We start from the raw sequence: 72,089 nt of genomic DNA on the forward strand, positions 1-72,089 counted from the left end.
GTCATCTTGCCTTGCCTTGCCTTGCCTTGCCTTGCCTTGCCTTGCCTTGCCTTGCCTTGCCTTGTATATTTGGATATTCTGGTTTTGACCCTGCCTGGACTGTTTACCCCTTTGGATTACCCTTTAAATAAATATCATACCCGCACTTGGTTCTATCTCCGTGCCTCATTGGATCCCTGCCGTGACAGAAGGACTCCGTCACACTAGGAACCAGCGGTATGTCATTTTTGGGGGGCTCTGGTCCTGACCACATGGCTGTGGTGGTCTTCTGCTCCGCCCTGGGGGCCTTCCGCCCTGACCACACGGTTATGGGGGTCTTCCGCTCCGCCCTGGAGGACTCTGGCTTCGTCCACAAGGACATGGTGGTCTTCTGCTCCGCCCTGGGGGGCTTCCGTCCTGACCACACGGTTGTGGTGGTCTTCTGCTCCGCCCTGGGAGGCTTCCGCCCTGACCACACTGTTGTGGTGGTCCTCTGCTCCGCCCTGGGGGACTCCAGTCTCCACCACACGGACGGTGTGGTCTTCTGCCCCTCCCTGGAGGGGCTTCATGTTGTTTTTTGTTTTTGTGTTCACTCCTGTCCCTGTTCCTCTCTGTGAGCCTGGCCCTCCGTCCCTCCCCCTGAACCTCCTCCGGTCCTCCTCCCTCCTGGTCTCTCTGTTTTGTTTCTACACTTCTGGTATCTGTTCCCCATGATTTTTTTTTTCTGGCCCTCCGTCCCTCCCCCTGAGCCTCCACCTGTCCGCCTCCCTCCTGGTCTCTGTTTTGTGTCTGTCGTGGAGCGTCTGGGAGCCGCTCCGTAGAGGGGGGGTACTGTCACAGTGTCTGGGTTGTGTCCCTGGGTTTCCACTAGATGTCCCCCTTTCTCACGGTGTCTGTCACCTTATCACTTCCTGTTCCCTTATTTGGTCACCTTCCTCCTTGTTAGTAATTGATTGTTCCCCACCTGTCTCCTGTTCCCTCATTATCCTTCTGTGTATTTATACCTGGTCTGTCTGAGTCTGTGTTACGGAGTCCTTGTTTAATGTTGAGGTTATTTCATGTCCGTCATCTTGCCTTGCCTTGCCTTGTCTTCGTGTCTTGTATATTTGGATATTCTGGTTTTGACCCTGCCTGGACTGTTTACCCCTTTGGATTACCCTTTTAATAAATATCATACCCGCACTTGGTTCTATCTCCGTGCCTCATTGGATCCCTGCCGTGACACAAACATAAACATAATAACACTATAAACATAAATTGTATTAGCTAAATTATCTATCTTGTTGACATGTATTTGCAGAAGCATCTCCATGCCTTGTCATGTGAAGACATCTGGAGCTGTAAATAAGTTGACTTCTCTCACTGTGATCTGTCATTCTCCCCACAGGTGACAAGGAGAATTGTACATTATTTATTAGTGACTTCTGGCTGTAGTCACAGCAGCTCTGGACTTCATGGCATTTTTTACTGAGTTAATAGTTTAAAATCAAGCTTCTGATAGCATGGATTTGAGGTTCTCCCCATGTATACATTGTGTGATGGATTTATTAGTCATCTATCTTTGAAATAATGAGCTATTGTATGATAACGTTTTATTTTATCATATCACTTTGTTGTTTAGAAATGCCAATATTTAGTCATCTTCAGGACTATAGTGACATCCAAAAGACTGAGACTACATTAAAAAACTGGGATTTGGCAATAGTGATTTAAACCTAGAAAAAACACGGAAAGATTGTGAGAAAAAAAGGCAAAGAAATATTATGAAATATTTATGATTCTGCATTATTTCTTGGTCAATAATCATATTAGGAAATTTTGTGACAGTAATCATGTGAACTCCTCAGGTCAGATGTTATTGTAAACAATGACGCTCAAGATGCTCTTGGATCATTTTCAAATCATGCTGGAGAACATAAATATGATCTTTTCTGTAGCTCAAAGTGTAGTGCATAGCACTAGCAACACCAAGGTCATGGGTTCAGTTCTCAGATAAATCAAGAAATGTAAACATCGAATGCTATGTCACTACAAGTGTCTGCCAAATTCATAAATGTAAATTAACTTCATGTTCTGACCAAACTTGTGGAGTTCATGCCTGAGAGCAAAGACTTTCAGAACCCCACTGTGTGAGTTTTGCAGCTGAAATGTTGTTGACTGGTCTGATCCTTTGCCCACCTGTACTGAAGATGTCCTGTATCACAACAAGAGCTGACCTCTACCTTCGCCCACCCAGACTCCCTGTGGTTTATTTAGCCTGACCGGCTGATAGCTGGATCTTACAGGCTTCTCCACCTATCCAGGTGGTATTAATTCAAGGTGAAGTCTAAAATGTGATGCTCTAATATTGTTGAAACTAGAAAGACTTATTCGCTTAACAACTGGCAACACATTATAGATGAATCACTGCACAGAACCAGACTGCATGTTAATTTTCACTTAGCAACGGAAGCATAATTCATGGTTTGTTAAGTGACTCACTGGGGCCCTGAAGGGACCAAAAACTCTATACCACAATTGATAATATATATATATATATATATATATATATATATATATATATATTATTATTATTATTATTATTATCTGTAACTGTATTTCTAAATGGATTTACTTAGAAAGACAATATAGATCCTTGCGAATATTACATAAGTTATCATTAGACGTGGGCAGGTCAATCTTTTTCATGGTAGATTGAATCTTATTATGTTGGCCTACCAGTCAATCCATATGAACATAATGATCAAAGATGGGTCACATAATTGGGATCTTCCTGTTATGAATGACCTCCTCCTTCCTTTCATGTGACTGTGCAACAGGACGTGAGCGGTCATCGTCTGAATAGGAGGAAATGCAGAATGAGTACATTTCAGAGTGTGAGAGAATAGAAGGAAGACATTTAGAAAACAATTTAAATGCTTCTTTTGGGATTTGAGAGGCACTATTTAGCCCATATCTCTTGTGTTATCATTTTAAGCAATATAACATCAGTTGGTTTCCTATTGCATGTCATTATGCAACCACCAAAGTCAGAATGCAGAATGCTTTTATTTCCTAAATTAACATATAGCTTTACTTTCAGATGTTTATGATTATTTTTTTTAAAGAATTTGCTTTTGTAATGAATAGCATGATGCTTTTTCAATTGCCTGCAGAGGTCATTGAAGATAATGGGCCTGATGGAATAAAGAAAAAAAAAAGTGAAACTGGCATGCAGAGTTGGGCTTATTACTCAAACAACATTACTTATTAAAAATAATTCCCAGTTTGCCAGAAAAATCCGAAATTAAATCAATCCCTGCATTAGAGATACACTGTTCAGTGATTAAAAATGGAAAACAATGAAAATTTGTAAAAAAGAAGAAAAAAAGGCTTTTGTATTATGGTAAATATTACGCCATTGCATTCACATTGATTTTGAGAACATTTAAAGTACTACCTCATGCAATGCTGTAGCAAACAGCTTTGGTATTTTTAAGTTACCAGTCCTTGAAGAGTAAGATGGAAGTTAGCTTTCACTTTTGCTGTTCTTCACAAAAAAGGATGTAAATGAGAAAATAGCTCCCCGACTTGTGTTCCATGATTCTTGATCTTTCCTATAGCTCAAACAGGTTTAATTGCAGGGAATGCAACCGATAAATGTACCCTGAATACTGTGTAAGTTGTTTTAGATAAAATGTGTCTGCCAGAAGTGTAATTGTAAATATATGCCCAGCCTTCTAACACAATGAAATTAAACCTTGAATTATAGGCCCTGTCACATAATATACAATAGGCTAGAGGATAGTCTTGGTTTATCCATTAGTAGTGATAACCAAAAATATGAAAACAGTTGGGGAGGTCACCTGTGACCTTTTGGATGAACATCTGCTAAATCAATATGAAATTATCTTATGAATAATATCAGAATTTGACTGTACCATTTGACTATAATTTCAGGAATCATCAAATCTTCACCACCCCTCCCAAAAATGTTTGGACTCATGCCCTTGAGCTTGCTACTGAGCATAAAATCTCTCTAAAATGTGTCTACCATTACTGGCTGAATGTAAGGCTGAAACTGTGACAGGAAAGAATAAAGTGACGACTGCAACCGAGCAATGTACCTGTAGTCTTTGTCTATAAATATAAGCCTAAAGGCTCAAGTGGAGCATGTTATGATCTAGGCTGGGTCACCTTGCCTTGAATTATTTATGCAGTTCTCTCAGGACCTCACAGAGCCCAGATCAGTCAGTTACAGTTCCTACAGCCAGCACTGAGTGCTCACTTGAATGTCACAGTCAAAACAGAGTCTGACTGGTCACGAGGGATGCCACAGACTCACGTTCATTTATTCTCAGAAGAGCATATACACATGATTTGTCTCTAATGCTGTGGGCTGGAAATTAGAAGGTTGCTGGTTCGAGTCCAGAAAGGAGAGAACCATGAGCCATTTCTCCAGGTACTGTCTTTGTAAATGCCCTAGTCCTTTTTTAAATTATAGTTCTAAACTCTCAGAAAAAAAGGTACAAAAGCTGCCACTGCTTGATATTTTTACTATATGCAATGCATCATAGCAAACCAAAGACCATGGGTTCAGTTCCCAAGCAATGCATAAAATTATTAACTACATTTTGATAGCAATGCTAGTTGCATTGGATAAAAATGCTGAAATAATATGTGTTCTAATGTCTTATATTTTATATTAGGGACCTATACACGAGTAGCTTAGAAATTAATGGAAAGAAAAGTACAATTACTGAGGCTGATATTGCAACACGTAAATTCTTTATTAAGGAGAGACATTTTAGTCTCTCAACTTTTGTGGACCAATGTTCATGTAATATGTCTACAGGTAGTTAATAAAAATCTAATCAAAAGCTGTGAATCTTTCATCTGAGAAAAAGCCTATACCCGATAATCCTCTGGTTCAGAAAGTTTCAAAGGCACCTGCTGGTCAGAGCGAGTTTGGTCTTACTGGAGACTGAATGACTTGATTTAGGTTTCAGATAAAATAGCTAAGAATTGAATATATAGAGCCTATATATAGCCTATATAACATGATCTATAAAAGGATGTAGAGGTATATACACAAACACACGCTTACACATATATAACATCCCCGTGATTTTGTCTGACTTACAGTACACCGTTATGTGCACATGAAGAATTAATGACACGAGGCAAGAAGGTCTAGTAGCCGCCTCTGGCCAGTGTGTCTTGTGGCTGAACAGAATCACACACAGCGCGCAGAACAGAACAGCGTAGTATTGAGTGGAGTCAGTGCTGCTGAATGATTCAGTGCTGTCGAAAAGAATGAGTAAACGGGGCGAAAGGTTCACACAACAGTTGGAAGAATCCTAAGGACGTTTTCATCCTCCTGGATAGCGGATTTTTCTTTAAATTCGCCTGTACTTAAACGCGAGGATAATCACAAAACACGGTAGGTGGACGACATCGCTTAAAGCTGAAAGCAGCAGATAACTGTGGAGACGTGTGTGTGTGTGGGCTTTTTCTGAGGATCTGAAAGTTTCTTCGCGGACATGGAGATGTTTGCGATGACATATCAGGATACAAGGTTTTTTTTTTTTAAAGCTGTCTTTGGCTACCTTGCAGTGCTAAATTGGACTAGGCTATAATGTTATAAAAGATACAATTGTTTGTTTATTATTATTCTAACTTTTTAGTTTAAATGATTGACAATAATAATTATATGAGCATTTCACATTACCTCATATACGGGACGACCATTTCTTGGAGATGAATTACAATATTGCTTACAGGTTTGATTACCAGGTAAACATTCTAGCCATTTGCATTGAACAAGGTGGGAGATGTCACGTGATGTTTGGGTGTAACCTAAATAATTCACAATGTGTTTTGAAGACGAAAGACTACATTTTGTTTCTTGGAAGGAAGTCCGTGTTTGAGGCTGAAATGACTAGCAATCATTGCGGGCGCCAAGGGTTTTTACTTTGCTTTGCTTTGGTTAACTTGTGTAATCTAATTTGGCAGCTGCCAAACCTCACATATTCTCCTTGGGATTATGTTGTGCGTTTGAATTCAAGCCAGTCATATTTCTAATTTTCCCCTTTTCATACTGTTCCTATTGCCAGTTGTAGCCTAGCTGTTATCACAAAAAGTGATCACAAGAAAATCATCATCAGGGAAGTTTACAGCAGGTTTGTTTGCTACAAAAATATTTACAGTAAATTTCTTCATGACAAAAGTGCTTGTCCAACATTTTTCAGAGTTCAGAATTTTTTTTATCAGATCAAAAAAGATCTCTCAAAAATGTAGTTGTAGATGCAAAAATGAAAAAATTGCAAAGCATATTAAAAACAGATCAAAGTGCAGATGTTTCAGCAAACGCTTTCTTCAGTGCTCATAAGGGGGGAAAAAAGCAACAACACACTTATATATGCACAATTGCAAATTGTTGACAGCTGATGAGAGATAATTGTCTTTTTTCTAACCAGGATGATTTTGAAGCTAAAGCCCAGAACTTATATTTTTATTGTCACTTTTTCACTTTTGCATATAGCAGCTTTAGCAAGAGCAGCTTCAAAATCCTCGGTACTCATCTTACTGGACCTTTCTGCTGCTTTTGACACTGTTAATCACCAGATTCTCCTGTCCACCCTCAGAAAGATGGGCATCTCTGGAACAGCACTCCTGTGGGTTAAGTCCTACCTCTCTGACAGATCCTTCAGTGTGTCTTGGAGGGGTGATGTTACAAAGTCACACCACCTTGCTACTGGGGTTCCTCAAGGCTCAGTACTTGGACCACTTCTCTTCTCAATCTACATGACATCATTAGGATCTGTCATTCAGCAGCATGGCTTTTGTTATCACTGCTACGCTGATGACACCCAACTCTACCTCTTATTCCAACCAGATGACCCGACGGTAGCTGCTCGCATTTCAGCCTGTCTGAGTGACATCTCTAGCTGGATGAATGACCATCACCTTCAGCTTAACCTTACGAAGACAGAACTCCTGGTGATTCCAGCTAACCCATTGCTTCATCACAACTTCTCTATACAGCTGGGCTCATCAACCATTACTCCTTCGAGGACAGCTAGAAACCTAGGAGTTGTGATGGATCATCAGTTAAGCTTCACAGACCACATTGCTACAACTACCCGGTCCTGCAGGTTTGCCTTATACAACATTAGGAAGATAAGACCCTTCCTGTCAGAGCAAGCAACCCAACTTCTTGTCCAAGCTCTTGTTCTCTCCAGACTGGACTATTGTAATGCTCTCCTGGCGGGACTTCCTGCATGTACTGTCAAGCCTCTTCAATTGATCCAGAATGCAGCAGCGAGGGTTGTCTTCAATGAGCCAAAAAAAGCTCCCGTTACTCCTCTCCTCATCAGGTTACACTGGCTACCAGTAGCTGCTCGCATCAAATTCAAGGTACTGATGCTAGCCTACAAGACGACCACTGGCACGGCACCAACTTACCTAAACTCATTGGTTAAATCTTATGTGCCCTCCAGAAGTTTGCGCTCTGCAAGTGATCGACGCCTTGTGGTACCATCCCAAAAAAGTTCAAAATCACTCTCACAGACCTTTTCCTGGACTGTGCCCAGCTGGTGGAATGACCTCCCAATCTCAATTTGTACAGCTGAGTCATTTTCAAGAAACAGCTAAAGACTCATCTTTTTCGCCTGCACTTAACCAACTAACACTAGCACTTTTCCTTTTCTTGTCTTTTAATTAAAAAAAAAAAAAAAAAAAAAAAAAAAAAACCTACCTATGCATTCTATACTAGACTAACTGAGACTTGTCATGGCACTTGTATACTGTTGATGTTCTCTTGTTGACCTGACTGCTTCTATTGTTCTCATTTGTAAGTCGCTTTGGATAAAAGCGTCTGCTAAATGATTAAATGTAAATGTAAATGTAAATGCATATGGAAAATAAAAACAAAATTTTTGAGAGACCTTTTTTGGTCTGATTGAAAAAACTTGTTAAGTGTGCTGAAAAATTCAGTGACTTCTTGGACTAAAACGTTCTCCCTTTTGTTTAAACGCACCTGAGAACTCGTTGTTTTTGAGCGCACACAATTCCTGGAAGGTCTGGAATTCATGGCATCTTTCATCGGCCAAGGCCCTCCCATGAAGCCATTTGACCGACATGTCAAACAACCAATCACAGTTCGTTTCATTCATTGTCACGTTTCGAGGCGTGGAAATGTCACCACAATAACAGACCGGTGTGTAAAACTCTCTGTCATATTTGAAAGATTCTATGATGCAAACTTTAAATATTTCAAATACTTTTGAAAATTCAGTATTTAGTTGATCTTCTTTGGTGAGGGGGTTTGGCGCCATGGTATCTTTGTTTCCAGGTGGAACGTTAAAGAATGCGACACACACGTCTCCCGGAAATCCTGTAGAATTCAACCAATCAGATGATGACTTCGACAATCCTGAAGTGTTTCCACTTTTGTGTCCCATATGCATCAGATGTTTAGCCAAGGGTCCATGGGCATGACGTTTGAGGCTGAGACTAGCCAGCCCCTAACCCCCTGAAAACCATGTTCTCTAACATTTTAAGCTAAAGTAGTACTTTTTTAATGCTTCATCAAATTATTTCATTTTCCTGTTAACTTTTAATCATGCCAATTAAGAAAAATAATAACATTTTCAGAATTCAATCATTATTTGCCATGCTTTATCTGATGTGGACTGCTTTTATATAGCGCTTTCAACAGACCACATGACCATACAAAGCGCTTTACAATTTGCCTCACATTCACCCATTCACACACCGACTGCGGTGTCAGCCATTCAAGGCGCCATCCAGCTCGCCGGGAGCAGCTCGGGATGTCTGATGTTGCTCAACCCATCCTACACTATTTCAGACACATGTTCTTCAGTACTCCTTATACCCTTGCAATGTGTTGTTGTTCATGACACTTCGGTGACAAATCCCTGCTTCCAGATATCGACTGGCCATTTAAACTTAAGATAGATGTCAGGAAATATCCCCTTTAAAGCAGCCAGAACCGTCATCCTCTGATAACCATTGCTTTTCATCCTCTGGCTTTAGTTAAGACAGGCAAAGCCACTTAAAAGAAGAAGTCGCGCTGGGGAGGAGCTGATTGGCAGGTGAGGGGCTGATTTGGAGGCAGTGGGATTAGACAAGAGTCTGAAAGAGAGGAGAAGTGAAGCTCGGTCAGAACCCGATTCCCTTTGGTTAATAAAACAATTAAATGCATTTACTGGGTTGAGAAAAAGAGGGGTGTGGGAGGGCTGATTTGCCAACACCAATACTTTTTTCATGGTGTATTTGCCGTTTACAGCATAAACCAATTTCATGTATCTCGAACAGAAACAATGGTTCTTTAAAATGGACTCAGACAGTTTAAATCAATTATACAACCTGTCAGTGTCGAAAGCTGTTGGATCTAATCAGGGTTTGTGGCTAGCAGGGGCTGAGGAAGAGCAGAACAGCACTACATTAGTAGCACTTGAGTGTCTTGAGTATATCAGTAAACCCGTGGTGCCAGTTACAGAATATGTCCACTGTCTACTTATGTTCATTAATGTTATGTTAACTTTGGTTTTCATTTAAATTTTATAATTATGGTTGAATGTCTAATGAAGAACTATATTGTGAGGGTTTGTTAGTTTTTATGCACAATGATAAATAAAGTATTGGGTCATTTAAAAAAATATATTGAAGGGATTGTAAGAGATAATGATTGATATTTAGGAAGTATTTCTGGCCACATGCAATCTGCAGAGTTGTACGTGCTTCTTTTCATGTCCCAAATTAAGAGACTTGTTAGAATTGAAATATCCCACATTGCCCACATGGTCTGTCTCTCTCTCAACAACTTGTTGGTCAAAAGTCCTTTTATGTGTTGGATTATTTATACTTTTTCTTTGCTTGCTATCTGTCAAATCTGTCATTTACTTAGGCTCATGTTGCCTTAAACCTGAAAGAAAGGTGACCTTTCAGTGAAAGTGAACGGTGACTGAGGCTGTCATTCTGCCTTTGTCTCCCTTTGTGTTTCACAGAAAAAAGGTTTTCAAGTCATCCACAGGTCTGGAACAAAATGAGGGTGAGTAAATGACAGAATATTAATTTAGGATTTTTTAGAATTTGAATGAAAGTGTAATTTAATGAATAACAATTCATAAATTCAACAGATGATGTCATACTGACATTTGTACTGTCATACAAATAAGTGTACTGTATACATAATTTAAGTAAAATAATTTCTATATATGACATTTCAAACAAATTTGTCTAAAGCCAATAAACTGTTTCAACATTTAAACTTTCAAAAAAGACTTTGTCAAGCCATCTTTCAAAGTTTGCCTTGACAAACCCTCCTATTGTAGTTTTAACCTAAACTTATTGCAGTTATATTTCCTTTAATTAAATTCAGATTCATATAGCAATTGCATTGTGTTTCATTGTGATTGCTACATCAATTCAAATTCATGAATTTAATTGGAATTTAGAAAGCATTGTCAATTGCACAACCCCACATAATGCATCATGTCAGAGCATGTGCAGTACCCACCAGGCCACGTTTCCAATGAAGAAGAGTTTCTTTGTCCAGGGCTCCACCTGTGAGCATTTGTGATGTTTCTGACTCCTCCATGATCAATGGCGACCCAGGAGATCCCGGATTTCAGCCTGTAAAGTCTGAGGCCATGCAATGAGGCTTCCCCTGGGCCCATCTGAAAAGCTTTTGATGCGTCCGTATGTGGTTGAAAAAGTGGGTAAAGCTCACAGGTGCCTGTGTTCATTTGTACTTTCTGATGCTAGTTGGGGACCTGCACCATGCAGCGCATTGGCTAATTAGGAAGGAAAAGAGAGGAGACAAAATTTAATTTCACAATGGGGCAATTCTATCATTCCAAGCTGCATATATGTGTAGACTGGTGTCTTTGTGGGGAATCACGATGAAGTGTCCAGGGACATGTAAGTCCCATCTGTTCCTGTTTTTCAGCTGCAGTGCAGAGTGTTTGACTGCATTCAGGTGTTACTTTGGTTCCAGAGCTGTATGTAATATGTATGTGTATTTTGTATTCATTCAACATTAATATTATTATAGAGATAATATAAAATAGCATATGTACATATATATAATCTATCATCAATCTAAACTATACTGTATATATTATCTACATCATAATTTGCTAAAACAAATGTGGCTAGGCTAAAAAAAATTTTTATTAAAACAAAAAGGTATCTTAATTCCACATTCTAAAGTCATTGTTATGGTGGCAGGCTTCTTATTCGATGTCTGCAGCATACTGAACAATGGTGCCAGAAAGCCTTCTGTCAAAAACGCTTTGATACAGCATATATGAATAATGTCCCTCCCTAATTGTTTTCTTTGACAGACCTCTTTCAGTATGCACGAAATTAAGTGAAATGAGTTTTTTACATCAACAAACATTTCTCAAAGTTTAGAAGTAATTAACTTGGAATCACCATATGCATGACACTTGTAAGTCTACAAAGCTAGTAAGCAAACCAAAGAATGAAAAAGTAAAAGATGGTTAAGGATCAGTGTGTTGTGTTTTGGATGCTAGTTGCTATCATGGGATGCAGGTGTTCCAGCCTGGACGTGTGAGGAAATTCATACTGGTATATTTAACATGAACAGGAGGGTGTTTTTTTGTGTGCGTGTGTTTTGTACTGTTGTGCTTATAGCTATAAATGTTGCTTTGTCTTGTATTCAGCCACAGCAGAACCGGATTGGAGTTTAATAATTTGAGATCTAGAGTTTTCCTGCCTTGGCCATATCTGGTCTCTCTGGTTACCTTGACATCTATAATAGAGGCTCATGTTTGCTTTCAGATTATTTGGTTGTAAAAATGTTTAGACTGTTGTTTACATTGTACTGAAGTTTCCTTTTAAAACCGTAGTGATATTATTACTCCCCCCCCCCCCCCCAGTAACATGAAGGTTAATGTACGGGGACTGTTAGCAGGTGGAAGCTGCTGGGTGTTGAAAATGAGAACAAGAGCCAGAACCCTGCTCTCTCTCTCTCTGTGTGTGTCCTCTGTCCTTATAGAACTGTGTTAGAGTTGCATTTACAGTAGCAATATGTAAAATTTGTTCTGCTGAAATATCGAGAGGTGGCTTGTTGCCAAAGAACTTTACAACTGCTGGTAAAAAAGAATTGTATAACAGCACAACCCCTAATAGCATAAAGAGTCAAGTTACACAATTTTAATTGCAGAAACTTTATTTCTGGCTTTGGTGTTCGGCTAAATGAAAACTATTTAAAAAAAAAAAAAAAAACTTTTTGGTGCATGCTTTTGCTTTCATCGGTCATGAGCCGTTTTCATAAACTAACACCATCTGTCTTTCCACAAACCTCCTCACTGGCTCAGTTATTTACCCAGCCTCCATAATTGTCCAGTTATATGTAACCTGGAAATTTGAAAATGGCAGAACTCGCATTATCTCACAAGAATTTTTCATCTTTTCAGTCTCCCTTTTTCCCCCTCTCTATTTGCACTTGTTTTAGATTTTACAGTGTTTTTTTTTGTTTAGCTATCCAATGAAACAAAATTCCAATCTTGCACCCCTTGTGTACCAAGGTTATGTTATTTTTAAGAAAAAGCACATCCAAACTCCATATGCATGAAATAAAAGCAGAAAGAAGAGGATTAGGGGTGAGAAACTGCTCTCCATAATTCATTAGACATGCTGCTTTACTGCTGTTCACCATATCCTACTTTGCTCTTATAGAAACTGAGATTCGTGTTGGTGAAGAGAGACTCTTTGTGATGATCATAAGGCCCAGATGGCTCGATTGTTGTGAGGGATGTGTTCACCAAAAATTCAATTAGGCCTGTACACACACAATGCAAACCAACCAATATTAGACAAGAAATCGCAGAGGTATAATGGTAATGTAATTTCAGTCATATTTGAACATTGTGATGATAATTATTGATTTTTATGGTACTGTGGCCTTGAATTATGTACCTAATCTAATGTTTTGAATTTGCATTCATGAAGTGGCATGAACTCTCTCCCAGAAGCCATTTAGTGGATAGATGCTGTTTGCTGTGAGGCTGTGCGAACTGAAGATCCGCTGCCTTTGACCAGTGCAGTAATAAATCACATTGACTCCCTCAGGACGTTTGAACATCTCAGACAATGAAACATTGGGAAGAAATCTGGCCATGCAGTAAATAAGTCTGAGAATCTGTGCCTACGCCTTTTCCCATTAGGAACTGCCCCTTTGTCTTTCCAGGTGTCTCATGGTTGCTAATTCATTCTTTCCTAATGGAATCACTCAAGCTATAAGTAGAAAATGAAAAGTCTGTGAATGACAAGTTTTTTATTTTTTTCTCGTTCTGCAAACTCTGACCATTTATGTGTACCACCTCTTGATGTAAGTGTTTATCTAAAGTGTCAGTGTAGGAAAGCAATGCTGCACTTTGAGAGCTTGCTGGACCATTGACTGGTATTTTGTCCCTTTGGCTCTAGAGGGTTGGATGCAACATAAAGAAATGGAAAATTTAGTATTAATGATAAGCCATCAGGTGATTATATGTATTTCTGTAAGTGCTATTTATAATATTCGACTGCATTCAGGTGTTACTTTGGTTCCAGAGCTGTATGTAATATGTAAGTGTATTTTGTAGAAGAAGAGAGAGTTTTTGTTTGATTTTGAAAGATTTTTGTTCATTGATAATACTGAATGAGAATATTCAGTAGGAATAGTGTGTTCTTACTGTCCATTTGACATATTTTACAATGTTTAGATTCATTCTGCTGAATGATTTTCTTCTGAAGTTCACAGAATGTGAAAAATGTCTAAGCCAAGGAGGTCTATAATACTTGGACATTATCGATTGATTGAAGAAGTCTCTTACAAAGAAATGTTGTTCAGGGGAATGAATGTGAGTTTCATTCTTTCCAGTTAAGTTAAAGGCTGTGCATTTGCTTTTCTTTGTCATCATTTATAATTTAGTTAATTTATAATTTAGCAAAATTTCTATTTTAAAACTTTGTTTATTTACACATAATACATAGCATAGCCTTCATCTAAACATTTATATAAGAAATTTTGATTCTTTCAAGAGATTCGTTGATTTTCAGTTCGTTCACCAAAATGATTCGTTCAACCGATTCATTAAGTGACCATTTCTTAATATTACACAAATACGCAGAATTTGGCGAAAACGAGTCTTATGTGTTATGTCTTAAGTCAACGAACGTATTTACTCGTGACAAAAACTGATTTGGCTTTATTAAAGTGTGTGCATGATCGCATTTAATAAATTGTTCATATTAACAAAGCACGAGGTTTAATCGGGGATTAAACGTGGAGTTATGTTGTGTATGCTAAATATGAAAACAAGCGTATGTGCATCAATACGCTTTGTATAATCAGCGCTTTGTATCTGCCGATTGCTGATCGAGATTTACATGCTTGGCTCACTGACCCGGTATACTCTCATTAATTTAATTTATGAAGGAGCTATATATCAGTTCATTTAACTCGTTCACGAAGGAGAAGATCGTAGGTTAGGTTATTTCATAAGGTTACAATACGAAGGTCTAAGTAGCAACCTAACTTCCGTGATGTCCCCGATGCGCGGGGCGGGTTGGGGCGGGTCAAGAAATATTACTATATCTACGGGGGCGGGCTGGGGCGGACCAAATAATTTCATAAAAGCGGCACCCACGGGTTGGAAAAAAAACCCGACCCACGCATCACTATTGTGTAGCATTCGGTTTGCACTTTTTTTTTTTTTTGCATAAATTACAGAAAATACATTTTGGCTTTTTATCAGATTAATTAAAGAAACAATTGACAAAACAATGGAAAACTGCTAATTAAAGCAAATTAAATCACACCCTGTTGCTTTTAATGGCCATATTGTGACTCTGATTTTGTGAAAAATTAGATTAAAATTAGATTAATTCAAATAAATGTGCAGCCATAGTTGGTATATTTTGATGATGGAATGTAATTGCACTATGGATGGGAACATTTTCTCCCCTGAAATCTTTGTATATTTACATAAACCGATGTCAACAGCTGTCTCACAAGTCGACCGCCCCATAAGGGAAAAGACTTTGTGCTTTTCTAGTCCATCCCTGGAAGTGTATTTTATGATAGCACACCCAGTGACTTCATGCTGAAGGAATCATTGAGAGAATGGTAAACCTAATCGTCATGCTAGTTACTTGTGTGTTATTTCATCATACATGCTGTTGAGTTGATAGAAGAGACCAGTGGGTCACTGACTGTAAATGTGCTGCATTTAGTTAACGCAAAGAGTATAGGGGTGTTAGGTCTGAGGAGATGTAGAGAAGGATTGTGAGTATTAAGTCCTCACAGGTGTGCTGAGTTATAAATATAAGGTTTAAAAAGTACATGTCTGAGGAGATGTAGAGAAGGATTGTGAGTATTAAGTCCTCACAGGTGTGCTGAGTTATAAATATAAGGTTTAAAAAGTACATGTCTGAGGAGATGTAGAGAAGGATTGTGAGTATTAAGTCCTCACAGGTGTGCTGAGTTATAAATATAAGGTTTAAAAAGTACATGACTCTAGGTTTGGTTTGAAGAATAAGATCAAAAGTTATCCCTAAACCAAAAATGATGGCATAAAAGAGAGAACTAGTCCTTCCAACAGCAAAGCTGGACAAATGTTCCATGGCCTGATTCTGTGCCCTGTCAGGAGTGTTTCTCAAACGGTGAGCGTCAGTTATGTATGGGACCCCAGGTACTGTATAGTAGCCGAATAGCTTTGTGCTCAGTAAGTGGATAGATATGGGTCATGATTGATTCCCTTTGCCCCTGCAGTACTGGAACAGACTCCAGAGACTGTGAGAGAAACCAGGCTCCTCGGTGTTTTGGACATGTCTTAAGGTATACTGCACATAACTGTATCCTTGGGGTATATAGTTTGGCATTCAGTGCTTCCTTTTCATGCCTAAGGTTTTCTCTGATACGTGTCATCTGAAACAGCAGGAATGGCGCTTTTGCAAAGGCTTATCTGCATTTTACCATGTATAGCTCAGAGGGAATTGTACGGGAAGGGAATCCTTACAAGCAGTATGGCGCAATTGTGGTATTCATCCTTAATTTATATATATATATATATATATATATCAGGGGGGTTTCCTCCGAGGAGGGAAGGGCGGCAGTGTCTCCTCTCCTTAAAATTGGATGAGAAAATAATTGATATTGCAAAAATAATACAGTGCAAATATGTCTAAATATGATACGAAAAGTCTAAAAGTCACACGTTTTTATAAAGTAACACTGTGCAACACTGACACCGGCAGATAAAGTTAAAATGGAGGCTTTCCTCCCTTCGCTCCATTGACTTGCAGGGGTGTCAAACTCAAATCCTGGAGGTCCGGAGCCATAATTAAAAATGTCAAAATATAACATGAAATGGCTTGAAAAAACATAATGACTGTCAGTTTTTAGTGAGCATTCAGCTTGATTTTCGTGCCTGTGACAATGTTTGTGACAGTGCTTTTATGACGATGACCCAAAAATAAGTTGACTATTAAAAAGAACAGCTGAACATTAGTTCATAAAACGGAGTGTCTATTTACATGTGCAATTAGGCCGCCTTGTTGGCATAGGTTATTTACACTAACTCCGCCCTTCAAAGTGTGATTACAAAGTATTGCAGAAGACTTGTTTCAGTAACTGCTCTAGTGGCGCAGATGGTCAAGAACGTGTTAAGTCAGTTTTGACGCGATCGACAAGGGTTTGTATCCGCATTTTGCCAAACTTTTTTCCCTAACTTTTCAAATCAGATATCATGCTGGAAAGGCATGTATTCTGAATAATAATGAGAGATATAATCTAAAAGTTGAACTTAAATATCGGGTAGGGTAGGGTAAATGTACACACACACCTGACCAAGGATAACTTGTTCCCAGCAAAATCTTTGGGATGTCTGTCAGATATTCAGACTTAGTTTAAAGTGCAAACAGCCTTGCAGAAAAGAGTTCAGATGGCAGAATGTCTTAGATGGCTGCATCAAATAACACTGAAAGCCATGGAAGTTGAGTGCAAAGCATATGATTTAATTCCCAATGAACAAAATTTCAGTCTTTGGATGGGTAGGCTGCTTACATAATTTTTTGGCAAATTAAATAAAGCTAAAAATGAAAACAAATATTAGATGAAATGCTTAAAACTTTTGAAACTAAAATATTGCCTTGGCAACTGAAATAAGTTTAAACTGAAATACTAAAATTAAAACTGATTACTAAAACTTTTAGATTTAAAGGGGTCCTATTATGCTTTTTCAACTTTAGTTAGTGTCATGGTGTGGTGCGGTAGAGAAGCACGTAAAACAAGGAAGATGATTATACAGAGTCTTTAATAATCCACAGAGGTAGTCCATAAGGAGAAGGCAGAAAGACACATACACGTCGACAAAACCCAGACAACTAAACACTGAACTGAATGCAACTTATAAGGGGAACGTTAATGAGCATAATGACAAGACACATCTGAACACGAGACAGAAACTATAGGTCACACAGAGAGCATGAGGAATGAAAACATATAGTAAACATATATGATAGTTCGCCCCCCTCCCGGAAGGCGCGTCCTCACATCGTGAGGACTTTTTTTTTGTCTTTATTAATGTTATGGTATATAATTTTGCATATTAAATAACAGAAAAACTGATTTTCTTCAGTTGAGCTGCTGACATGTTTTCTGCCTATTTGAACTGAATCAAAACAGTCAGATTCACTTTTATTAAATTATACTTTGAATTACCATTGTAGCCCTTATGACAGCTGGAAACAGGTCTTGGTAATAACTGCTGGTTTGTTTATCACAACTCTGATGAGTTAGTCATCACACCGTGTTCCAGCCATGGTAAAGTTAATGTGTCGCTCTTTCTCTATCATCAGTTCTCACAGTTTGTGCAGCATGGCAGGCTGTGGAGCCCTCAGAATTGAATTGATCCTGGGAGATGTAACTCTGCAACAGCTGGAAAGTTAGTACAGGCAAAGATCAATATGGCCGGGGAGCAGAATTAATGTTCTGGAAAATGTGTGGTTTGAAAATTTGTTAAAAATATCAAACTTCTTTAGGAAAATGCATGCATTAATTTAAATGTATGACATGTTTTTTTTTACATACATAAAAATATAAATTATATAATTTTTTTATTACTTTAATTTTTTACAGAATATATGTCATATATATATATACATTTATTTACAGTATATAGTACATATAAATATATATATATATAAATATATATATATAAATATATATATATATATATATATATAAATATATATATATATATATATATATATATATATATATATATATATAAAGAGAGAGATACTTTTTTTGTGTCATTTGTTTTTAAATTTTATTATTACTATTTATTATTTTACTTTTTTTAAAAGAAGAAAAAGCTATTTACCAGTCTGATCAACTTCAGCTTTGCCTCTGCCTCCCCATTCTGGTTCTCCTGAGCATTTCATTTTAACACACTTTGATGTGATCTGGTTGGCTCTGTGCACCTCAGTTTCCTGCGACATTTTATTGGTACTCTATTTTCCTCTCTGTTTGTTTCCATGGAAACAGATGAACGTTTCAATCCCTTAGCAGCATGCCCTATACGAACTCCCCACCATGGCTAATCTGCTCTTGATGCTCTGCGCTCAGAGGGTACAGGCTGACAAAGAGTTTTCTACAAAGTGCATTGAGTACTCGGGACACAAGTGGCTTATATCATTTCAGTTGTGTGGCCTCCTAGTTGATAATCAGTGTGTTAATGATATTCTGTTTCTCTGAAGAATTGTGGATGTGAAGCATCCTCTAGCTTGAAGGTTAAACTGAATAAACTGCTTGTGAGGGCCTCTGGAGAAATTAGTTTTGTGAATGAAGACATTGTTCATTCATATTGTTCTCGAGGTCATTGATCAGATTAGAAGCATGAGGACTTTGTCTTAGTTGGATGCTCTTGTTGTTGCAGAAGATATCCAAGCAGACATCTAGCTTTTCACACTAGGAGCACTAAAAGCATGTATGATCACTCACTATTTAAGAGAGCTGAGAGTAGGGGGTCTCAATAAAGGTATTTTATGAGTAACATTTGAAAAAGTGTGCCATATGAAATAATGACTTTATTTTATGCACATTTATCCACAGTCTCAGAGAAGAAGTTTGAAGCAGATCTCTGAAAAGCATCACTCTTGCCATCAACTGGAAGGGAGAGACAATTACAGGTACATTATGGTATGGTGATTTTTGATTATTTTTAATCATGATATCAAAATCTGATGGCTTTTGCCACTGAGGTCAGCATGCAAATTAACATTCACTTGCTTCTTATTTTTAAACCCACATTTATCCCTGGGAATGCAGTGTTTGTGTATCACATCCACTAATGCTACAACCATCAATCTAAGGAATCGTGTTTTCATAAAATCCTCATCATCTACCAGTTGCTATTTTGATCTTGGTTTCACAGTGTTCTCTAATATAATTTAGTACACTGTCCATCTTCTTTAACAGTTTCTTGGAAGAATCAATAGTTTGTCTCTGATGCTTGACAAGCCATATTGACAGTATAATGGTAAATGCTCCTCTTAATCATTTAAGCTGGCATGAAATAGAAAATTGGTACCATCTTTTCTTCCATATAGTTTAGTATATTCAAGTGAAGTGGCTTTTTGAACAAGGAAAAAAATGTAGGGCAGGACTTGATTTTGCCTAATGGAAATTATGCTGTTGTTGTTTTCTAAGAGCATTCCTTTTATGCGAGGAACAGGTTGCTGCAGGAGAAGGATTGAAACTCATCTGCCTGTTAGAAAACCTTATTTGCTTATTATGCTTATTATATATATATAGCAAGGATGTGTTAAATTGATAAAAAGTGATAGTAAAGAAAATATATTATTAGAATATAATTTTTATTTTATTTTGAATAAATGCAGTTCTTTTTAACCTTTTATTCATCAAATATATTAGACAGCAGAACTGTTTCCAACACTCATAATAAATTAGAATATTAGAATGATTTCTAAATGACCATGTGATAGACTGGATGTTACATGTGACACTGAAGGGAGTAATGATGCTGAAAATTCAGCTTTGCATCACAGGAATAAATTATTATTTTTTAATTATATTCAAATAGAAAACTATTATTTTAAGTTGTAATAATATTTCACAATATTACTGTTTTTTCTGTATTTTTGATCAAATAAATGCAGGCTTGATGAGCAGAAGAAACTTCTTTCAAAAACATTAAAAATAGTAATGTTTCCAAACTTTTGGTCTGTACTGTTTATATATATATATATATATATATATATATATATAGATATTTTTTTTTTAATAAGAATTGTATGTTTATACTTCATGGTCACTTTTACCCTATAAAGCTTACAGTATTATGTCTGCTGCACAAATTTATGGTCCCTAAATTATCAACAATATCTAAACATTGCTGTTGTATGCTAAGTTCATCATGCCTTCTGTCCTCTGATTGATAGTTCAGAAAAAGCAAAAGGCCATTTTATGTCATGTCAGAACTTATTACTTTTTGCCCATATAAATTACAACATCTGCACCAAATTGTATATTCCAGCTCTGTTTGGGCCACTTAATAAATGTTTTTAGTATGAATAAAAGTATGAGCTCCATGTGTTCCTATATTAGATTAAATAAGCTATAAAAGCCTGATGTGTCAAATATAATAAAAAATAATGAATTTTTAAAAATATATTTTGTCTAACGTTTCAATAAACTGTTCCGTTATTTTTTTCCCACTATTTTCCACTATTATTTTATGTCTCAGGTTTTACAAAATTACAATGTTTTAGTTGCGGAAGGTTTGCATGAAATTTTTCCTAGTTATATAAATTTATATACATTATAATATATGCAAAGTACATTTGCCTTCAGCCTGTAATCTTGAAAAAGAAAATTACAGCTAAGAGAGAACAGACTCTAGACTTTCCATCTGAGATCTGAAAAGAAGTTTTTAATGGAGACTGCCATGGTTCCCTATCTGTCGGTCACTACGAGTTATGTCGAATGACATATGGGGTCTCACTTGGGAGGCCAATCATCTCTGAATTTAAGAGAAAACGCCAATGAAAATTGGCTAGTGGATTAACACACCTGAGCCACTCCCCCTGCCACGGGTATAAATAGGGCGACAGGTGCATCCACTCATTAGATTTTTGCTTCGGAGCCGAGTAGTCGATGAGAGCAGTCACTACAAAGCCATTCATCTTTGTTTTAAAGAAGCTGTTCCTGGTCGGTGTGACGGCGCGGTACAGCGGTGTCCCTGTGACGGCGATTCCCCTGGGCGCTTCGGCTAAAAGAGACAGTTTTCTAAAAGAGCAAATCACGGGCGATTCGCGTCTTTTTCAAGATGCCGTTTCGTCCGTGTCCTTCTGGATGCGGTCGTTTCCTGTCTTCGGTGGACGGTCACGAGCGTTGTCTACAGTGTCTGGGCGTCCAACACGCTGAGGCTGCACTCGTGGATGATTCATGCGTCTACTGTGGGCGTATGAACATGGCAGCGCTGCAATCGCGTCTCTCACTCCTCAAGGGGAGTGCAGCAGACCCCTCTGTCGCCACCCGTCCCGGTTTCTCTGGCTCGAGCAGAGGACCGCCGGCTGGCGCTCTGGGAGATCTGAGGGTTACAGTGAGAGCTTCTCCATCAGGCCACGCCCCACGGACCTCTCACTCTTCCCGCAGCGCCTGTCCCGTGCAGCTGCCGATTGATTCTGCTGGGCCGTCTCACGGCGGTCCCAGCGTGTCTTTCGGTGCGCCGCCCGAAAATCAGATGTCGATCGCTGCATCGGGGGATGGGTTATCGACCTCTGAGGATGAGGATTCGGCGGGGCTGCCCCCCTCGGGTGTTGTCGCTGCTGCCGAATCTGACTTGGAGTTGTCGGCCATGCTTGCCCGGGCAGCCGTGAGTATCGGGCTGGAGGTGACTACACCGCCCAGTCCCGAGCCCTCGCGGCTGGATGATTGGTTTCTCGGCGCGGGGCGCGGCTCACTACCTCGTTCTGCTCCGGTGCCTTTCTTCCCGGAGGTGCATGAAGAGGTGACAAAGTCGTGGACGGCCCCTTTCACGGCCAGAAGCCGCTCGTCTCCCTCTTCCATCCTCACCACCCTCGATGGCGGGGCAGCCAGAGGGTACGTGGATGTTCCCCAGGTGGAGAGAGCGGTTGCGGTGCACCTGTGCCCACAAAACGCCGCCACTTGGAGGAATCGTCCGCGTCTCCCGTCCAAGGCCTGTAAACTGTCGGCCGCGCTCGCTGCCAAGGCTTACAGTGCCGCGGGCCACGCCGTGGGCGCCCCCCTGCATCCTCCACACCAGCTCCGCCCCGTGCTGAGAGTCCTTCGAGGCCGGCGCGTCGAGCCCCGCGCAGGAGAGCGGCGCCCCCCGTGTCACTCCCGGCTGCGAAGTCCTCAAGGAAGTCGACTAAGCGGCCCTGACACGGGCAACTCGGAGATGTGGGGAACTGCTCTTCAGGAGCTGGCGAAGACAGCGCCACTCCTTCCCCCGGAGGAGGGCCGGGTGGAAAATCTTCAGTTTATGTTTCTTTCTGTTCCGCCGCTGGTCAAATGGCCAGTGGCACCCACTTTTTCAAAAGAAGAGCAAATTCCCCTTCCTCCGAGTTGCAAGGCTCGTGGATTGACAATGAGCGACGCACAGCCTCCTCACTCTCACCCACGACGCCCCCTTTCGCCAGCGGTCGAGAAGTCGCGGTTCGGAGACGCAACGCCTCTCCACGCGTCTCTGGCCAGTTCCTCCGGGAACACTGGGAGTGTGGCTGTGTTGACTCAGGACGCAATGCCTTCTGGGCCTTCCGACACAACTCCCCATCGCTGCACCACTTCGGGTATGTCGACTATCCCTTTGGTGCCACTTGTACGGAGTCTGGGAGCGTGGCTTTCGCTGCCCAACCCGTCACGCTGGCTCATCCGGACGGTCCGACTCGGCTACGCGATTCGGTTCGCCCGGCGACCTCCCAAGTTCAATGGCGTGCTCGAGACTTCGGTGGCAGTCCGGGACGCCTCTGTCTTGCGCGAGGAGATTGCTGTCCTGCTGGCGAAGGATGCAATCGAGCCGGTCCCTCCAGCTGAGATGAGGACAGGGTTTTACAGCCCTTACTTCATCGTGCCCAAGAAAAGCGGTGGCCTTCGACCTATCCGGGCCCTGCACAAGCTCCCGTTCAGGATGTTGACGCAGAAACGCATTATCAAATGCGTCCAGCCCCAGGATTGGTTTGCAGCGATCGACCTGAAAGACGCGTACTTTCATGTCTCGATCCTCCCTCGTCACAGACCGTTTCTGCGGTTTGCCTTCGAGGGTCAGGCGTGGCAGTACAAGGTCCTTCCCTTCGGGCTCTCCCTGCCCCCCCGTGTCTTCACGAAGGTCGCGGAGGGCGCCCTTGCCCCACTCTGGGAAGTGGGCATCAGGATCCTCAACTGTCTCAACGACTGGCTCATTTTGGCCCGGTCCCGAGAGGAGTTGTGCGATCACAGGGACTTCGTGCTCCGGCACCTCAGTCAGTTGGGGCTTCAGGTCAACCGGGAGAAGAGCAAGCTCTCCCCTGTGCAGAGAATCTCTTATCTCGGTATGGAGTTAGACTCGGTGAGTATGACGGCACGTCTCACCAGCGAGCGTGCCCAGTCAGTGCTGAACTGCCTGAGTTCCTTCAGAGGCAGGACAGTGGTACCACTGAAACACTTTCAGAGGCTCCTGGGGCATATGGCATCCGCAGCCGCAGTCACGCCGCTCGGGTTGCTTCATATGAGGCCACTTCAGCACTGGTTGCACTCCCGAGTCCCAAGATGGGCATGGCGCCGCGGTACACATCGTGTCACTTTCCCCGGGGAATGGCGACTCCATCCCCAGATGGTCCAGCTGATCTGGAGTCGATTTGGGGTAGCCCAGGTAGACCTGTTTGCTTCCCACGAGTCCTCCCAATGCCAGCTGTACTATTCCCTGTCCCAGGCCCCCCTGGGCACAGATGCACTGGCACACAGCTGGCCTCGGGCTTTACGCAAGTATGCGTTTCCCCGAGTGAGCCTGCTCGCACAGACACTGTGCAAGGTCAGGGAGGATGAGGAACAGGTCCTGTTGGTTGCGCCTTATTGGCCCACCCGGACCTGGTTTTCGGAACTCATGCTCCTCGTGACAGCCCCTCCCTGGCGAATCCCCCTGAGGAGAGACCTTCTCTCTCAGGGGCTTGGCACCATTTGGCACCTGCGTCCAGATCTCTGGAACCTCCACGTGTGGCTTCTGGATGGGACGCGGCAGACCTAAGTGATCTGCCCCCAGCAGTGGTAGACACTATCACTCAGGCTAGAGCCCCTTCTACGAGGCAGGCCTATGCTCTGAAGTGGAGTCTGTTCACGAATTGGTGTTCTTCTCACCGAGAAGACCCCCGGAGATGCCCGGTCAGAGTCGTGCTTTCTTTCCTGCAAGAAAGGTTGGAGCGTGGGCTGTCACCCTCCACCCTGAAAGTGTATGTGGCTGTCATTGCAGCCCATCACGATGCAGTGGACGGCCGGTCCCTGGGGAGGCATGACCTGATCGTTAGGTTCCTGAGGGGTGCCAGAAGGTTACATCCTCCTAGGACACCCCTGATTCCCTCCTGGGACCTCTCTATTGTCCTGGTGGGACTTCAGAGGGGTCCCTTTGAGCCGCTGGATTCAGTCGAGCTTAAGTTCCTGTCTCTCAAGACAGCGCTCCTGATCGCGCTCACTTCCATCAAGAGGGTCGGGGACCTCCAAGCATTTTCGGTAAGTGAAGAGTGCCTTGTGTTCGGGCCGGCCTACTCTCACGTTGTCCTGAGACCCCGGCCTGGATACGTGCCCAAGGTTCCCACCACTCCCTTCCGAGACCAGGTGGTGAACCTGCAAGCGCTGCCCCTGGAGGAGTCAGATCCAGCCTTGGCGTCGCTGTGTCCCGTAAGAGCGCTTCGCATATACGTGGACCGCACCCAGAGCTTCAGAAGCTCTGAGCAGCCCCTGGTCTGCTTTGGAGGTCAGCAGAAGGGGAAGGCTGTCTCTAAGCAGAGGTTGGCCCACTGGATAGTGGATGCCATCGCCTTGGCTTACCATTCCCAAGGCGAGCCGTGCCCCCTGGGGGTGAGGGCCCACTCCACACGGAGTGTGGCCTCCTCCTATGCACTGGCGCACGGCGCCACTCTGGCAGACATCTGTCGAGCTGCGGGCTGGGCGACACCTAACACCTTTGCGAGGTTTTACAACCTCCGTGTGGAGCCAGTTTCTTCCCGTGTGTTGGGTAACAGGTAATTGGTGGGAAGGGCTGGCTGGGTGTCACGCTTGCTGCGCCATTCCCCCTAACACGGGGATGTGAGCGCCTTTCTTCTCCCAGTAGAGTTCCCCGGTTGGCGTACCCTGGTCGAGCATCTTCCAGCACCCTCGGCAGTCAGACTTGGCGGAGCAGTCTGTCGCCAGGCCCAGTACTGGCATTAGCATGCCCGGAGTTCCGGTCAGCCCCTGTACTGGGCTAGGTGTTCATATGGCATGGTTCCCTACGGGTAATCCCATATGTGTATTCTTCCACGGTAAGGTTTCCCTCTTGGCAAACCCGTGTCTTCCCTTGAGAGACCCGTTCTGTCAGTCTCTTCTGGCAGCCGTTCCATCCCTACTCCAAGGTAGGACCTGCCTCAGAGACCCCTTCCATATGTAGTACTGCCCCCTGGGTCAGTCCATATCGGTATATCCACATGTCACCTCCCTACGGGTAGGATGTGGTCTCCGTAGCGACCTTTTCCTAGGCTCGCTTCCCCATTGTCTTGCCAGCTGAAAGAACAAATAGGGAAGATTTGAAGCAATCTTTCTCTGAAGGTTGAAATCCCTTCCATTAACTTTATGTGGGCGGAACAGCAGCGTGGCCTTCTCCAGCAGCGATGTACTCACCCTTTGGCCCCTTCGGTACCAAGGTCAGTGAATTTGCGCTGGGGCTTTGGGAAGGTTACGACCTTAAGCGTAGCTTTTGTGGCACGCCAGGGCTTGTCGACAATTGCAGCGCCACAGGGTTGTGACGGTGTTCAGGTTGTGGCGTTTTCCATAGGACCCCATATGTCGTTCGACATAACTCGTAGTCACCGACAGATAGGGAACGTCTCGGTTACGTACGTAACCCTCGTTTCCTGATGGAGGGAACGGAGACGTTATGTCCCCATGCCACAACCTTGAACCGTTCGCTGTTGCCGGGACACGTTCTCGGCTCCTCAGCGTAAAACCTAATGAGTGGATGCACCTGTCGCCCTATTTATACCCGTGGCACGGGGAGTGGCTCAGGTGTGTTAATCCACTAGCCAATTTTCATTGGCGTTTTCTCTTAAATTCAGAGATGATTGGCCTCCCAAGTGAGACCCCATATGTCGTTCGACATAACGTCTCTGTTCCCTCCATCAGGGAACGAGGGTTACGTACGTAACCGAGACGTTCACACTATCAGCAACTTCAGACATTCCCACACTGAACAAATGTCTTGATCTCATGATGAGTATATTTTGTGTGTGTGTGTGTGTGTGTGTGAAGGAGCCTGAACTAAAAAAATGTGAAGGAACCTGAACACCAGTATACTAAACTTTCTCGAAACAGAGGCTCATTCTGAAGTGTTTTTAACACTATTCTGCATTGATTCATTCATGTTATTGTTGGTATTTAGAGCAGATGATGCAAGTGTAAAGTATTTGTGAGAAGGTTTCCTGCTGTTTTTTTAATTTTAATTTTCAATCAATACTTCTCCCTCCAGCTTTGCTCTTTTTTTCGTCTTCTGGCTCCCTGAGTCTATCAAACCTTATCTCAACAGGGTGCTAACAGACATTCAATCGCTAATGGTAAAGTTTTTCTTGTCATGTTCATGGGTTTCATTGCTCAAAGCCTGTATTTTTGTGGTTACATGTCCAAAAGGGTGTCTGGCAATCTCAAAGTTTATTAAAAAGCAAAACATTTGTGAATTGTAAACCTGACATTTCCTTGTTTTCAAGGAAACTAGACACCCATCCAATCTCATATACATGTTTGTGTCATTCTCAGCATGTCATTGAAAGTACTAGATGTATTTTGGCAGATGTCTTGCTCTCGGATTGTGACTGGTATCCTCTAGAAACAGAGAAGAACAGCACAGTTCATTTGTCTATCAGTTAGCAGATAGCACTCAGTTACCCTCCAACACTAACACCCTCTTTTCCTATTAGAGTAATTAGATCTGGGAACATGGTAACACCCAGTGGATGTTGATGTTCATCATTTTTGTCTGGTTTTCAGACTTGGTACTCTCTCAATTGTCATAGTGAGGATTTTTGGATAAAACTAGAAAGTTTGAGAAAGAGCGCACTATTGTACATTTAATTTATAATGCATTACAATTAGGAGAAAAAATATTACCTTTTTTTGTGAAATAATTATCTTATTTTTGTACACATTTACTATATAAAATATCCCCCTTTTCAAAATTAAATAAAATATTTTCCATAATTACTTTATTGGCAGGTTTATCAGGCACCTACTAAAGAGAGCCACCATTAAGGGTCTATGTTTTGTCCTAAAATATCCACCATGTTTTTTTGTTCCTTACAGCATAATGCTGTGGACTTCTGCTAAACGATTCAATACACAGATCTCTTATGTATTTTAGGGTCAGTGTTTTCTGTCAAAACACATCATTTGAAGGTCATAGCATTGTGGATCAGAGTAACAGCTCCTGAATACCAATGAGAACATGGTAGATTAAACATCTCATACACGAAACAGTATGGAGAATTTGTCATCACATCAGGAGGCTTTATAAAGTTTAATATAGTTGAAGTCAGCATTTAGTGTAAATTAACCCTGTTTTCTTTCTTTTCTTAATGCATTTTATTGTGTAAGATTTGCCTTCATCCACTCACCAACCAATGGAGAGAACCAAGTTCCCGTCCTACCTATATTTTGTTTTTCAATAATCTGTTTAACTCTGATGTAATGTACATTACAATATGGAAGAAGATCAGCCACTACTTCTGTTACATCACAATTTTAAGTTCTATAACACAACTCTACGCATGTGATTAATATAGTTCAAATAATGGTGATTAATAGTCTGAATAGACTGAAGAATCACTGTTTCTACTATGTGCTTGGCATGAATCTTGAGAAATGAAGAGCTTTATCTCTAAAGAAAAAGCGGTGAGAATTTTGGTGTAGCATCTAATCAACAGATCAATTCTTATTCTAAATGCATCCAATACGGCGGTTATGATGTATGTGCTAATGCCACAAGAGATGGTAACTCAGACACAGGGCTTCAGTAACTGTCTAAAGAGGAGAGGCAAGTCCTCTAAATTCACTTTATGTGTCTGCTTAGAATTCAGCTCACCTCGCACAGCAACCATTGGCTATAGATCGAAAAAAAAAATTCTCTTTCCTATCAGTTGAGACTCATAAGAGGAAAATTATATATTTTTGTATGTATTTAATATCATGCTATGCCATTCATTTTAAGTTATTTGGTGCAGTGACTTATCATCAGAGGTAAAAGCAATAGCCGTTTTCCCTCAGTTTAGGGACTTGAATAAGAAGAGTGGGAGGAAGTAAAAGGTCCCCAGGGAAAAAAATCTTTACTAGGTCTCAGTTAAGGGATGTATGCCTGGTTTCATCAAAAGGACTAGATATAAAGAGGTCAGTACATCTAACCATAGATCCTGTTTTGACAATGTATTACAAAGAGTGTGACATTTAATGTGGTTTATTAATGTTAGTGTCTGATCATTTTTTAGCAAAGCAACCCTATATTCACACTTTGGCAATATAATCGCCATTGGCTAGTACATTTTTTAGTTTACTCGCCAGAATTATTTTACATTATATTACAATCAGCTTATCTTTGTAAAATGGCACAGCTTCTTAAATCTTAGCTTCTTAGCCAACCAAGCATTATATAATGGTATTATGATAATTAAGCACAATTTAATGATGTAACTTTAATGATTAGAACTGTGTATGAATGCATATTTGTCATTTTAACTGATGGTGATTCTTAAGATATTGTTAATCTTTCAGGGTTTCTGTAAAAATAAAAAGGAAGAAAAAGAGATAATATAATTATTAAAAGATAATACAAATTCTACTACAATGCACTACAGATTGATGAGGTGCTGGGTTCATGAATATTAATCAGTCGTCTGCGTTTGGTCGAACTGATTTGCTGAAGATCGGCATATCTTCTGCTTGTTCTAAAAAGCTGAATAATTCCAAATGAACTCCATTATTTTGACAGGAAAATACAACAAAGAATATCAGTTACATGTAGTGCAATGATTCACTCGCTCTCTTTGCAGTTATCAGAAAAGCAACGGTGTGTAGTGCACCTTGGCAAAGAGTTTGCAGAGCATTGAATACAGGTGCGCTGTGCGGCCATTGAGATGAAGTGAAAAAGTACTGATCGCTTGATGGAGAGCGAAACTCTGAAGCGCTCAGTCAGTGTATAGCGTGTGAAAATATATATGTGCTAAACATATAATAGCCTCAAACACACACACTAGCAAGTAAAATCTAAGACTTTATTAGCCAATGGCTAACAATAGACATCATTTAATCGCCCAGAGTAAAATTTAGTCGCATATGCGAGTGATTTACTCACAATGTAGAGGGTTGCAATGTGATCACAGTGTTTCTTCAGTTTGCCATTTTCACCTCTCTTTGTACAAACCCGATTCCAAAAAATTGATGCAGTATGTGGTCTGGCATTGTCATGTTGGAAAATGCAAGGTCTTCCCTGAAAGAGACGACGTCTGGATGGGAGCATATGTTGTTCTAGAACTTGGATATACCTTTCAGCATTGATGGTGCATTTCCAGATGTGTAAGCTGCCCATGCCACACACACTCATTCAACCCCATACCATCAGAGATGCAGGCTTCTGAACTGAGCGCTGATAACAACTTGGGTTGTCCTTGTCCTCTTTAGTCCGGATGACATGGCATCCCAGTTTTCCTAAAAGAAGTGCAAATTTTGATTTGTCTGACCACAGAACAGTTTTCCACTTTGCCACAGTCCATTTTAAATGAGCCTTGGCCCAGAGGGGGAATGGTGATCCTCTGCCCATCTTGACTTCTGAGAGACACTGCCACTCTGAGAGGCTCTTTTTATACCCAATCCTGTTCCCAATTGACCTAATAAGTTGCAAATTGGTCCTCCAGCTGTTCCTTATATGTACATTTAACTTTTCCGGCCTCTTATTGCTACCTGCCCCAACTTTTTCGGAATATGTAGCTCTCATGAAATCCAAAATGAGCCAATATTTGACATGACATTTCAAAATGTCTCACTTTCAACATTTTATATGTTATCTATATACTATTGTGAATAAAATATACGTTTATGAGATTTGTAAATTATTCCATTCCTTTTTTACAATTTGTACAGTGTCCCAACTTTTTTGGAATCGGGTTTGTATTATTACATGCAAAATAGAGACTTTTCAGTGCTAAAGTATTTTAAGTTCAATATATTTCACTGAAATCAGCCCCTTGCTGGTACAGTTATGAGAAATTTAAAAGCATGCTGTCTGGTTTATTTCACAGAGAATGCAAATCTGTTAAAAGGTTGTCTTTTAGACAACAGATTTACAGTATACAGTAGATGGCTTATTTTTCAGTTGATTTCTGTCAATATTATTCTTAATAGTAGCCAGTATATTACATGTCTGTCAAACATTTTCTCATCATACATGGGTTTCTTGTATACAAACAATACCGGATGCGCGTGCATCCAGGAGGCAGAAAACTGCTATCTGTTATGCCGAGTTCAGTAAAAGAACATTGTAATTAACGTAGATTTCGCATTGTTTGTAATTTCTTGTTGACTCAATAATAAATTGCAATTTCAGAGTTGGATCTGTTTGTTTGTGTTTCACATTAATATACTATTAATATAACATTATGTAAAACGTCCAACTGTTTACGAATCAAAATCCGGACATACTGTGGCACGTTGAACATCTGACACCCAGCACTGGCTCGGTTGGTACAATTGACAACGCAACAACTCCTTGGCATTTTGACTAGCGACAACACCACCACCTAAACCATTTACTCCGGTACGAAGAGCGCGGGTCTTTTGCCTCTTGGTTGCGTGTGCAAGCAGTGATGACGTCGCCGAGAAATCCATGTATATGCTGAAGTATTTAAAATGTTTATTGAACGTTTAGAAACAAATCTTGATTAAAAAAAAAAACTAATTCTGTTATTTGTTTGTAATGTAAATCAGTGAGATCTTTATAACAGTACAAAAAATGCATTGAATTTAATTATCAGTTGTCACTATACAGTATATATCCCAAATAATAGGCTACAAAATGATAATTAAATGCTTAGATTTATGATCTATAAGCTAGTTTTAGTTTAGTTGTTTTTTTGTTTTTTGTTGACTTTCCTGTTGCTTCAGAATGACACTACATTTTAGAAATATACTAAAAGGCCTTTTACTTGATAAAGTACAAACTATTAATCAGATGAAAGAAAGCTTGTAGCAGATTGTGGACATAGATTTTTCAACAAAAATTTGATCAAGTTTATAATTTAGAGGCCTCAGAAATTTGTGCATCAGATATGATGTAGTACACTTTATATGCTTAATAAAAGTTCAGACAGGACCACTTTGGAAAGTTACTTGAGTTTATTGAACACAATTTATCTTTGGCGGTATGGTTCCTTATGGGGGTTCTTGCTCCCAAATTAATTGAACATACAAGAGTTTAAACATGAACCCCCCAGAACCATCAGCATGGAAATACATGGCGATTTAGACACTTAATAATGTCTCTAAAAGCAGTGGTAATGTTTGCTTTTAATCGTATAGATGTGGCAATGGGAGGTCTATCCTGTAGCTTAATTATGAGGATAAGTGTCTCTCAGCAGTGAGGTCCATGCCATCCAGGACTTGAAAGCCTTAGTGATCTGAAACAAAGAGACGACAACCAGAAGGTGCACGGTAATATGCTCATTCTTATAATGGGGAGGGCGGGAGGGTTGCCAGCTATTTGAGCATACTTACCCAGCAGTAGTGCCACATATATATGTCCCGTGTCTAATAGGAGAATGGTAGTGATTGGAGCTATTTGACTGCTGACCACATCAGCTGGTTGCAGCCTATGCCTCCGTGGCCTGACTGAACAAACGCTGGGCTCGATTTTACCAAGAATTAAAAAATATGTCAGCATTCATCCTCTTGTAAACCTGTATGACAAAACATCATTGGATGCCTCTGACTTTCATGGTATTTTCCAAGAACGAAAGACAAACTAGTTTGGAACAACACCGAGAAAAAAAAAGTTTAATTCATCCAATTAAAAAACAAATTAGGGTAATGATTCACATATCTATTTATTTAACTTGAGCCAAGGAAAAATAACTAACTTCCCCTAAGGACAAGATGTTTATTTTAAATTGGCTGAAGTTAATTAAATAGAGATGTGAATCATTACCCTATATTGTTTTAATTGGATGAAAGATTTTTTTTTTAGTGAACATGAAAGTGAGGAAATGATGACAAAATATATATTTTGTAACCATATTTGTTTATTCTCCCTGAAGCTGCCCACTGTACCACCCAGTTGGAGGCTGTCTCGTGATGGATGAGTGCGTCGTGAACAGGTTGTGTTCTGTAGCTAGATGCAAAAATCATAGCTCAATCCTGCCCCACTATCTCCTCGGTCATTGACTTTCATCTACTGCTCTAAAAGTGCAGTGTTTTTTTTCCTCTGCAGTTCAAGAGGTCCTTTCTGCATGAAAAACACAGATTTTTGGGTGCTTTTTGAGTTCAATGAGCAAATAGTTTAAGACTGTGAAATCTGATATGTAGATATTTGAGTTTTAACTGAACAGAAGCCAGCTTAGTTCCTGTATCCTGGTTTTATTTGTGCCATTTAATAGTCAATCTGTTTTGTAAAATCATTTTTGCTTGTTTAAAAAAAAAAGAAACATTGTTCTGACATGTCACATATCTTCTGGTTTTAAGAGTTCTGATTCTCCTCACGTCTGCACTGATTAACCACAGTATAAAGCCGCCTTCCCATCACCCCCTTAGTGTCTGGTCTTGTTGTTACTTCTCGCATCAACTTACCTGACTACTTACCTGATCTGCTCTATGATCCCTTCATCTTCAGTCATCTGCTCAGCATTCCTGATTCCCCATGAACCTGCAAATCAAGCACAGTGTTACTGCTCAGCTAAGTCTCAGCTCAGGTCAAGTATTGTTATCCACTTTCTCTGGTCCCGTCTGCCCTGGAACAGCTGCATGGAGCTCGCATCTTCTCAAATCTGGACCTGTGCTTACAACCTCATTTGAATCCTGGAGGGTGGTGAATGGAATACGCCATTTGTTAAACCATCTGGCCACTACGGATATTAGGTTATGCCTTATGGCCTCTCCAACTCAGCCTCGGTCTTCCAAGGATTCATGAATGAGGTGTTCCAGGAGTACCTCCACTACTTCATTATAGTGTACATCGATGACATCCTTGTTTTCTCACAGAACCTGACCAAACACCACGTGAAGAAGGTCCTTCAGAAGCTGAGAGAACACCACATCAATCTTAAACTGGAGAAGTGTGAGTTTCACCATAATTCTATACAGTTCCTGGGATATGTCATCAACCACCATGGCATTCAAATGGAGTAGAGGAGGTATAAGTCGTCAAGGAATGGCCACAACCAAGCGCCATCAAAGAACTTCAACAATTCCTGGGCTTTGCCTACTTCTATCACTGGTTCATCTCCAATTTCAACCAAGTCTGTGCACAAAGCCTCTTAAAGCTTTGTGTTGTGGTTATTTACCTGTGTTGTCTCCTTCTGTGTGCTGACACCAATCATATTTCACAATCTGAAAGTTCTGTTTATATGTACTCTAAATATTGCAGTCAGATTCACGTTTCTTAACATGTGCATTACATATATTCTGAAGTTCAGTTTATGCGCATTGCATCAGTTTACCAAATTCAGAAATGGTGTAAGACACTGCAAGTTACAAGAGCTACAGTACCTGTACAGTGAGCATAACTGGTGTTTTTGCTTTTATGACATAGACCTATCCAAAAAAAAAAAAAAAACCATAAAAACTTTTTAGCAAATATTCAGTCTCCACCACTGACCAGGTCATAATATATGAAACATAAACATGGGCATGCATGTTTTTAAGCCACAAACATCACTGCACTGTGCATGCATGCTAGTATTTTTATAATATGATTAAGATATACACAATGCATTGTAATTTATTTAATTAATGTACAAAGATACAAACAAAAAATGTACATTTACCATTAATTTATATAATGCAACTTCTTTTTTCCATTATTGGAATATCTGGATTGTTGTGATGAGGTTTAAAGACCTTAATAATAATAAAAAAAAGTCAATATGACAGTGATAATGGCCTTGAGATGTCTTGGCTAAGCCTTCAAACCTTCTAAAGTTGGTGGTCTTAATGTAAGATGACATGATATGTCCAACCATCCTCCTTTCCACAAACATACTGTACAAATAAAATTGTTCATTCACCTGCAAGTTGACTGAGTTTAGCAGGGCTCCCGAGGTCCCTTCCATTCCACCACTTATAACACCTGACTGACTCGCAGTGTTGCACAGGAAATTACTTTTAAAAACCAGGATTATTGAATTATGCCAGAACTGTTCCGTGAGAAGAGAGGTGGAATTATTTTCCGCCATGGCATCTACAATCAACTCCCGTGGAATCGGCCAGCTGTTCATAGCTATTTTTACCATCATTAACCTAGATTCCCCTAATGGCCTGTAATTATAGAGAGTGTATTGTCAGCAAGGGACACTTTAGCTTTTTATAGAGGTAGCACTTACCATCAACCTAATTACTCTAAAAACACATGGAAAAAAGCATCAAACAAGTATTCTATATCATCGTAAAGCTGAAAAGCGAGATACTGAGTATAAATGCAGGGCATGCTAAAATTAATCAGTAATTTCAGGCAGCCAGAATCTAATTCGTCCAATCACTTTGTTGTATTAGCACACTCTAATAGTGTATTTGTACACTGTGCACCCTGCATTGTCTCGTAGCAGAGAAAAGGGAAATATGCATCATTAAAGTAGCACAGGTGATGGAACATCGTTTGAAAACACTGGGAGCATATAGGCATAAAAGAACTAGAGTGGATGAATTTCAGAGAAAGACTGGAGCGCACAGCTTGCGGTCTGGAGTGCTGAAAGGAGCTGTTTATTTAGCCCTCTGAGTATTGCTCCTTGTGTGAAGATGAGCAAATATGCTCCAGCCATCCTGATGGTGTTTTTTTATAGCCAAGCTGCCTGTTTTCAGTACTCCTCCTCCATATTTCCTTTCGCAAACAACTCATTTTGTACATCGAGTCAGCATGTAACATGCATGAGCAGTCAGTGCGAAATATTTTTTACAGAGAAAAGGCTGTGAATTTTGTTTTACGTCTATCTTTGTGTTACATTTCCAGGCATATGATTACAGGAGCTGCCAGTCATTCTTCGAACTACACAATGCTGCATTATTCATCTGGAGCGCCTGAACACAATATGTCTGTCAATGTGTGTTTTGTCAATGCCAGTGTATTATTTAAGTAACAAATTCACAAAATGATCTCACTGAATGAGCTTAAAAACACAAAAGACCCTCAGTCACAACATTGACTCCTGGACTTGTCTTTAAATTGAACATGTGACTTTAGCATCTCCTGTGCAGTAACGACTCTCTTTGTTTCTTATGATGCTTCCTCAGGGGCAAGGAGAAGCTTCAGCAAGAGGCACAAGTATGGAGGGGGACTGTCTCATTTGCATCAAGTACCTCATGTTCATCTTCAACTTTTTCATTTTTGTGAGTGCTCTCTTTCTCTAAAGGTTTCAAAAGGGGGTTTGCAGTGATGCCATTGGGGAAACATTTTGCGTTCTCCAAAGAACCTTTCTTTCAACAGTGTGAAGAATATTTTAATAATTCAAAGAAGCTCTTCCACAATAAAAAATGAAAATGTGAATGTTCTTGAAAGGTTCTTCATGGACCTATTGATGCAGTTAAAGAACATTTATTTTTAAAAGCGTAGACCATTGTTTTACATACCTGATAAGATCTGAACTTAAATGTAGCATCATGCTAGTTATGTTTGTTTCAGACTGACTAGGAGTGACGATTTGCTTTGGTTGGAAGTGAGGGAAGAATCTGTTTACTTTATTAAACTGAAAACCTGATGAGATGCAGGTGCAGACCCTTGCTTTCCTAACAAAACAGAGTTCAAAAGAGTCTGAATGAAATGTTAACATAACGGTATGAAAAAAAAAACACTGATCTTGCGCCAACGTGACTTCATTTTGCTCATAAACCACACTGCAATTCCTTTGTTCTCAAAGGTGTTTTTTTAAGCAGTATTATTAATTTCTCTCTACCAAACTAGTGCTGTGGGAAAATGTGCTGTTCCATAGAAAAACTGAGCATCAATCATTATTTGATAAGCTCAATATGGCTATTTCATAAAATCATATTTTATGTTTACATTGTGCTGGGATCTATACTAAGCCATTTTGTCCTCCATTAGCTTGGCGGTGCATTCCTTCTTGGGGTGGGAATCTGGGTGCTGGTGGACCCGACAGGTTTCCGGGAGATTGTGGCAGCCAACCCTCTCCTGTTTACAGGAGTCTATACAATTTTGATCATGGGCGGGATGCTGTTCCTGCTGGGATTTCTGGGCTGCTGCGGAGCCATACGAGAAAATAAATGTCTTCTACTGTTTGTATGGGATTTTCTTTCTTACTAGATATAAAACTTTTTGATATCTGTCAATATTGGATATTTATTGTAAATGCCCATTTTCCCCATTTGTACAATTTAAATAATTTAATGCTCGCTTAAAATCAATCTATAAAAAGTAATAATAATTTTATTAATTTAATAACACAATGTAATCTTTAGCAAATATTTTTTACGAAATGTCAGTTTTTATACTGTGTATTATAATGCTGTTATGCCTAAATTCACTTGAAGCATTAAAAAAAAAAAAAAAAAAAAAAATATATATATATATATATATATATATATATATATATATATATATATATATATATATATATATATATAATGCAAATATATCATAATGCTTTTTTTATTAATTTAAACAGAATAATATTCATTTTAAAATAGGCTATAGCATCATAATAATAATTGGCTTCTCAGTATCAGCTGGAACTATATTAATATTGTGAATTCCTATTCATATTTGGCCATCTAAACTACTTCACATCTGATTTAGATGCAAATGTCCTGTTTTTCTTCCACAGTTCTTCATGCTTATACTCATCATATTTCTGGCAGAGCTGGCGGTGGCCATTTTGGCATTCATTTTCCGGGAGCATGTGAGTATTATTCTAACTGGATATCATCAAGCCATCTGTAATATACCTCTGCTCTCACTACTACTTTCTATCTGTGGATCAGCAGCTCACCAGAGATTACTTCACCAAGGAGCTAAAAGTACATTACCAAGGAACCAATAGCACTGATGTCTTCACCTCCACATGGAATGCCATTATGACCACAGTACGATAACATACTGTAAAAAAATATAGCACAATAATGGCTTTAAAGACATTAAACTGTGTATTGGTGTCTTTATAGTTTGACTGCTGTGGGGTGAACAGCGCTGAAGACTTCGATGATCAGAGCCTCTTCAGACAGCTGAACCCCAGCAGACTAGTGCCAGAGGTTTGTTGCCAGAGGAACAATCTGATGATGAGCAAGGAGGAGTGTCTCAAGGGAATTATGCCAATCCGTATCAAGGTCAGCAATGAGTTTACTACAAATTAGTAAATGATTGGGAATGAATATGCAACAAGAAATGCATCAACAAACTGAGAAGGAAAAAGGATGAAAAACAAAATATTTTTAGAAAGAACAATGTGGTATATGACCCTCTCAATGTAATAGCTATCAAAATGAATGATTCATATTCTAAATCATATACAGTATACTCTTCTATTAATATACATTAACCGGCCACTTTATTAGGTACACCTGTTCAACTGCTGGGTAACACCAATTCGTCCCCTTGGAATTATAAGGTTCTATCTGCATTCCGAGTAGTTTTGAGATATTGAGCTTCAAAGTTTTTGTGTTCCATTCGACTAGAACCTTATTGTTTTTTAAATAAAAAGTCCCATAATGTACACAACATTAAAAAATCTTTCTCGGGAAGAAAGGGGATTTAAGTGACTTTGAACGTGGAATGGTTGTTGGTGCCAGACAGGTGTAATGTCTGTTTTGGCTTTTGTTTCATGTTTTGGCTTTTGTTTCTTGTTCTACGTTTTCATGTCTCTTATGTTGTAGTTTGTTTCATGCCGTTTGTGTCATGCTTCCCTTGCCCTCATGTATTTCTGTCTTGTGTATGTGGCAGGTTCTCATTGGTTATTGTCTTGTCATGTGATTTATCAGTTCTGTTAGTTCATTGGTTGTTTTAGTCATGTGCCTTGTTCCCCATTGGTTTGTTCATGTCATGTGTCCTTCTTTGTCTGCTATAAGTAGTCAGGTAATTGTCCTTGTGCCTGGTCATGTATTAACGTATGTAACCTGCTGTTGGTGAGTCAAGTATGTTCAAGTCAAGTCTGTTCAAGTCAAGTCAAGTCAAGTCTTTGTTTCTGGTTTGGATTATGTTTGGATGTTTTGGATTTCACTGTAAATAAACTGCACTCGGGTTCATCTATGCTCGCCTTCAGTGGACTGATCGTTACAGAATACAAGACCTAACCATGAACCCAGCAGTTGTCCTCCTTGGACTACTTAGTGGACTTCAATGATATGGACCTCAAAGAAATTTTCCGTTTTTGACTCACTAAGGAAATCTCTTTGTTAATGCCACGACACACACCTCACTGGACTCTGACTAGCTATATCGACTTTGCACTCCGGTTGAGTGGTTCCTCATTTACTGTGGGGATTGCGGATGAGAAACCCTGCTATCCTTCAGTACCTAACACACCGGAGCATTGTGATGTCCCGCCTGTCATGCATGCCAAACCACAGCCAATTCACGTCATGCCTGATACACCAGAGCCTACGCACATCATGCCCGTTTCTCAAGAGATTCTCAACAACATGGCTGCTATTCAAGAGATCCGTCGCAAAATGGCTGCCACTCAAGAGTCTCTTCGGAAAATGGCTGCTCTTTCAGAGTCTCGTCACGCCACAGCTGAATTTCCAGAGTCTCGTCACGCTTCAGCTGAACTTCCAGAGCCTCGTCACGCCTCAGCTGAACTTCCAGAGCCTCGTCACGCCTCAGCTGAACTTCCAGAGTCTCGTCACACTGCAGCTGAATTTCCAGAGTCTCGTCACGCCACAGCTGAATTTCCAGAGTCTCGTCACGCCTCAGCTGAACTTCCAGAGCCTCGTCACACCACAGCTGAATTTCCAGAGTCTCGTCACGCCACAGCTGAATTTCCAGAGTCTCGTCATGCCTCAGCTGAATTTCCAGAGTCTCGTCACGCTTCAGCTGAACTTCCAGAGTCTCGTCACGCCTCAGCTGAACTTCCAGAGTCTCGTCACGCCACAGCTGAACTTCCAGAGTCTCGTCACGCCTCAGCTGAACTTCCAGAGTCTCGTCACGCCTCAGCTGAACTTCCAGAGTCTCGTCACACTGCAGCTGAACTTCCAGAGTCTCGTCACGCCTCAGCTGAACTTCCAGAGTCTCGTCACGCCTCAGCTGAACTTCCAGAGTCTCGTCACGCCTCAGCTGAACTTCCAGAGTCTCGTCATGCCTCAGCTGAACTTCCAGAGTCTCGTCACGCCTCAGCTGAACTTCCATTTTCGCCACGCCTCAGCTGAACTTCCAGAGCCTCGTCACGCCTCAGCTGAACTTCCAGAGTCTCGTCACGCCTCAGCTGAACTTCCAGAGTCTCGTCATGCCTCAGCTGAACTTCCAGAGCCTCGTCATGCCTCACAGAGCCTCGTCACGCCTCAGCTGAACTTCCAGAGCCTCGTCACGCCTCAGCTGAACTTCCAGTGCATCGTCACGTCTCAACTGATCATCCAGGGTCTCGTCTCGACATGGCCGCCATGCCTGAGTCCCCGGCCGAGATGGCCGGCATGCCCTGAGTCTCGTCAAGTCTCGGCAGTCACTGAGACCGTTCCCGTGGCCTCAGTACTTCCAGTAATGGCAGTCGCCATTTTGAGTGTGTGGGCTGCACACTGCGCTCCAGTGGCCTGTCCTGTCACGGCCAACATCATGCCGTTTGTGTCATGCTTCCCTTGCCCTCATGTATTTCTGTCTTGTGTATGTGTCATGTTCTCATTGGTTATTGTCTTGTCATGTGATTTAACATTTCTGTTAGTTCATTGGTTGTTTTAGTCATGTGCCTTGTTCCCCATTGGTTTGTTCATGTCATGTGTCCTTCTTTGTCTGCTATAAGTAGTCAGGTAATTGTCCTTGTGCCTGGTCGTGTATTAACGTATGTAACCTGCTGTTGGTGAGTCAAGTCAGAGACAGTTTATAAGAGACATGCCACTTCCTCAATCCTCAATACAACTATACAGTAGAAGGAAAACCCGTAACAGCAAAGATGGCGGTTGTGTGCACATGTCCCACCCCTCCCGCTGGAAAGCCAATCATCTGCTTTTAAACAGTCAAGCCAGGAAACATTTAAGCCTATCGTCTGGTTCCACTGACGTATGCGCACAGTTGAGGAACGCTTGCGCATGCGTAGTAAAGGTATAACCTGTGGGGAAAAAGGCGTTTTGTATTTTGGGGCAAAGTCATCAAATTTTTTCAGCGATTTTTATCATATTTCACTGCTGTTTCTATACATGCTGTTTTTATGTCCCGGTGACCAGTGAAAGTGCAGTTCTGACTCTCTGCCCATTCATTTAGATAGGAGCTGGTCTTGTTATTCTGAAATAGCTGCCCGGAGGCGTTGCCAAGATGGCGGCCGAGTGGCACGACTTGCCTGAAAGGACTTTGGTCAAGTCTGTTCAAGTCAAGTCTGTTTCCGTCAAGTCTCTGTTTCTGGTTTGGATTATGTTTGGATATTTTGGATTTCACTGTAAATAAACTGCACTTGGGTTCATCTATGCTCGCCTTCAGTGGACTGATCGTTACAACGGGCTGGTCTGAGTATTTCAAAAACTACTGATCTACTGGGATTTTCAACCACAACCATCTCTAGGGTTTACAAAGAATAGTCAGAAAAAGAGAAAATATCCAGTGAGCGACAGTTGTGTGGACGAAAATGCCTTGTTGATGTCAGAGGTCAGAGGAGAATGGGCAGACTGGTTAGAGATGATAGAAAGGCAACAGTAACTCAAATAACCACTTGTTACAACCAAGGTATGCAGAATACCATCTCTGAATGCACAACATGTTGAACCCTGAAGCAGATGGGCTACAGCAGCAGAAGACCACACCAGTGTGGAGGCTACAATTTGCACAGGCTCACTAAAATTGGCCAATAAAAAAATGGGAAAAACGTTGCCTGGTCTGATAAGTCTTGATTTCTGCTGCGACATTCAGATGGAAGGGTCAGGATTTGGTTTAAAGAACATGAAAGCATGGATCCATCCTGCCATGTCTCAACAGTTAAAGCTGGTGGTGGTTTAACGGTGTGGGGGATGTTTTCTTGGCACACTTTGGGCCCCTTAGTACCAACTGAGCATCGTTTAAATGCAGCAGCCTACCTGAGTATTGTTGCTGACCATGTTCATCTTCTGATGGCTACCATGTCACAAAGCTCAAATCATCTCAGAGTGGTTTCTTGTACATGAAAATGAGTTCACTTTACTCAAATGGCCTCCACAATGACCAGATCTCAACCCAATAGAGCATCTTTGGGATGTGGTGGAATGGGAGATTCGCATCATGGATGTGCAGCCGATAAATCTGCAGCAACTGTGTGATGCTATCATATCAGTATGGACCAAAATCTCAAAATGTCATGTTCAATGGCAGAAGTACGACCAGGGACATCAATGAAAAGAGAAGGAGATGACATCACTAACTCAGTGACATCATTCCTCTCCTTCTCTATCAAATAAGAGAGATGAGAGGACAGATCAGTAAGCATCTCGGAGTTGTTAAGTTGCCCATGTACTTTTTCTCGAGAAAGATTCCCATCCTCATCAGCATTCTCTGAAGAATCACCACTTATGCTGGAATAGAGAGAAGACTGTTCTAGATTAGAAGAATCACAAGTATTTACCACACTAACAGAAACAGAAGGAACAGACACTACATAAGACTTCAACAAGTTACTGTGACAAACTTGCACTTTTCTCCTATGGTCAGTAGTATTCAACAGATAATTATTACCCAAAAGGCGTTTAGCTACACTGTACGGTCCTGTAAATTTAGCTTGAAATGGGTTAGCAGGAAGAGGCAGCAAGGCCAATACCTGATCACCCACCTGAAACTTTCTCAACTTAGCTTTCCTGTCAAAGTGTTGCTGCATTTTTGTTTGGGACCTACCCATTTTCTTTCTAGCAATAGCTCTTGCCTCATACAGTCTACGCCGAAATCCAGTCACATAATCTGAAATATTTTCAGAAGGTTTAGACGTTCGCCACTCATCAGCTGGAACTACATGTCCAAACACCAGTTCATTTGGGCTAAAACCAAGACTTTCTTGGATTACCTCACGTATCGCTAGTAACATCCACGGTAGACCTTCTTCCCAATCCGCATCGAGCTCCACACAATATGACTGTGACGAGTGGGGTGGGGCCGAGAGACGTGGGAACAGGAGCGTGGCCGGTGGAGTGATTGGAAATGAGCGACACCTGCTCGACCCACCAGTCTCGAGTTCCACGGAGGAGATGGAAGGATATAAAACAGGAGCGATGACAGTGAAGGATGAGAGAGGACCAGGCCTGGGTTTTAGTTTGTGTTTTGATTTTTATTTGTGCGCGTCAGTCGTCCGTGAGGGGCTGACGTGCTGTTTTGTGTTTATTTTGATCTTTAAAATATCATTTGATTGTCCGCCGGTTACCGCCTCCTTCTTCCCGATGATTATGAAGGTTTAAAAGAGTTTAAAGAGACTTCAAGGTTTGATGAAACCTTTCAAGAGCTCCTTGATTCTGTGGATGATAAGCACTAGAAATATTGTGGCTTACTCGAAGCTGACGCAGAGCTTTTGAGAACTGTTTAGACATAAAATTTGAACCCTGATCAGATTGAATAACCCTGGGAATTCCAAAGGTCGACATAAAATTAGTGAGGGCCTTCAAAATAGACTTCGTAGTGATAGACTTCAATGGATAAGCGGCAGGATAACGGGTAGTCTGGCACATAACAGTGAGAAGATACTGATGACCAGTCTTAGACCAGGGCAAAGGGCCTACACAGTCAATGATCAAATGCTCAAAAGGAGTGGAAACAACAGAAATAGGCTGCAGCGGAGCTACAGGCACTTTTTGATTTGGTTTACCAGTAATCTGACATGTATGACAAGATCGTATATGCTTAGCCACATCTCGTTTTACCTTAGGCCAATAAAACTGTCGCATAACATGATCATATGTTTTCCGGACTCCGGTATGACAAGCAAGTCCTTGATGAGCCAAATTAAACCTTAATCTTGTTTTAGAGGATAAGAATTATGGCAATTCTGAAGGCAAAAGGGGGTCCTACCTGGTACTAGCAAGGTGTACCTAATAAAGTGGCCAGTGAGTGTGTGTGTGTGTGTGTTTTATATATATATATATATATATATATATATATACACATACATACACACACACACACACACACACACACACACACACACACACACACACACACACACACACACACACACTGGTTATAACCAACTCAGAATGACATCACTATGAGTAGTTAGTAATAAATGAGAAATTCAGTATCCACTGAAGCAGCATCATTTTGTTCTCTCATATTAAAATCTGTACTTTGAAACAGGGCTGTTATTCAGCAGTAGTGGACTATTTTGAGACATACATCTACATGGCTGGAGCCCTTGCTATCGTGGTGCTGACTATTGAAGTAAGATTATGATTTTGCTTTTTAATAAAGGTATGATGTAATGATTTTACACTTATAATGTGATGACGAATTGTTTTCCAAGAAGTATGGGTTGTGATCGACACCTAGTGGAGAGAGAAGTTGATTTACCATGAAATGTGCTTCTAATAATAATAATTATTAATAATAATAATAATAATAATAATAACAACAATAATATGTTTAATTTATATAGCACCTTTCCCAAGATCAGTGTAGTAAAGAAGTATTTTTAAAACAGTATTTGCATTGAACTCTTTGCTAAACTCTATTTGTTTTTCTTTCTCTCCCATCAGCTTTTTGCCATGGTGTTTGCTATGTGTTTGTTTAGGGGAATCCAGTAATCTTAACATGCTGTACATTAAGGACATTTTGAGAAGGAAACACATGGCATGGAAGACATTTTTAAGTAAGAAAAAGAAGAAAACATTTATATATTTGCCATCTCTATGTTGTGATGTTGGAATATCTGAGAATTGCCAATAATGTATCATACTTCACAGATGGGAAAAAGAGGCACTTGTGAAAAACAAAAGCAAGAGTCATTCATAAGGCAGTCCTTTAAGGTCAATGGAGGACACCTTGCACTGATATTTGGTTGAATATTTATGGATGACAAAAGACTGATTTGTACCAATATGTTTTACATTTTATTTACGGCACATTGTTCAGCACTTCTTCAGGAGAAAAATAAAACTACACTGTGTGAATGGGAGAGTGTGTCTGTGGAACAGGGAAGATTGGTGTGTGTGTGTGGGTATGACACAGGTATTACAAGGAGAGGGTGACTTATGAGAACATAACCCATGTGCCCATTTTTCAGAACGCTTATAAATCATACAGAATGAGTTTTTTTTGAGAAAGTAAAAAAGCACAGGAAAAAAAGCACAAAGCAAGTTTCCTGTGAGGGTTAGGGTTAGGTGTAGGGTTGGTGAAGGGCGATAGAATATACAGTTTGTACAGTATAAAAACCATTACGCCTATGGGATGTCCCCATTTTTCACAAAAACAAATGTGTGTGTGTGTGTATGTGTGTGTGTGTGTGTGTGTGTGTGTGTGTGCTTGTGTTTCTGTATAACATCAGAGTGGCCAGCAGCTTCTTAAGTAATGTTTTGTGAGTTGCAACCGTGAATTTTTTATGTGATTTTAGCAAAACTGTGCTGTATTTGTGTTGTATATATATTGTACAATGACACTGAATGATATAAAAAAAAAATGCAGTGCTTATCATTATTATGTTTTTCATCATTGGTTGAATCTGGCTATTCCAATAGCAAATCTAAGCATTCTAGATAAAAGCTTCAAAAACATAAATTCTGTAGCACATACTAAATACTGCATAAACCAATTATGGCTTTAAAGTAGTGGTGGGCCGTTAACGGCGTTAACGCAAGACTCTTCGCCGTTAATCTATTCTCAAAGTTGGGTTGGGAGCTGGGTCTATACTAAGCAAGCTATGATGACTTTCACCTTGATATTTTATATAACCGACTGGCTGAGGCTAGCCTAAAAAGATGCTCAGGACAGTTGACGGGCCACTGCTGCGCATCATCACAAAAGTTTATCTTTTTCACGTGTTTGTCGATTTAAACATTAAAGCATCCAAAAACAAGACGCGAAAAAGCTGAACAGAGTAACTTAGCTGGTTACTCGCGCGCTGTGTTCGGTGCGCACGAGAGAGACCGAGAGCAGTGTATCACGGACAGCGACACTGAACCGAGCTCTCTTCTGTGAAGTTCTCCTCGAAGTCCCTCCTGCACCTGAACGAACAAATACAAATCGCAGTTTGAACAAACAAAAAGATGTGAAAGATCCCAATTCAGTACTCGCGGTGTTCTGGTGTTCAGGGCTCACGCAGAGAAAGGCGTCTCAAAACACTTGAACATCGAATTTGCTTATTTTTGCTCTTGTGTCGACAAATACATACAAAATATGTCAAAATATCCACCTTGGAAATTATGCTCGAAAAAACTGTTGGTTATTTCTTAAGTGAAAGTAAACAGTTGAGGAAAAAAATGGGATGTGTATTATATTGGATGCGTTCATCGTCACTTAAAGTGACCGCGCCTAATTTAGCTACTGGCTGCTGTAATGTTAATCCAAGAAAATTAAAATCACTCACTGCTCTTGACTGAATTACTTTGTAGTTTTAACAGTCAAACCAAAAATTATTCAGACACCAGATAAAATTTTTGATATATATAGCAAAACTGTAATAATGTGAGAAATGTGAAAGGTGTCTGAATATATGTAGGTTTGATTGTATATTTAATTTTTACATTGAAGACTATCCAGTGCTATTTTACATTTAATTATTTGGTTTCTGTACCTTGACACCTACAAATTTGAAAAAAAAAAAACTTAAACATGGTCTAAATAGCACAAATAAATAAAAATAAACGAACACACAAATTAAACAATTTCAAACAGGGCTAACTGGTACAACCTTCACGGGGTCCTGAATGTGGTGCAGCACGGACTCGATGCGAACGCATACACACTGCAGACGGAGTATGTGTGAAACAGGCGTAAGGTTGTTTGCACCTTGTGCAATATGGAATTAGTTTACAGCTTTTTCAAGCACTATGTGATGCATTTTGGAAACAGGAGATGAGCCCCTTTTCTAATGCACCACCTAGCTTGATAAACCCCTTCTCAAAGACTTACTGTTTGTCAATTTTATTTGGGTAACACACATACTCTGAATGCCTTCGTCAGAATTCGAATGAGCCATTTAAATCTAGATTAATCTAGATTAATTTCAAGATCACATTGAGATTAATCTAGATTAAAAAAATGAATCTATGCCCACCACTACTTTAAAGAGTGTCAATACAACATTGTTTTAATTTTTGGGAGATTTGTGATTCAAGTTTAACGCGTGTCATAAATATAGTGCTGCATACATATTGCATATTAGAAATCTAGGAAGCCAGATTTTAAAACCAACCTAATTTAAAATTGCTTTACAGTTCAAAAGAAAAGGTATAAAGAGCAAAAAGGCATCAGAAGCTGCTTACCCTGCCTCAGGCTGTACAAGATAAATATCTTAGGCAGTGCATTGGTTCTCAAGACTCCTTATCTGTTGTTCTCTAAAATAACGCAGGAATTGTTGGACAAATAACTTATTCCTGAATCAATTAAGCTGTATAGTAGATCAGTAGTTCTCCTTGAGTTTGACAGTCATGTTTTATCATGTTGGACAAGCTTGTCATTAGATTTGCAGCCAGAATGAATTAGATTTTTCAAGTGTTAATAATCCATTAACCCCTTGTCAGCAACACCATGTTTACTGATTTCATTTCCTTGACTACCTGTAATTATTTTCTGAATGCTAACTTCCTGTTTCATTTTGCTTTGCAAGCATTGTTTGTACTGTTTCTAAAATATTTAAATTGTACATAACATATATTTGTTTATGAACTGTTAACCTATTTGTTAGTAGCTTTTAATGGTAGACTGGAGTTAGATTTTATTACTCACACAGGACACAACCAACACTGGATGTCATTCTTGTAATCTTAAAATCTTTCGGCATTCCTTTGACAGCCAATTTATATCATGCAACACTGTACTTAGTAGCTGAATCAGATCTATCAGAATCAAAATCACATCTCCAACATATTATGTAAATATGACAGTCCATAAATTTGTTGATATTCCCGTCATTATTGAAATCAAATAGCTAGGTTTAGCTCCATTATATTCATTGAGTCAGCTTTATGTCAGAGATTTCGGTAAAGTTATGTTTATGATTGTACCATTAAATTTGTGTCTGGTGACAGAAGTTACATATATCAGACTTTTTTCTCATGACTCCATACTCTGATCCATGCTAAGCACCCCATACACAATTTATAAGAGATCTTGCTGCACATTACTGCTGTTACTTGTGACTTTTAAATATTGAAAGGAACAGTAGGTTTATATAAAATGTGTAAAATCACTTAAGTGTCAGACAGTTCTCTGTTGAATTTTATTTATAAATTTCACTGTATTTTTGACTATTTACTCATTTTAAAATTTCAGAAATGAACATAGAAAACCAATTTTTCTCTTTCATTGTATTCATGTTTTCCCAACTGAACTACAGAAACACAAATTAAAATGTCTGAAAACAGATTTGACCTTTAATATTGCTATTTAAATATGACAGGCTCATAGCTCGTAAGATATGGGAAACACAATTGCAAACGGACTTTGCATTTCCATTTTAAATTTGGCACGGTGCGTTCGCTTAAACGAAAATGCAAACGGTAATGCGCGATTTGCATTTGCTTTGATTAGGCTATGTCACATTTTATGCATCCACAAATTGAAAACGCAATTTGCAATTCCTTTTGAATAAAATCCGGAATATAAGTCCATACTAAAAGTGTGTAAAAATATATTGTGTAGTCCTATACATAGAGAAGAAAAGTTAGAAGATAAAAACAACAAAAAAGGGCATCAAACCCACTAAAAAACCCACTTTGAATGATGTTCTTGTATTTCATCTTGACTTGTTGAACGTTCTTCTAGGTCCCATAGGGTTGGATCTGTTTAGACATGATGTAAATAGATTAGATTATTATCTTTATACGTAAATCCGAGATATGTGTTTGAGCCAGGTCAATCCGAATGAAATGATATAATATGAAATCCGGGCTTTGTTAAACCACGGTCGAGGAACAGGACCCAGAATACTGTTTCTTGCATAAAAGATAAAAACACCAGGCATAAAGAAAATATTGCTCTAATACTCAAACTAAAGCATAGTTTAAACGTTTGAAATTATTTACGCCATAAGATAAAATAGTGGCTGAAATAACGAACTGATATATGTTGCTTATTTGGCTGTGGCTAAAATAGCTAGATAGACACATACTACAGAACATAACACAAACTCACCCCAAAATGCTGTCTAGGTAGGCGGTTTACAAGGTTTGAAGACGCAGCCAATGCCTCACGTTCATTCTCCCTCTACAGCAGATGGCGCCACGCGACCCGAATAACAAGAAAAACGGATGAGACTAACGCATGAAGGAGAGACGATTTCAGATGGCTCTTTAGCAAAAGGAAGGTGTTGTGGGATAATTTACGAAATTTTATCAACAATTTATTTTCAGCTTTTGCACCATATTGGGGCAATAACTGAGATTATGGTTGAGGCGTGCTGAGATCTGAGGCAGATAATTGGACACCGTAAAGGTAAGTTAATGATTTTGTAGTTGCTAGCATACCTGCTGACGTTAGCTAGTGAGTTTTGGATTTATTTTACAACCCAAGACAGTACATATTTTGAGTAAAATGCTTGTTTAAAATGGCCTAATTTTATTAATAAATGTAAGTCATGAAGAAATTAGAGGGATTGGTTTAAATAAAGTAATTGGAATTTGAGGGGTTAATTGTATGAAAGATTAGCTGTATCAGTCGTGTAGTAAATTAATTGGAATTAACGTTAGATAAATCAATCATATAATAAATTATTTGTAATTAAACGTGCCAATAATAAAATTTATCCCTATTGAATACCTTTGTTAGAATTAGAACAATCAATAATATAATAAATGATTTGTAATTAGAGGAAACAATCATGTGTAATTCCAGTAAATGTATTACGTTAAATGATGAATCCGTCAATTTCCAAATATTTATCATGTCATAAAACAAATTCATTCAAACCTCACCCGTTATAATAATTTTGTAAATTAATTGAATTTAGATATATTAGTAATATAATAAATCCAAACGAGACTTAACAATCATGTAATAAATTAAATGTCATTATATGTATGAGTCATATAATAAATTAGAATTAGAACAGTTACTTATATAATAAAGTATGGATCAAATTATAAATTAATTGAAATTTGATAAGTCAAAAATAATTTGTTTTATTTATTTGGATCGATAATATAATAAATCAGCTTTCCAATGTAAAATCATATGATAACTGAAATGTCATTAGATGCATTAACGTAGCTATAAAAATTTGAATTGGAACAATCAGTCATATAATAAATAAATTGTATTTTAAAGAGTCAAAAGTATAGAAAATGAACTGATAAAGAAGATCTTGTACATCTATTATATGTTGTTGTTGTTTTTTTCTGTTCATCAAAACATTTGCTGATATTCTCTGACACGTGCAGATGTTCATCAGTGTTGTTTGTGTGTTCTGCAGTGGGTTTGGCTCATCATGTGTGCATCAGTGAAGTATGGTTCCCGGGGCCCTGCACTCATACCCCGTATGAAGACTAAACACCGGATCTACTACATCACCCTCTTCTCTGTGGTCTTACTGGGGCTGATTGCAACGGGGATGTTCCAGTTCTGGCCTCACTCCATTGAATCCTCTGCAGAATGGAGTCTGGACCGTCGTAGTGTGCATGATGCTCCATTGGTCAGGATACCTATGAGCAGCCCTATTCCTGAGAGGGGTGACCTGAGCTGTCGAATGCACACTTGCTTTGATGTGTATCGCTGTGGATATAATCCCAAGAATAAAATCAAGGTGATGCAAAGAGAGAAAGAATTGTGTTATTGATTTATGTTTATTAGGTTGGATGTCATAACAGGGCTATTTTGATCTGGTAATAGTTTGTGTGTGTGTGTGTGTGTGTGTTTGTACACAGGTGTATATCTATCCTCTTCAGCGATTTGTGGATGAGTTGGGGGTACCCATCAGCAGCACTGGCCTCTCTCGAGAATACAATGACCTGCTGAGTGCCATATCGGACAGTGATTTTTACACTGATGATATGACCAGAGCATGTCTGTTCATACCCTCCATTGATGTGTTGAATCAGAACTCACTGCGGGTTCGTGAAACTGCTCAAGCACTGGCCATGCTGCCTAGGTAGATATCTTTGAGTATTTATAAATTACCTTTGCCTACTTTGACTTTACTGGGTCCTCAATGTATTATTATAATTTTTCTTTTTTTTTACATTAGCACTTTCTCTTTTACAGTGTAACTTATGGCACTTTTCTGAGCTATATATTTTTATTTATGCATTTTTAGGTGGGACAAAGGTATGAACCACCTGCTGTTCAATATGCTTCCTGGAGGACCCCCTGATTACAATACAGCTCTGGATGTGCCCAGAGACAGGTGAGAGGTAGTAGAAATTAACAGGCACACAAAATTGATTATTATGTCAGGAAGTCTGAATGTTAAAATCATGTAAACTTCCTTTCAAACGTTTGGGGAATGTAAGATTTTAAAAATAGATACGTTAACCCAATCAAATGTGACACTGAAGACTTAAAAAAAAAAAAAAAAAAGACTCCTATTTAAAATAAATGCTGTTCTTTTGGAGCACAAATGTTTTCAGCATTGTTAATAGTAGGAAATGTTTATTGAACCCCATTTCAATTTTGAATAAATTCTTAAGGATCATGTGAAACTGAAGACTGGAATAATGGCTGCTGAAGATTCAGCTTTAACTTAACAATAAGGTTCATAAGTTAACATTAGTTAACCACTTTAGTTAACATGAAGTAAGTGTAAACAACACTTCGACAGCATTTATTAATCTTAGTTAATGTTAATTTAACACATTTACTAATGCATTAAATCAAAAGTTGTGCTTGTTGACATTAGTTAATGCGCTGTGAATTAGGGCTGGGCGATATATCTAACAATAGGATCATGCGCACCTAGTCAGTAAATCTGGTTCTGTGATTACCGCTAAATCGCCATCACCTGCTTTCAAATGGAGCGGCATTTAATAGACAGAGCCGTAGATCACTGACAAGCTACGCAATATCGCGTTCATTATCGAAGGCTATTCATCTTGGATAATGAATGCGATATTGCGTAGCTTGTCAGTGATCTACGGCTCTGTCTATTAAATGCCGCTCCATTTGAAAACAGGTGATTAACATTAACGAAGATTTATAAATATCGTTGTAAATGTATTGTTCATTGTTTGTTCATGTTAGTTAATACATTAACTAATGGAACCTTGTTGTAAAGTTTTACCTTATATATTAAAATAGGAAATAGTTGTAAGGTAATAATGGTAATAATGTTAATAATGTTAAATAATATTCACAATATTAAAGGTTTATTGTATGTTTGATCACATAAGAACCTTTCAAAAACATTAAGATAATCTTACCTATCCCCGAACTTTTGAATGGTAATGTAGATTTTGTCAGATCATCTCTATACCTTTCGTACTACACCTTTTATTTGCATATTGTGAGGACAGTATTCAGACCCCCATATTTTCTCATTCTGGAATCATTCTCTGGATCATTCTTGTATGGTGAAACCTAGGAAAGATTTGTTCTTTCACATTGTATGCATTTCAGTATTTATTATTTCATAAATTTTGTGTGAGTTTAGTCCTTTCAAAGTCACCTTAGTGACCTATAGCTGTAAATTTGCTCTGTATTTGCTTTTTAAGAAGTGAGTGGTGTTGATTTTGTACATTTTTAAAAAAAATTAAAATTCAGCCTTTTAAATAGGGCTGTATGAATTAATCGTATGTGCTTGTCATGCGCATCTTGTCAGTAAAGCCGTTTCTGTAATCAGTAGTAAATCTCCATCACGTGCTTTCAGATGGAGCAGCATTTACTACACAGAACTCTAGTTCACTGACAAGCAATGCAAAATCGCGTTCATAATCGCAGACCATAATAATCATGTGATAATGTGATTATGAAAGCTGTTTGCATAGCTTGTCAGTGAACTATGGCTCTGTGTATTAAATTAGTAGCCCTTTACTGCAGAACACAAGATCCAGGGGGAGTGGTTTGATACACATCTAGGCGGTCGGAGATGGGTGGGTTTAGGGATCAGGGGGTGGAGATGGGTAGGTTTAGGTATATGTAAGGTAGGAGGAGTTGGCTCTGGATCCAGCCACGCCCCCCTGGATCTTGTGTTCTGCAGTGAAGACCATATCTAGTAAATGCTGCTCAATCTGAAAGCATGTGAAAATACCAGATTTAATGTTTTTACTTCAAACATTGATTGAAATAAACCCTTCTGTGTGATGGCTTCTTACACAGAATAAGGCACACAACATGTTTCATAGTATTCATAGCAGTAAAAAAGGCTATGTCGAATAAAATTGCATTATTATATACTTCTTCATTATAATAAACATTTTAATAAGACAAACTCAGATAAATCATAGATTGTTGTAGTCGTGTGTTTATTAGTCATGTTGAATGAAAGCAGTTAAATCTTCGTTTTATTCAGCAACCGCTATAGGGATTTCCTGATTTCTTCTGCAGGATGTATTTAGCATTCAGATAGAGATTTACTTCTGATCACAGAACTCTGCTTCACTGAAAGATACGCATGACAATTGCAACTTCTGCTTAATTGGGATATATCGCCTTTGCGATCTGAATTTTGTTTAACCGTGCAGCTCTACTTGTAAACACTAAACATGAACACTCCCAACACCCAAATATGAAGCCAAAACTAAATATATTTACAGCTATGTTTGTATTTAATGTTGGTTTTATTGAATAATTTGCAACCATTCTTGTTCAGATTAATCTTAGTTAAGTTGTGTTCTTTGATTATGAATGGAAGACATACAGTGTTTTTATATAGTTAGAAAAAATATGCCCTCAAAGTAAAAAATAAAATAAAAATGAAATTGCCCTTGAAAACCATTTCCATAGGGCAAATTTTGTCACTGCACTGTTAATTTCCAATAGAGACTGGATGTAGTGTTTGCCACTTGAGGGCAGTGTGTCTCTATGTTTGACCTTGTGCAGAAGCAATAAATGCTCTCATATCCTCTCTTATATTTTTTAGTCTCAGGATACTTGTATTTATGTGAGTTTGCAATATGGCACTATTTTACATCTGTAGGTTAGCGTGATTAAATTGACACTTCATGGTTGTCCACAATGACATAAAACCACAGTACTGACAGACTGATGCCAGACTCCAAGAAATCCATGCTGCATTTAAGGATCTTCTTGGTGTTTCAACACCCTTGTATTGAGATAAACTGGAATGCTTGCAATATATAATTAAAATAAACATCCATCCTCAAAAATATATTCATATGTATCAGTGTCACAGAACTGTCCTATTTAGATTTCAACTTGAATTTTTCTTTTTGGTTAAATATCCTAAATGTTCCTTAGACCCAGAGATCAAAGATGCATTGAGAGCGATCATGAAAGAGAATAGCACACTTCCGCCAAGAGCAGGGAGACAAACAAAATCTCCTGGTATTTACTGCAACATGGTCCATGTTTCTCAGCCTATTACTTGGCCGATCATTTGCTTTGGGTGTAAAAGGTGAGTTTTATGTACTAGAAAGCCCTGAAACGATGAGCACTTATCTGGAGCTGTAGGGAATTTCCTGGGCTCATCCAGCTGTGCTCCATTTGGCGTACAGCCTCATCAGAACCAGCTGCCCATATGTGCATATGTGTGGGGTGAGATAAAAAGACATTGATGTTGCGTGGCCATATTTGCAGCTTTCCCTATACTCACTCCATTCCCTCAAACCAAGCACCGTTTGAAGTTTTATTGACTCGTAGAATGAGGACGCGAAGGCAACTCTGTTAAATGCTTCGGAGTGGCATGTTCACACATTTGTCATGTAAAACCATATAAAGGCCGTGTTTTATCTTCAGCGCCTTTTGCAGACATTCGCGGTGACAGAGTTGTCATCTTCATTGTTTCACAGAGCCCTGCTGGCTGGGGGAGGCTTCTCCACATGGACATACAGGCAGGGTTATGATGTCAGCATCCCCGTGTATAGCCCTTTATCTGCTGAGGTGGACCTTCCTGAGAGGCAACCAGGGTGAGATCCTGCTTATCGACATTGATTAACCAATTTATCTTTAATGACAAAAAATTGCATCACATAATATGTGTTTACTTCAGGCCCAGACGCTACTTCATTCTGTCATCTCAGACGGCCATCCATCGGGAATACCGTGTGGAACTGGAGAGGCTGAAGGAGGAGAATGGGGAGGCCCTACTCCTCCTAGATAAATGCAGCAATCTTTCTCAGGGTTTAGCCTCGGTCAGAAAGCGCTGCTGTAAAGGACAGGTCTATGACTACCCTCAAATCTTACAGGTTGGTTTCTCCACACATCCATTCTTATTAAGCACCATTGAATCCACATGAAATTCCACATAGTAAACATATTAAAACATATTTAAAAGGTCACCTATTAGAATCACTTAGCTCCTAAATTTATTTAAATTACCTAAATTAGTATGTAAAATGAATCTTTTTATTATTTATAAAAAAAATTTATTTTTTAATATATATTTTTTATTTTTTAATAATGTTTTTTAGGGCTGTCCAGTTTTTAATTAAATTAATTACATGATATAATCTATATCAGTGGTCCCCAACATTTTTCAACTCGCGGCCCACACAACCAAATACATATGTTTGCATGGCCCACTGCAAAAAAATATCTGACCCCACCATTGTTGGGTTAATAACTTAGTACTCAGAAGCTATATTGTTAACTGTCTGCATTGAATGAACTAGCAATGAACAGAAAATAACTCGGGCTGGCACAGTTCAGCAAAACGGGAACCAGATCCAGGCAGAGCTCGGCAGTCAGTGGCGCAAGCAGTCAGGAGGGAACATGTTGACAGCCATTTATGCATGTTTGAATTTGTTGTTCTGTAGCATATGCAGCAAAAATATCTAAGATAAATTGGTGGTTTATTCTTAAACCAATCAGTGAGCTCGAATAGTGGAAGCATAGTTATAGTTTAATATTTATTTGTTTGTTATTTAATTATATATATGAAATTATGACTTAAACATTTTTACATATGTTAACAATATTAATATTTCTTTTAATATTAATTGGCGGCCCACCTGCAATACCATTGCGGCCCACAGTTTGAAAACCACTGATCTATATATTATGTATATTTACATAATATCAAATTTTGAGTTATATAATTTCATTATTCTAGACTACATCATACAGTTGTTACCCTGCATTATGTTTGAACTAAACAACTGCATGCAATGTAAGATAACGTACAGATCTGGGCAGTGGCGGTTTGCGTTAAATGCATTTATCATTTTAACATGTTGTTTTTTTCCCATAATTAATCAGATAGAAATGTCAGCCCTAAAGAAAGGGAGAAAATATGACAGAATAACACAGCGTATATCGCAGTTTGCGTAAAGTAAAAAAAAATACTTTTTCAATACCGACCAGATACAATACTGATTTTGGCGGGAACTTACGTCTTAATTTTTTTTTTTTTTTCGCATTCTGGAACCAAACTCTTCATAAATCGTTTTTTTTTTTTTCAATTTTAATTGCTTACATTATTAACTATTGGACTAATTCGACTATTCAGGTTAAAATTTTTACCTTAGAAAAAACATTACATATTTGTGTCAATTAAGCCCATCCTTCCTTTGAGTGCTTGGCCTGAATGTTCCTATTGACTTTAAATGTTCTACCCATTCAGAAGCAATCTTTACCACCGCAACACATTTCTCCATTAGTGTAAGCAAAAGAAACAAATGCTGTTCCTGCCCACCATGCTCATCTCCCATCAAGCCCTGTCTAGACAGGAAGTATGCTTATCATCTGGGTTGGGTGCTGCAGCACATCTGGGAGACGTTCCACAGTGAGGAGGAGCAGAGGCCAAATCCCTGTGAGAGCCATCACCCCCTTTTCAACACAAAGCCCCTCTAGACTCTGATCCTAGAACCTCACATTGCAACCCCTTCATTCACACCACACACCTAGATCACACTGCTGTCTGTTACAGCATAACTCAAGATGTCTGAGAGTGTGTTGTTATTACAGATGACAAATGTGTCCCCTGTGTGTTCTGTAGGAGTCATCATTCTGTGTTGTTCTGCGAGGGGCCAGGCTCGGCCAAGCCACGCTTAGTGACGTGCTACAGGCTGGATGTGTCCCTGTCATCATGGCTGATTCTTACATTCTGCCTTTCTCTGAAGTGCTGGACTGGAAAAGGTAAAGGTCAAAAATCTGTTGTTGTCAGTCACCAGTGTTCATGAATAAAGATAATATGCTACCTGGCCTACTGATCACCTTATGAATATCTTATAAACAAAAATCGTATTGAACACTTTATTATAACTTCCGAAAGTCATGAGCTAACCCAGAAAATTAAGATTGAAGATTTGGATATAAAAATGACCTCATTAATCAAAATTATCACATACATATCTTTTTAAATTAAATCTTTTTTTATATTTGATAGAAATTTCATATGCTCATCAAGGCTGACAATTTATTTAAAACATACAGTAAAGACATTATAATTGCCGTAAAAAATATTACAATTGATCAACTTTTTCCCTTTTGAAATGAAATATTTTCTGTTTTAAGTGTAATTTTTTTTTGTACAGGCAAAGCTAAATTTTCAGCATCCATTACTCCTATCTTCACTGTTACTTGATTCTTCATAAATCATTTTATTTTTAATATGCTGATTTTGTGCTCAAGAAACATTTGTTACAATTATCAATGTTGCTGTATAAAATAGGTCATTTGAAAATCAAGTGAATTGAATAGGAGTCATTTGTGTGTGTGTACTTGCAGGGCATCTGTTGTCATTCCAGAAGAGAAGTTGCCAGAGATGTACACTATTTTGAAGAACATCCCTCACAGACAGGTGGAGGAGATGCAGAGACAGGTAAGAATGTGTTTGCACTTTTACATGGACAGCATCTGTCCATCATGATGGTCAATAGGTCATTTTCACTTCTTGGGTCAGCCCAAGGACTAAAAATTCAGTTAGTAAACTGTACCAAATACTGTCGAAACTGATGGAAACTGAGTTCTAAAGAGTTCCATTCAGACTAAATGTAAGCAGTCTTAGGTTTAATACAGGGTGATGGCAAGGTTAAAGAAGTCACAACCTCTCTTCTTCTCCACTAACATTCATTTTTCCTTTCAATGGAGTTCTAGCTCGGCCGTGAAAATAACCGTTAGACAGGTGGGTTAATGCCAAAAACAATATTCCTGCAAGTGTATACTTTTGATTCTCTAAAGATGAAATTTCTCCAGCCATAGTAAATCATGATGAAAGCTAATTTTAAGTATTGGTGATGTCTCTTTATCCAAACAAATCGTTAACCGCACTCTTTTGCTTTAATTTTTTCCCTTCAGCTTTTTCAGCTGTATACTTTTGTTAAAGCTGCTAAACCACATGGAATGCATGTAAAGAGATCTTTTGATTTCACTATGTAATAATTATGGTCAATATAATGCCATGTAGAGTACTATACGATAGCCATAAGTAATAATAATTTCATTCTGCTTCCATTGGCATTGGCTTCTTGAACAGTCTCAAGTTCTTCAGCTCGATGTTGAATATTTTTGTGTGAGGAGATTGTTGTAGTTTAGTTCCACAGGTTTCTGGGTTGTGTTAAGATGTAGTGTGCAAAAACACACCGTGTGCTGGAATATTGACATGGCATGAAGCCAGTGAGATATCAGCCCACACTTGAACACATCTTGACCCACTCCTTTCTTACTAGCCTATACCACCTCCAGACAGCAGAGCGATTGTATGGCTGCTATTGATATTGATAATTGATTCTTGATATGTATACCTTACTTCAATTTTACAAAAATCCCTACTACTTTTTTCTTGATCTTGCCAGAAGACACCCCTCTTAAACTTTTAGTGTAGGACTGCATATAATGCAGATGCTGCAAATAATAGGAAGCAGAAGTATTACAGACCGTTGTGAGTAATAGGTGAAGTGGATTTTCTCTGCATTTTAACCAATGGAGGCAGCAGCCAACTACTGTACTTCATGGTGTGATTGCCAAGTCTTTCAGCCTAAGAAAGTAGCTGTTTCTAACATTTCATCAAATCGTCTCTTGTCCTTTTGCTGAATTGATTTGCTTGTGCCCTCTCTACGGATTGAAGAGTGCTAGCAATGCATGGATCAACTGCATGGATGTTGCTGATGAATTGGTTTGAATCTTTAACTCATGACAGTGCTCAGTACTTTTTGCCTAGTTTTCATTTAGTATTGTCAGCACATAGATTGATGTTATTTGTTATATTAGCAGTTATTTAGGATAAATATACTGAAAAATTTACAGTGGGACAAGTACAGTCAGATTCTCATATCAAACGACTCTAACTTGCACGTCAACCACTGTAACCCAACCGATTCTTCATAACTCTGTTCTTTTTAGTGAATCAAAACAATGATGCACAAGCTGTGTTTTCTATGGAAGTTCTAAGCGGCCATGCATTATAATTTTTTTCTTTCTTGTTTTCTCGTTATAACGACTTAATTTTCTCGTTATCTCGACATAACGAAAGTCGTTTTCTCGTTATAATGACTTAGTTTTCTCTAAGAAGTTACAAAACTGCGGCAGCAGGTGGCACTATAGACTAGGGCTGTCACTTTTAGTTCGAAAATCGATTGCACAATCGATCGGACCAACCAAAAAAAAGTTTCGAAAATGAAAATAGGGAATCGATTTTAACCAGATATGTACACTATTAATTTTAAAATAATGAAACAATTAAAAAATATAGATGTAAAATAACTCAAACAAGCAGAAAAAGAAAATAAAGAATTCCAAAAGTGCAGTATGCTTTGCGAAAGCTAGACAGAAAATACCAGCAATTTTACGCGCCTATAAGACCCAGTGACGTCGAAAGCCACCTCTTATGCTGTGTTCAGACCAAACGCGAATAGAGCATCTGGCGCGAATGATTTCAATGTTAAGTCAATGTAAAGACGCGTTTACGCGCGTCTGGAGGTCTCGCGGCGTGGTAGACGCGAATTCACCTCATTCGCGCATCTAGTTACAGGAGATTCTGAGTTATGAAAAGGACCATTGCAAGCTGACAGCGACCGGCTTTTGTGATGGAAAATTGGCAGTAATACCCCCATCTTGCGCAGCTGTACCTGAGTGTCCCTGGGACATCAGTGCGGTAGGAGCGCGTCTTCTCAACAGCTGGACATATAGTGAATAAAAAAACACTCTCCTCTGGACCCCGAAAATGTTGATCGACTTGTTTTCCTGTCCAATAAATTTGTAATGGCCCTAGCCTTTTTGCGCATTTCATTATACCTGCCTAGTGCCGCCTAGCCTAAGTGTCGGTTACGTTCAATAAAAAAACACACATGGCCTGTTCTCAAGTCCATTTAAAGTTTCATTTTTTTTAACAGTTGTTTGAAATGGATTGAATCATTTTTTTAAATAATCTTGGAGATTTTTGAATTGTCTAAATCATAAATGCAGCTGGGTTGAAGCCTGCAGTGATGTTTTTCTTTTGTTATGGCAGCCGTCCCCTCTGCATATATATTTTTTCGAGAATGTTGCACTCCTGTTGCTGTTTGTTATTCTGCACGAAACTTTATGCCAATAAATAAGACATATTGCTGAATTGTTTCCAGCTCTCTCTTTACGTTCGTCCGTTATTTGACGTTGAAAAAGGAAACGTCTTTTTTTTTTTTTTAGACATGGAAAATCGATTCAATGAACACTTATGTCTTAGAAATCGAAATTTTTTTTCACAAAAGTGACGGCCCTACTATAGACCTGCATATAACTGATGGGGTGTTGTACACTGTCCACTTTACTGTATGCGGACCTTCCTCGTGATCGCTATAATTTGTGCAGTCTTGTTCATTACTGACATTTAATTAATTCATAAATTTTAATTGAATCAATATGGTTATTTAGTGTATTAAGTTCTTGCTTAGATGCATGAGTTTCACCAACGTGTTCTGTGTCATAAAATAACTGCTTATCAAAACCAAGGTTGACGTCACTGTATTCTGTTTGCACCTCTATCTTTATTTGTGCTTCTTTGAGGCACATGATTAGGGAGTTAATAAGTGGAGATGTTCTGTTTATCTACAGTAGGACGGGATTTAACGATGTAGGCTATTTGTGATGTGCTTCTTTTCCTTATTATTAATCTTTATTGTTAACCATATTGATGAGAAATGGGATGTATATGTAACGTGCATAGGATAATTTAATTCAGTTTTGTTCTATAATATTGTGATCGTTTTTTCTGCACACACACACACTACACGTACAACGCTCTTTTCAAACAGAAGCTTGTAACGCACATGATATCTGCCACAGCATATAATGACTACTAAAAATTACAAATTATATATAATTTTATTTCAAATAAAGGGAAAATTAAAAGTGAGTTTAATCCAAGCAGCTCTAAAAGATCTTAGAATAGCCCTTCTGAAGTGTTCGTGGTGTTGCCATTTAAACATGTTAATTACAAAAACAAAATGTTTGGTGTATACAGTATTGTAGACGTTATTACCTAGGCGAAGCAAAGTTTGCTGAAATATAGGCTACAGTAAGAGCGCCTGCATGGTTTTCCATCAGATGCCTGTCAAAGTTGAGTTTGTTAAAATAGCAACAGTAAAAACTGTCATGTCGTTATGAGAGAACGACTTTCGTTATGTCGAGATAACGGGAAAATTAAGTCGTTATAACGAGAAAACAACAAGGAAAAAAATTATATTGCATGGCCGCTTAGAACTTCCGTAGTTTTCCAACAGTTTCCAGAACTAATCAATTTTGTGAGCTCTTTCTTTTTGGTTAGTCCAACCATACAGTGCAGTCTGTGCCAAGTCCAACCTATTCCTAAACAAATGATTCAGATAAGGTGATTTTATTTTTATAGCATTTATTATTGAAGTTATCTCATCATTTAGCAAATAATTGCATTGCATGTTTTAAAATATTTCTTACAAAAAAGTACTTAAACCAGAATCATTAAGATTTGGAACCAGTCATTTAATTCTTTATGATTCCCATCTACAGTTATTATTGCAACAGTGTCCTGTAAGATAAAGGAATGATTATTGTATGTTCAAGAGATGAACAATCTTTAATATGTCAAAAGAGCAGCCAACATCCAAACGGGGCGGGTTCAGCTCTTGGTGGGTGCGGTTTTCTCTCTGCCTTCTCCTGGTAGGAAAAGAAACTTTCATCACAAGCTGATTTATGGGCGGCTGTGCTCCCCTTGGGATCAGAAATTCTTTTTGAATCCTCTTCCCCTCTCCATATAAAGAAAAGCTGTTTTTTTTTGTGTAGTTGTATTTCTTTAAGGTTTAAGGGCCAGGCCCTCGGGGGGGGGGGGGGGGGGGGGCTGCGCTCTTCTAATGTGCTGAACTGAGTTCATTGGGTTGAGAGTAACTGAAATGGTCAGAGGATCCGCTTTTTAATGTGTTGCACAAACCTCTATTTCATCAAATGACACAATTTTTTTTTTAATTATTGTTTTTAAAAGAAAGACCATAAGCACTCTCTGATGATGTTCAATAACTGCCTCAGGAAAATGTTGTAACGGCATTATTCATGTTTTTTATATTCACCCTGGTCTCATTTGACTCTTTGTGGTTAGACCTAATCTGAGTGACACTGTTTGCAGTCAGGCCAGGTAATGAGGCTGCCTCTAGCATGCACTTGGTTGACCATGTTAAAGAGATCAGGGTCAAACAGGACCAGGAAGGGTGGAGCTGGGTCACTGCGGCATGGCGCCTCCTAGCAGGAGATAGCACTGTTTTATGGGTAATTAACTCTAATGTGCTCATCGCCCCTCACTGCTGGAGCTTTGGGTTTGTTAATGGATCTGCTTTGGAGGGAAAAGAGTGTGTGTTCTTGTATTGACAGATTATGTATAGATTGTTGACATTCTTGTTTGGTGAATAATGAAAGGTTGTTTTCAGTATTGGTGATTTGTGAAAATGTTTTGCTCACTTTTTTAAAAACCCTCATGGATTAATTGTTAAAGCTTAAAGATAAGTTGAATATAGGTCAGCTATCAACATTTTGGTAGTAACTATTAAAGGTATAGGCTTTTTTTCTCTAATGGTATTATGAAAATTATTTCTCATTGGCTACATTTACATGCACCCAAATAATCCATTTGTAATCGGATTGATGGCTCAATCGGATTGAAAAACGTTCATATAAACACCTTAATCAATCCGATTAAGCTTGATCTGAATGAAATTTTGACCAGATTGAAGGGGGTGGTTTATTCCCCTTCCAATGTGAGTGAGTGCATAGAAAACACTAGATCGGATTGAACCACGAAACTGAAAGAACTGCGCATTAGGGATGGGCGTTTTCCGCAAATATCACATTCGAATATTTGAGCTCGAAAAAAACGAATATTCGAATATTCGTTTATTTAAATTAAGTTTAATGTAAAGCTGAATTTTTTGCGGCTGTTACTCCAGTCTTCAGTGTCCTTGTGATACTTCAGAAATCATTCCAGTATGCTTATTTGATGCTTAAGAAACATTTCATATTATTATCAATGTTGAAAACAGCATTCTTTTTTTGAATAGAAAGTTCAAAAGAACATAATTTCCGTGAATTATTTTTGTCCGTGTGGAATTAGTTACTCTCTTATTCTTTAAGTTTGATCGAATTAATTAATCCATGCTTAAAAAAAAAAAAAGTATTGTTTTTATTTAAAAAAAAATAACAAAAATTGTACATGGCAAAAGTGTTATTACATTGCAGCTTTAAGACCTGACCTCTGCCCTTAAACTTTAGCTGCAGTTTCAGTGCCACTCGAGTGGAAAAGTTAAAAGACTGATAGTCTGAAGGGCTCATAACCGTCTGGAATAGGGCCTGCAGTCATGTCACCAGTCTTTAATGGGCTGTTTTGCCTTTGAAAGTGTGTTGGGGTCATAAAGGCACGAGCAGGATGGTGAGAGTTGAGTGATGTGAGAGGCCTTATCTTTTGCCTTTGGTTTGTGTTTTTAACATACTTTGTGTGATTTATACATTTCTGTTTATCAGTCTGTGCTTTTCTGCTTTTTTCACAAATATTTGAAAGTCATGCCATTTATTGTTCCCTAGGCCCGCTGGTTCTGGGAAGCCTACTTCAGCTCCGTGAAGGCTATTGGCATGACAACTCTCCAAATCATTAACGACCGCATCTACCCCTATGCAGCTCGTACCTACGAAGAGTGGAACAATCCTTCTGTAGTTGTAAGTAACTTTTTTTGGTCTTTTTTTATTTTTATATACATACAATGAATTTCACAGTTTAAATGTAGTTTCTTCAAACTGCCCACGTGTTATTTATGGCTGTAATTATAATCTACATTTTCTCAGATTGGATGTTGAATGCAACAAATTTACAGTTATTATTTATTTTTTGCAATCTATGACAATTCCTACCATGTCTGATACATATTTTTCAACTTTCTTTGGTGACTTTTTTGGAATACAGTGTATGGACGATTTAAATAGAGAGCGTAAGCTTTTACCATTAAATGAGCGAGCTTTTACATCATATGTTATTTCACATTGTTTCACTCAGCAGTGGCAGCAGACAGCTTTGTAAAGACAACATTGCACATTGGTATGAGCTTCAGAATACTCCATCATCACATGAAGGACACTCGTCTGTCTCTATGTCTGTCCGTCTGTCAGTCAGGCCAGTTTTGAGCACAGATCCCAACTCTTACATTGCAGTGTGCCGAAAACTAAATCCAACTTTGTTTTTCCTTCACCTCACCTCTCTGATTTTGTACACAGTCAGAGCTTAGACAAGAAATGGCAGGAGCATGGAGTTCATTGGGGTTTTGTTCATTGTTGTTGTTGTTGTTTTCCAGTTCTCAGCATCACGCTACCATTCAGATCAAATGGAGGGATCCAGAACCCCAAGAGGCTAATACTCTCTTTTTGACTGCTAACATTAAGGAAAATATTACGTAATTTCTGAATGTTCAGTAAAAACACGCTGAGCAGAATTGGAGCTGTACGTAAATCGAGTGCATTTCTTCTTCTGCTTCCCTATGTCCACCGGGACATAATTGAAAGCACATTTCTCCGGCTCTGCCTTAGGAGACATCATTAGGACAGGCAGCTTTTTGTGCTTGACTTCTGAGCGAATTCACATTCATCCTCTGCTTACCAAACGAATGCTTTATGTTCCATCATACATTTATTATCTGTGAAGAATTCTTTACATCACTCGGTTTTGGGATGCCTGGTCAGATTTTTTAATGCTGAAATAACTTGAAAGGTTAATAGAGCTGAAGAAAATAAGCTACTACTTCAGATGTGTAATTTGTAAACGTGTATGCACCTTGTGTATTCAAGTGATGTATACTAGGGTTGCCGCGGTGAGGAATGACGGAAATTTCCCACCGGTTAATCGACGTGTGACGACACAGGTAATACCGGTATCACCGTGGGGTGGGGGGGGGGGGGGTCCTCTCTTCCTCGTTTTTAAATAGCTTATAAATGCGTGCGCGTTAAACATTCACTTTCGAATTAGTGGCATTTGGCAATCCGGTGTCAATTGCTTGAATGGACAAAAAAAAAAAACTTAATGTGATATACGAATAAAAATACCAACATGTATAAGCTGAAAAAAAATATCTGAAATCGGCAAACTGTGGACCCAAACAAATAAGAACCATAGAACGTCCTACTGCTTAGTAAATATTAGAATGTTTTTTAAACGAATAAGAAATTAAAATCCGCCTAAATTAAATTACACAAAGTTTAAATATGATAAAACCATATAAATAAGAAACAAATATAAAATAAAAACTTAAGCTTACTAAATAAAAACACTATAAATTGGCATTTATTAACAGCGCTTCCTGAGTTTTTTTGTTTTGTTTTTTGTTTTGGGCTGCGGCTCGACGTCGGGTTCCTCATTTTGTTCTCCCTCTTCTCTCAAGGGGTTCCTACCGAGGATGACCATTTCTTTGTCTCTTCAACATTCGGGTCGTAGTCACCCCGGTAGCGAGGGTCCAGGAATATTGTCTTGCTCATAAGCTGCTGGCTTGCTTCTGGCAGAGCTTCATATTTCTCGTCTAAAAGCGGTCACAAACCGGATGAGAAGCATTGGGCCGTGTCTAGTACATCTCGAGGTCGTGCACACCAGATGCGTAAATTCTATATGCACGAGCTCAATTTCCAACTAATTTAATATAAAACTATGCAGATGGCGTGGCAGGAATTTAAACGGCATCCTGAGTCATAGCTGGGCAGCGTGGACAGATGCCGAATGTCGCCGCTGGTGTGCATACACTCGTAGAAAACAATGTTTGAATTTTAAAGACGTGGTGCTGCACTTCTCGTCCGGTGTGCAACCCCCTTAAAATAGATATGATGCCGGCTTTCAGGTTGGCTGTCAGTTGTCCGTCTTCATCCAATGTGGCCAATGTGTCATCTTTAATGAGACGCAGCATAGGGAGAAGAGATGACGCAGTTATGCTGATCTGTGACGTGACTCTCTTGGCACGAAGCATTGTAGCTGCATTCAGTTTTTAATTATAGTGTATGCTTTCTGTTAAACTAAATTATATATAATTATTATTTTTATTATACTTCATTCAAATAAATATTTTAAGAAAAAACAAATAGATTAAAAAAAAATCAAAACGATGGTGGAGATGGTGTCACGGTGGGAAAGTGATGTAACCAGTGTTGCGGCTTAAAACCGGTTACACAGTCAACACCGTCTATCGTGGCAAGACTAATGTATAGATTTCTAATCCAATTTCTCTCTGGCATCAGAAAGAAGGCGGCAGGCACTGTTCATCTGTTTGAAGGACAAACTAAAGCAACGTGACCAGTGCCTGTTCCCAACAGTTGAAATCTGCAGGAAGCCGCTGCCACTTAGAATGCAGCTCTTATTTTAGCCCAGTCTCTGTGATGTTAGCAATCGCTGCCCATCACCTTCAATGAGAATCTGGAGGTAAATGTTCTGCACACTGAGTCTTTGCAATTGAACAGGCGTCCATGCTTTCATCTGGGTTCCATTTTCGACTAATCCCAAAGCTGTACTAGTGTGATCCCAGCTGCAAGACTTGCCAAGCCCCCTCGGCCCACATGAAACGGCCTGCAATCCCTCACAATCACTCGAGCCGCCTATAACCTCTTCTTTTCACATGTGACAAAAGAATACTGGTGCCCAGTAACAAGCTCTTCCTGAGTAATTGTTTCTAACTCGCACACTTTCACATCCGGGATAATAATAACGGCCTTGTTTTTAGGTGGTGAAGTTTGTCTCCGCATAATGAATTTCAAAGTATAGATGAAGAGATTTAAATGGGACTTCTTGGCACCATATTTCAGACCTTGGAGAGTCTGGTTGGATTTGGTTTGTGCAAATCTGCCTTCAAAGAAACAAGCCAAATGTTGAGAACCTGGTCATTTGTGGCTTGTTCTAAATAGCAGGTGAACACTGACTAACCTTAAGCAAAAATATTCTGGCGTTGACTGTCGGAATAAAAAATTTGTCTTGTTGTCCTGCCTATTTACTTGAACAAATCACAAAGGCTCGACATGCACCGAACCGCACTGAAGCCTACCCAAAATTAGATCAGAGCATTCAGACTGAGCTTATACACCCCACACCCCAGTGTTCTTCTTGATTCATCTTACTTCTTACATGTCACAAGTGGTACATTAATTAATTTCCCCTCTGCTTTTGGTTTCCGTGTCAGGCACCTCAAAGAAATTTCCATTGGCATATAAAGTTTTTTATTAGCAGGATGGTTGACTGATGTTGTACGAAGGATGGCTGTGTCCATGTTGACAGACCGTGGTGAACTCTGCGAGAGAGCTGATTAACCACTGCGCTCTGTTTGCGGACACCTTCAGCAGCTGCTGGATAGGAGGGTGTAATGAGCCCACAGCCTTGCTGTAGGCTATCAGCGCCATAGCATCTCTGCTTGCGGCTCTCATTTCGTGAGGCCTTTTTAGTTTTTTTTAGCAAACACACACCTTGATTAAAGGAAGTGTTATCAGTACGGTTATGAGGAAAATTTAAATGAAGGTGAGAATTTTATGTAGACAAAGTGAAAGATTTGATGTTTTCTTTCTTTTTTTCATAGAAATGAAAATGTCATTGGCTTTGGCTACAGAGTTTAGGATCTGTACAACAGATGTAAATAATCTTTCACACTCAATCTCTTCAGACAAGGTCCTTATTTGTCATTCAGCATTGGTGAGTTTTTTTTGAAAGCTTGAATTAGTCTTTAAATAAGTCTTAAACTTAAAATTGAAGCACTCTTTTTCATTTGAAATGCACCAAGCTGTTTGCTATTTGTTGCTTCGCTTTGTATCTCTTCTCTACTGACAAAATAGAAGAGACCATGAACGGTAAAGAATGTCTGTGTACTCCGTCTGCGTTCAGTCTTCATCCTTCAGGCCAATAAACAGCAGTCTTCATGACCGCATCAGAGGCCCTTTAAGCACTCGCAGTATTTACTTTACAGCGTCACTTGATCTGGGCTCCAGTCTGTGCATCTTTGGGAGTTTACAGGCTGTTTTAAAGCGGGCCAGGAAGATGAGCCAAGCCCCACACTGGCAGGAGACAGCCACTGACGCCGATAGTGTCCCAGCACCCCTGCTTCACCCCGGTCCTGCCAGGACTCATCTGCACCCCTGCTGCATCAGAGTTCATTGGAGTGCAATCATAAAATTGCACTCTCGACAAAACAGCTTGGGATAAATAGCAACAAAAGAGATCCAAATTATATCGGAATAGTGCTAATTAATAGGTGTATCACTTTACATTAAAACTTGAGCTTGCTTTGATGCTGGTCTAATGGATTAACAGGCACAGTAAGCTGGTTTTATAAGTACCAGAACTGTGGAGGGATCATTCAGAATAATGTTGAAATTATATAAAATACAAATATGAGCCAATATACAGTTTATATACCCAAGAGAAAGAGTTTTGATCTAATATTTAACTATTTTGCAGTTCCAAGCTTGAGTATGTCCAGAAATAATTCTGAATATTATGAAGTGAAGATAGGATGGGTCTGAGAAATATTGTGTAATAGAGATCTCTGTTTTTGGGCTGTGTGGATTGAGATCTTCAGTAATAGACAGAAAACTGATGTTGATGGTCTCTTGATGAGATTAAACATACTGAGTTGGTGTTGATTAGACCTAATGGTCATAACAATTACTGTTCTATAAATTCTTGACACTGGAATTCAAGTTCTCAGTTTCTATACTTATTTTGTAGTAATGGAAATATTAAGAGCTGTTGTTGTTTTGACCAAGCTTCAGTGAATACCATATGTTTGCATTTTATTTCAAGAAGAACACCAGGAAGTTTAACATTCTAATCAAATTCAGATACAGAACAGTTAACAGGAAAAGGATGGACGGATGCCATGTAATGACAAAGAGCCTGAAGCAAGGAAGTATTTCATTTAGCTCTTAATATCTGACCACAGTGTATTAGGTCTTCATGTTGTCATCTTCTGATCTCTGCCAGATTTCACTAAGGTCAGCTAAGGAAAACATTCTTTCTTAATCCATTCGCTTTTTGAAATTTAGACTACTGCAAGGAATGTAGCACCTCTACACAAAACATTCAGCAGATTATACTGTGATGGAAGTTTTACAGGACTGTCATGATAGAGATGCTTTATTGGGTAGCTTATTGGGTAAGTTCAGCTGATAGCAGTTCTCTAGGTTATAGAGAGTGAGATCTTGGCTTCTGACTTATTGACCTAAAACCTCTCCTTCAGACAAAAAAATAAAATTATATATATAATTTTTTGAGGTCTGAAGGAGAAGTTTTAGGTGAATGTTTAACAATCAACAAAGTTTAGAGCAGAGTTAAGAAACAGCTGCCATGACCTTTCACTGCGCTAAACATTCACCTAAAACTTCTCCTTCAGACCTCAAAAAATTATATATATAATTTTATTTTTATTTTTTGAGGTCTGAAGGAGAAGTTTTAGGTGAATGTTTAGCGCAGTGAAAGGTCATGGGAGCTGTTTCTTAACTCTGCTCTAAACTTTGTTGGTTGTGTGCTTGACATTCCATGCCACTTTTAATCACAAACCCTCCACTGCTGGTTATTCACATTCTCCGTAATCTTTCAATTTTATAGTCCATGCGTGTTTCCAAATAAAGCCATGTTTTGGCCTAGGTTGCTGATTGTCTTTACTGCACTTCAAGTCATTAAATAGGTCATGGAAAGTACTTGCATTTGTTGTAAAGATAAGAAAACCGGTACACTGAGTTTGAGTTTCCCACTGATTCATATATTTATTTTTTTATTTTATTTTATTTTTCTCAACAGAAATGGTCAAGTGTGAACAGTCCACTTTTCCTTCCTCTCATACCACCACGTTCACCTGGGTTCACGGCTGTGGTCTTGACCTATGATCGAATCGAAAGTCTCTTTAGGGTCATCACTGAGATCTCCAAGGTGCCCAGCTTGGCCAAACTACTGGTGGTGTGGAACAACCAGAACAAGAGCCCCCCTGAAGGTTAGTGTCACATTGTTGTAGGGTTGCATTGTATATTTGTACCATATGTAATTTTAAATGCTGTATCTTGGCGTTTTTGCCATACTTGTTCAGGATAAAAAATTTATAAAAATAATAAAAAAATCTACACTGTTGTTCTGACAGCTTCAGTTATTCTGGAATGAACATGTGACACTCGTATGAAATGCAGTTGGAGAATTGAAAGCATGATGTGCTTTGGGCTGTGGCCAAACCTCTCTGGTTTATCTTCAGATACAGAGTGTTTGGTAGCACTGTCCCTGACATGTAGATGAACATAAGGAGATGGCAGAAATGTTGCTTTTCTCATTGACTGACAATGAGCTGTTGATATCTATGGGTCCTATTACGCCTGACTAGACGAATTAAGTGTATTTGGTAACACTTTAGTATAGGGTCCAATTCACACTTATAACTAGCTGCTTATTAGCATGTCTATTATTAACATATTGGCTGTTTATTAGTGCTTATAAAGTACATACAATGCATGACATCCATAATCCTACCCAATTCCCTAAACTTAACAACTACCTTATAAACTATAAGTAAGCATCAATTAAGGAGTTAATTGAGGCAAAAGTTTTAGTTAATGGTTAGTGTGAATTGGACCCTAAAATAAAGTGTGACCGTGTATTTTAATTCATTGGGATATATGGCCTGTTTTAACCAGACGTCCACCCTTAAACTTTATTGTCAAACCAAAAGTATAGTTTCCATAACGGTCTCCCTTTCCTATGGCTGTGGTCAAATTTATGGCCCATTAGACCTGTCAAAATAAGCTGATATTAGTAGTAATTTATTGTGGCTCTGCCTCTAATGATACTAGACGATTAGGTATTCGTCTGTTTATGAAGTCTCTTGGAAATTTGGTAAGAGGAATAGGGCATTAAATATATCCTCTCCATAGATTTGTGTAATGCCATTATGAAGGGAAATACTTTGAAGTAGACATTTGATTCGCTGTTGCCTTTGATTAGAGGCATCAGTGAAGCCAGACTCAAGCTTTGTGACCCATTAGAATTAATAAGGTCTGTTCACGGGTCAACCAGGGGCTCAGGCCCTGATGAGGATGGATTTCCTCCATACCCTTTTCCATTGCTGGTAATGTTTGTTTATTTCAAACAGCTTTAGCTGCCCAAGACTTGACTGTTTGTCATTTTAATGAGGCGCTGGCGACTTCTGACAATAGGACTGCATTTAGGGAATTTATCAATGGGCTTAATACTTGGATGGAAGGAGAGCTATTATATGGTGGTGTCACAGGGGATATAATTTGGTAAAGCTCTTTTAAAAATGATCGTACATAAAGTACAGCCCAAGTGAAAAATCAGTACAGGGCAAGGAAGTGATTACAGGCCATTAAAATCTTTCATGAAATGTTATTTGACGCTTGTTCTTATGGCGCAGATTTATTATGTGTTAATGTCTAAGCTTGTGCATTGTGCATTGTGCAGCTCTGGATTTACCAGTTAGTTTTAGTTGTTAAAATGTTGCTTGTCTTGGTAGTCCATCTTGTCTGTGTTTGTTACTTGTCTGTGTCTTTGTTGAATCCTCTGTGCCAGGCTTGGATGTGGTGACAGTATCCGTTTACTCGCATGTGAAAATCTGGCCCTTCTTTCATCCTTTGTCTGAGGCCAGGGAGGTTTTCCGGCAGTTAGGAAATATTTTTTCTGTTCTTTTTTTTTTTTTTTTCTTTCATAGTTTGTTGTGTGATCTTGTGGAAGTATACTATAGGCTGAATTGCATTGACCTAACGGAGATGAGCTCATTCCAGATCTCTTTAAGATTTCCAGGGTCTATACCCCGACTTCAGTAGAATTTCTCTAGTCAGTTTTAT

The 72,089-nt window shown here is 39.3% G+C and overlaps 2 protein-coding genes and 1 long non-coding RNA gene across 6 annotated transcripts in view; 2 read left to right on the forward strand and 1 right to left on the reverse strand.

The window, feature by feature from the left end:
• The first annotated feature begins 5,142 nt into the window (after nucleotides 1-5,142).
• LOC132097194 (tetraspanin-18-like) lies at nucleotides 5,143-44,713 on the forward strand. Of its 4 annotated transcripts, none has more exons than XM_059502831.1 (9): nucleotides 5,143-5,401; nucleotides 19,115-19,201; nucleotides 35,741-35,836; nucleotides 36,549-36,743; nucleotides 37,288-37,362; nucleotides 37,445-37,546; nucleotides 37,625-37,786; nucleotides 43,902-43,985; nucleotides 44,300-44,713. In XM_059502831.1, the coding sequence occupies exons 2-9, from the start codon at nucleotides 19,199-19,201 to the stop codon at nucleotides 44,345-44,347; spliced, it is 765 nt and encodes a 254-aa protein (XP_059358814.1). In that variant the 5' UTR covers nucleotides 5,143-5,401; nucleotides 19,115-19,198; the 3' UTR covers nucleotides 44,348-44,713. The 4 variants fall into 4 exon arrangements, with proteins under 4 accessions (XP_059358814.1, XP_059358827.1, XP_059358822.1 ...); XM_059502844.1 differs by having other exon boundaries at nucleotides 5,144-5,401; nucleotides 19,115-19,191; XM_059502839.1 differs by having other exon boundaries at nucleotides 5,146-5,401; nucleotides 37,448-37,546.
• Nucleotides 44,714-48,985: 4,272 nt separating this feature from the next.
• The window catches only part of LOC132104362 (exostosin-2), a 31,316-nt gene continuing 8,212 nt past the window's right edge, over nucleotides 48,986-72,089 (forward strand). The window contains exons 1-10 of the mRNA XM_059509791.1: nucleotides 48,986-49,193; nucleotides 50,170-50,499; nucleotides 50,621-50,844; nucleotides 51,010-51,099; nucleotides 54,659-54,775; nucleotides 54,859-55,054; nucleotides 56,806-56,945; nucleotides 57,537-57,630; nucleotides 63,825-63,956; nucleotides 70,045-70,234. Coding sequence (XP_059365774.1) covers nucleotides 50,185-50,499; nucleotides 50,621-50,844; nucleotides 51,010-51,099; nucleotides 54,659-54,775; nucleotides 54,859-55,054; nucleotides 56,806-56,945; nucleotides 57,537-57,630; nucleotides 63,825-63,956; nucleotides 70,045-70,234 — 1,498 coding nt within the window. The 5' untranslated portion in view covers nucleotides 48,986-49,193; nucleotides 50,170-50,184. The remainder of the gene's footprint in view (nucleotides 49,194-50,169; nucleotides 50,500-50,620; nucleotides 50,845-51,009; nucleotides 51,100-54,658; nucleotides 54,776-54,858; nucleotides 55,055-56,805; nucleotides 56,946-57,536; nucleotides 57,631-63,824; nucleotides 63,957-70,044; nucleotides 70,235-72,089) is intronic.
• Nucleotides 59,180-60,634, reverse strand: LOC132104368 (uncharacterized). Its single transcript, XR_009423532.1, has 2 exons — nucleotides 60,540-60,634; nucleotides 59,180-59,364 (listed from the first exon to the last, which is right to left on the reverse strand). It is a non-coding gene; the product is annotated as an uncharacterized LOC132104368 (long non-coding RNA).

This window comes from Carassius carassius, chromosome 2 (assembly GCF_963082965.1).
Source record: "Carassius carassius chromosome 2, fCarCar2.1, whole genome shotgun sequence".
NCBI classification, from domain to species: Eukaryota; Metazoa; Chordata; class Actinopteri; order Cypriniformes; family Cyprinidae; genus Carassius; species Carassius carassius.

Bases quoted from the DNA above. Each gene is read 5' to 3' on its own strand.
- LOC132097194 (XM_059502850.1), top strand. From the start codon at position 35,464: ATGATTACAGGAGCTGCCAGTCATTCTTCGAACTACACAATGCTGCAT. The intron at 37,547-37,624 runs GTACGATAACAT...GTGTCTTTATAG, and splicing joins GGAATGCCATTATGACCACA to TTTGACTGCTGTGGGGTGAA. The intron at 37,787-43,901 runs GTCAGCAATGAG...ACTTTGAAACAG, and splicing joins TTATGCCAATCCGTATCAAG to GGCTGTTATTCAGCAGTAGT.